The 72,089-nt window shown below is 44.0% G+C and overlaps 1 protein-coding gene and 1 long non-coding RNA gene across 2 annotated transcripts; one reads left to right on the top strand and one right to left on the bottom strand.

The window, feature by feature from the left end:
- Positions 1-53,180: 53,180 nt before the first annotated feature.
- On the bottom strand, positions 53,181-60,697 carry LOC139066361 (uncharacterized). Its single transcript, XR_011519261.1, has 4 exons — positions 60,543-60,697; positions 55,875-56,090; positions 54,213-54,449; positions 53,181-53,843 (listed from the first exon to the last, which is right to left on the bottom strand). It is a non-coding gene; the product is annotated as an uncharacterized lncRNA (long non-coding RNA).
- A 5,584-nt stretch (positions 60,698-66,281) lies between these two features.
- On the top strand, positions 66,282-67,391 carry LOC107378073 (thyroxine 5-deiodinase-like). Its single transcript, XM_015948090.3, has one exon. The coding sequence runs from the start codon at positions 66,450-66,452 to the stop codon at positions 67,254-67,256; it is 807 nt and encodes a 268-aa protein (XP_015803576.1). The 5' UTR covers positions 66,282-66,449; the 3' UTR covers positions 67,257-67,391.
- Positions 67,392-72,089: the final 4,698 nt, after the last annotated feature.

Raw genomic sequence — 72,089 nt, 5'->3', positions numbered from 1 at the left:
CATGTCACACCAGTTTTTGGTAAACAACTGCAAAAGTTTACAGATGAAGACATAACATGATCTCAGCTCCCCAAAATATCTGAAAAGTTATGTCCATTATGCTTTTTTTAAATTTCTTCAGCAGAAATTAGGTTTTACATGAAAAGGACAAAAATGACTTCATCCATATTTAAGTAGCCTTCCATTCAATAGTCACATTTAGCAAAATTTTAAAAAGTTTGGAGAAATAAAGTTTTGATTTGTTCAAGCTAAGAGCTAACAGCAAGTACAATACATAAACAATCATTTGTTCCAAGACCAACGTTGATGGCTTCTGTTAGGCACGGTTCCCACGGAATGATAATTATGCTGATGTATGACCGGACAATATATATCTTCTGGCTCTTAAAATATGTTGGATTGTCTTGGTCTGAAATTGGAGCATGAGGACATCCATCCTCCCATCCATTTTCAGCCGCTTATCCGGAATCGGGTCACAGGGGCAGCAGCCTAAGCCGAGATGCCCAGATTTCCCTCTCCCAGACTTCCCTCTCCCCAGCTTCTTGGGCCAGCTTCTCTGAGCAAATCTGAAGGCGTTCCCTGGCCAGCCTGGAGACATAGTTCCTCCAGCGTGTCCTGGGTCTTCCTTTAGGTCTTCTCCCAGTTGGACGTGCCCGGAAAACCTCACCAGGGAGGCGTCCAAGAGGCATCCTGACCACATACCCAAGCCACCTCAACTGGCCCCTCTCGATGTGGAGGAGCAGCGGGTATACTCCGAACCCCTCCCAGATGACTGAGCTTCTCATCCTATCTCTAAGGAGGAGCCCAGCCACCTTGCGAGGAAAACTCATTTCGGCCGCTTGTATCCGCGACCTCGTTTTTTCGGTCACGTGACCATAGATGAGGGTAGGAACGTAGATCGACTGGTAAATCGAGAGCTTCGCCTTCTGGCTCAGCTCCCTCTTCACCACGACAAACCTGGTACAATACACGCATCACTGCAGAAGCAGCACCAATCCGCTTCCCTCACTCGTGAACAAGACCCCGAGATACTTCAACTCCTCCACTTGAGGTAGGACCTCATCTCTTACCATGGTCTTGAATCAGATAAAAATCCTTTAATAAACTTTCCACACATAAAAAAAAACACACACATTCAAATATCTCAATATCTAGTTTATTCTTGTCAATCCTGACTTTAATACTATCATTATTTTTATTGCGTTCGTTTTACATCTGCCACCTCTACCATGACTTATGAACGTAGCTCCTCTACTCTTGTAATCCAGTAAAGTTAATTTGTACTTCCCATCTGCTGTTTCGTACTTCAGCCATACACTTAGATGAATTCATTCCTGTAGACAGATGTTTAACCCTCCCACTTGCTTCTGGGTCTTTTTTGTGAGTGGCCCTCAGACCATTATAATTGAGGACCCCTGTTTTAGAATAGCAGAAATCTATTCTCTGCAAAATGTCCGTTTTCTGCAAATAACTGATGTGTTGCTGTGAATGACACATTTCATGGCTTTTTATGGAATTTTTTCCCTTTTGACAAAAATTAAATTGGTCTTCAAATTACAATGAAGCAGTGAGCCTCCACTTGAAATCCTGGGAAAATTCACCATGCTGTGATACAACTGATGGATTCTGGCTCAGATTTTCCTTTAAAACCCCCAAAATCCAGAGAAAAATCACCACTTTTGAGGCCTCGGATTTCTGTATGTTAAAAAAAACACTGTAGATCAGCCTAGAAAGATGGCAAAGTTAGCGGTAATTCTGAATCAAGTGAAATTAAATCGTAACTTTTACTAGTGATCATCAACCCAGTCGGTCACACTCTTCAGTTGGTCCAGCAGGGGGCAGCCACCACTTACCTTCTGGTTTAAAACCCTCACTGTGGCACCAAAGTGTCCTCATAACTTTTACCTTTTGTTCAGTCACAGCTTGGCTTAACCCCAAAGTTTAATTCACCATAACTCTCAATTGACCATTACAATATGCAACTCCAGATAACTTCCAGTGACGCACTTGGTTATTGTCTCCCTGTTTGAATTGTTTGTGTACTTTTCAGGGTCAGTTCAGGTGAACCGTTTGCCTGCTGCAATAACACTACTTGAAAGTCACATCAATACAGAACATCACTATCAACAAATGAATTAACACAGGGGTCATGTCCCCTCTGCTGGCTCAAAGAGACCATTTCAGGGCCAAAACATACCCCAGCTTGTTCGTGAGAATTGTTAGAGTGTGAAAGACTAACAGAGCGCCGGGGTTGGGAGGGCTACAAGTGAGTTCTCATTTCATTTGTGACAGATTGTCACGTTTGAATGACTCTTGTTTACACATCAGTCATACATTTAAGGGAGAGGCTCACCATAGTTCACTGTCTCGTGTGTTGCAGAATGCAGATGTATGGAATTCTTGAAGCAGGTTATTTTTTTTGTTTGTTGTTGCATTCATTTTAAAGGCTTCTCAATGAAGCTGAGCGAGTTCTTCAACCAACCGTGGGGCCGAGGCCAAGAGAAGGAAGGCAACATAAGGACAGGTTTGGAAGGGAAAGGGCATCAGAGGACAAGGCACAAGAGGCAGAGAGAAAAAAAATACAGGCAGAGAGACTAGAGTGACCAGACACAAGATGAAAGGAGTGAGGGGTGGGGGGGTGGTTGAGGAAGGGGTTGGGGTGAGGAGAGGACAGAGGATAAGGCGAGAAGACAGCAAAAGCAAAGGCATGCTGTGGATTCATAGCCAGTCCAGTAATTGGTGATTCAAAGACCACCTGGCATCCTCCCCAACTCCCCTCCCCAGTTTCAAACACAAACATCAAGAAAACAACATAACAAACAAAAATTCAACTTGTACTTACAATCTGCTGTTAATTATCTTTTACAGTAGAGGAACAAACGTTCAGCTTGTTTGTATGTGTCTCTTAATTGCTTTCACACCGACTACTGAGAATTCCCCACCCCCATACACACACACACACACACACACACACACACACACACACACACTCAATGCCCCCTTTACACCCCACCCTCCATGGTTGTGGGTCATTCAGCACAGAGCACCGGCTCCATTAAGTTCACCTGAGGTGACAGATTCACTCTTTGCAGATATTTACCTGAGGTCAAACGGTCATCACGAGTACACTTGGATCGCTGTGACCGCACGGACATCATGATGAGAGGGAGGGTGTAGTGGTGGACGATGTGAGCCATGACTCATTTTGGAGCCATTTTTCAAAAACACATTTTTTTATTTTTACTCGCTGCCGGGGAACTTTGAAATTCTCCCTGTTTTGCAATGTGTAGCATGCATCACCTTCAAACAAATCCAAAGTGGTTACTATTACACAGCCAGCACTCTTCTGAGAACTCATAAGGATCTATTTTCGCCTCCGGGGGGCCCTCATTTCCTCCTCCAAGAAACAACAGAGATTGCAACAGATTAGACTGTAACCTCACTGGGAGGTCACAGTTCTCACATTATGTCATCACCCTAACTGGAATGCTCCTACGACTTCCAAGTAAGCATTAAGCATTTACTACGGAGGTGGAATATGTGAGGATTGTGTAGTCCTGAGTGGGCCAATGTTTCTTTAAATATTCTATCAAAAGAAAGTAATTTTTGCATTTATTTTTTAGAAATGAGGGTTATAATGTAAAATATTTAAATTAAATTAATAATAAGATAATAATGGAATGGAATGACTTAGTTTTTTTTATTAAAGCCTAATTTTAGGGAATATTTAAAGTAGTTTATCTACCAGTTAAAATGTATAAAATGTATTCATTAAGGCTTTGGCAAATGACAGTTTATTATGCTAAATTGCTTAGTTAGGTTTAGGAACATATGATTCACGACATCTCAAATAAACAATCTGAACACAATTATGTGCAAAACCACAGCTTTTTTTTTACAGTGGTGCAAATAAAATTAAAGACACAGCACAGATAGTTTGTTCCTCTCTTCCCATTAGTCACGTGTCTTTTGTAACCTTAAAAAACCCTAAATACTGACTCGGCGTTCCACGGAAGCAGCATCACATGTGAACTCTGGTCTTGTCCTACTCTGACACCTTATTTGTTAGAGGAAAACCTGGAATTTGGGCTGTTGGAAGAAGTTGGTGAATGAGTCACAGGGTATATCATGTACCGTGGAGCTCTGTGACATCAGCCTGACCTGCTAGCTGTTGTTGCTTTCATGAAGGCTTGAATCACGAGTTTAGCTGAATCTTTATTTATGATGAAAAAAACAAACAAAAACAAAGACACAAGACAACAACCACAAATTGCTCATATATTTTTAAAACAATAAAAATAAAAATTGTACATTATTACTATAGTTGTCCTTGTAAAATTGATGATCCAGATTTAAAATGATCCAATTAGCTCATAAAGTTGTTTTCCTCTTTTCAGGTATTATGTGGGACTTTTTTTTAGAAATCCATAAAAGTGAGTATCCTGTACTGTGATATAATGTAGGCAGTACATCTTTATTTATTTATTTTTATTTAATTAATTATTTATTTATTTTTTGCTAAGGCTATCCTCATCCCCATGCAACTGGAACTGACCACAGTTCAGCACTGACCAATAGGGTTAGACATCTGCTTAGTACAACTGTCAGTCACAGAGCATCACATGACTTGGACTCGAGTCAGACTCAAGTCATTATTTTAATGACTTCTGACTTGACTTGACTTGATAAAATCTATAAAGACTTACGACTTGACTCGGACTTGAACGCCAATGACTTGAATCGACATATTTGATATTTTAGCACAAAAGTGGCACGACATGGACAAAAATCATAACTCATTCTTCGTTCTGGGTTTGATGCTAAATGCAGCAGCACTTTGTTTATAATCAATTTCAGTTACATTTTCTGAGCAAATAAATTAAGATTTAAGAAGCTTTATTTCTGGATTTATTTAGTGTTATTGTCAAAATTAAATGTACATTGAAGTTGGACAGATGACTTGATAATTACTTGAAAATTCAAAGTTAAAAACTTGGACGTGACTTGGACTTCCACATCATTGTTTTTGGACTCGACTTGGACTTGGTTGTCTTTGACTTGGACTTGACTCGAGACTTGACTGGAAAGACTTGTGACTTACTTATGACTTGCAAAGCAATGACTTGGTCACACCTCTGCAGAGCATGCACCAGCATTTGAGACCTAGACAGAAGAAGAGTTGGCAAACTTTTTTGTGGACAAGTAAGACTTTAAAATATACATAAAAGAATAAACGTAACATGAGAACAATAATTGTAAAGCAATGTGTTTTTAGCTCTGTTTGCTGGCTAAAGGTGCACGTTCGCAAACTGAAGGCGTTGCTTTCGACCGTAAATACAGAAGTGATTAGAACATCTTAAAGGAGCAATACATTTGTTAGCCACTAGATGGTCCCCTAAGATTAAAAAAATGCTCCGGATTATAGCTTCAAACGTGCTCGTTCACTGAAAAACTGTGTAATACTTGTTCTTTTTGTAAAACGATCATTCACTTTGAGTTGCACGAGCATGACAACCGCAAAATGTTCCAACTAAGGAAGTAAGGAAGTAGATGGGAAAACGACTGGGTCAGAAAAAGCTAGTCTCTTCTCCATGTCAGGGGAAAATAGTTTTCATGGATTCACACATCCTGGCTTGTGTCCACAGAAGGCTGTGTTGTTTTTGCAGCCAGGAGAGACCAGAGTGCATCTTGGCTAGTAGAAGCTAACTGTTAGCAATAGAAACTCCATGGCATGACAGAACATGTCCGGGCTTGCGTTGTTTTTGAAGATAACACATCAGCGTTGCATTTTTCACTCAAGAAAGAAGAGCAAATGGAGGCAGCAAAAGAGTTGCCATGTCGTCAGCCAATCAGAGGTGAGACTTTTGCTTATCATGAATATTGATGAGTAAGACTCATAATCCTGTCATTTTCTGCCCTCCACTCATCTGACAATGTTCTACTTCCTGAAACAGGAGGTAGAAGTTTTCACTTTACACAGAAATGACTCACAATGTGTACTAGAGATGGTACAAACTGTACAAGTTTTCTGCTTTCATGTGGAAGATGCAAGAGTAATTAAGTACCCTAATAATGATATGATTGTTCTGACATTAGTCCATAAATAGATTCATCTTTTGCAAAAAAAAAAAAAAAAAATTCAGATTCTTATTGGAATTTAAAGTGTTAACCTTACTGCCTCAGGTGAAATAGCTATTTATAAAATGCTAAAATGTCTGCACAAACTCATAAAAAATCATCTGCTTCATTTGATGATGAAATAATTTAATTTCTTTTAAATTAAATAAGGCCGTCTAACATTAGGCAACAGCTGACTTGCAAAGACAAACGCTTATTCAACTCTGGAAAGAGCGATGACTCGTATGAGGTCTAACATGTCTCTTAATCTAACAAAACAAGTCTATTATGTTACAAACTCAGCTTTGTCCTAACCTCTGACACAGTACATGTACCTACGTCTCTTTTAGTTTAGTGAAATTCCACAAGCTTGCCTGTGATTGAAACCCTCTGGTAGAAAAAGAAGAAAAGTATAGCTGTGACTCAATAAGTAAGAAACTTATCCCAAAAATCAGCCATATCATAAAAGCCATCCATATATGTCCTGCTGCCTTCTATTCACCTCTCTCTGGATGTTATCAGGTGGTGCCACTGGGAGAAGACCCCCAAGGCTCACCCAGAACTTGCTGAGTCATACAGCTGTGGACAAAATGGTTGGTACCCTTTAGTCAATGAAAGAAAAACCCACAAAGGTCAAACAAATTATTTGAATCTGGCAAAAGTAATAATAAATAAAAATTCTAAGAAATTTAAAGGGACATGTTGGAAGTTTGACAGCCAAAACATGTATAGAAATAATAAATGTCTTTTGCGGAGTTCAAATGAGTCAGGGGAGACTTCCAGGCTAACAGTGTGATCCTTCAACCATTGCTCTTGTTTCAGGATGGAAGGACCTTGGCTCCAACTCTCAATGCCCCCCCATCCACACTGAGGTGACGTGCGCTGCTTCACTGTGGCTGCAGGAACTGAAGTGGGATAGTCCAAACCCACCACCCCACCTAGTGGACACTTATGTTGTGTTGTCTGAAGTCTGTTGCATATCTGTCTGTCTGAGGTGTTTTTTGCAGAGCAAAGCTGCCCTCCTGGTGGGAGGGTAGCTCTGAAGTGCCTTTTTTTCCCCTCCACCTGAACCAATCCTCATCTAACCCCTCTTATCTCTATTAAGGTAGCGCGACTCAGGATTGCGAATGACCACAGTCACCAATTCTTGTCATGTGTCTTGCCCATGTATGTCTGATCTCTGAATTGTGTGCACTGAAACTCTAATTTCCCTCTGGGATTAATAAAGTATCTTTGATTTGATTGATTGATTTGATTTGATTGAAAACAGCATGATATAAGTGTGGAATAAATGAAAAATAAAAATCAACATGGCGGCCGTGGCTGGCCCGACCTCTGCATTTTTTACAGTCTCTCTACCTCTTAAATTAAACCAATAACAGCGTTTACACCCTGGTTTATACTTTCACATTGAGCTGTGTTTCCCATCAATAGCTTACAACCATTTTCATGTTGTTTTACTCAGTCACTAACCTGTAAAACAGGAAAAAGATGAGACAGAGACGACAGGTGCTGTTAACCTGTGCCTCGCTTCTGCCGAATTTGAGAAGGGGACCTCTAACCCTGCTACTCTGTCTCGGTATTCAAGGCACCACCCTGTGGCCTGGTTTTGTAATTGCAACCAAAAGAAAGACATCAGCAGTGTCACTTTTTCTCATTTCAACCATTACAGTTTCTAATGGGACTACACATTAGTGTGTCACACTGGGGAACACAGATGGAAATAATCAAGCCCCTGGTGGTTGGACGATTAGCTGCAGAAAGTTATTAAAACCATCCAGGAAGTTGAACAATTACTTTTCTATGCATCTATGGAATGTAAATGGGATGGTAAACCATTTTGCATCCTATATGTATGCATTTGCATTGGAAATCCATCTATTCATTGCAGAGGTAACAGGTCTAGTATGGAAGTTCAAACATTTCTTTCCTCAGCCCTCTCCTATAGGGCATTCTAAGGTTTTCAAAGATAAATGGCCTGTTGTGTAGTGCCTTCTCAGGATTCTACAACCCCCCAAGGTGCTTTACAATACAATCAGTCACTCACACACACAGCTACAATTTAGCCACAGCTGCCCTGGGGGCGCACTGACAGAGACGGGGCCTGCCGAACATTTGCGCCACCGGTCCCTCCGACCACTACCAGAAGGCAAGGTGACTTAAGTGTCTTGCCCAAGGACACAACATCAGCATTCTCTGGCGGGAGCTGGGATCAAACCTGCAACCTTCCGATCACTGGACAACCTTGGTCAGATCGCACCATCCACCGTTGTTTGAACAAGTGGAAAACCTCCTGAGCTACAGCTACTCTCTATAAGAGAGGACATATAAAAATGTTCACTCCTGGGTGTGCCCTGGGGTCATCTTTCAGTGGGATGTGCATGGAAACCCTTCACAGGAAAGAAAGGTGATCTAATCATCTGTGTGTACCACCTCAGCTGACTCCTTCTGACGAGCAGGAGGAGCAGCTCTAGTTAAGCCGGGCGTACACTGTGCGACTTTTTCACTCGCAGCGTTCAGCTTCAGCTCAAACTGTACGACTTCCTCGCAGGGCAGATCTCACGAGTCATGTGCTCACACTGCACGACCCAGTTCTCGCATGCGACCTGACTGCTCACACTGTACGTCTGGTAGCAACACGACGGCCCTAAAAATATGCTAAAAATAGCAGTTTTTACTCAACACGTCAGACTTGTTTGTCTTGTCTTGCCTGTTGTCCTTCGGGAGTGCTGCAGGACACACAGGGATTTATGGGGGTTGGATGAGGAAAACGAAATAAAGAAAGTAAATCTGTGTTTTGTGATCAGTTTAATTTGACATGAACACGACAAACACACTTTCTTGACAATCTTTGTGAGTAAAAAAAACGTGTAGAAACAAAAACGAACAGCGTGTGTTATTAGGGACATAGCAGGGAGCGGTGTTGATGCAGGATTGTGCATCCGTGAGCGGTTCTGATACTTTTTGGGTCGCAGCTGCTCGCAGCGCCGCTTCAACAGTGCGATACCCTCACGAGGGACGAGCGAAATTTTAAACACGCCAGAAGTCTGTGCGACCTCACGATTGCTGATCGGCAGCTGGTCACGTGGTGTTAATCGCCTCTCGTAACCCCCTGTACACTACACGACCGCTCGGCGCAAAACTCGCCCCGATGTCGTGGATTCTCGCACGACTGGAAAATCGCCTCAAAAAAGTGAAAAAGTCACACAGTGTACGCCCGGCTTTACACTTCTGTTTTCATCGCGGAGATCATTTCAGCCTTCTCTATCTGGAATATTTTTCTTTTCAGTCAAAATCCATATTTGTTCCCCAACATGAGGGTTTGAAAATAAATGGACCAGTAGAACAAGAGCTTTGCCTTTTTGCTCAGCTCCTTCCCCACCACAGCAGACTGGAGCATCACTCGCATTACAGAAGATGGAAGCCCTGATTAGTCGGTCCATCTGTTGCTCCATCCTACCATCACTTGAAAACTAGACACCAATCTAGCTTTAGGGGGGAGCTCATTCCCATACATTTACAATGTAAACACCACAACAAATATGAAACATGTAAGGTATGGACTGTGGTGAAACACGGGATTTCTGATTCAAACTAGAGCAGATTGAGGCCTTTATTTATTTTTATTTTTTTGTGTGTTTCCCCTCTTCCTCTGCATGATTAGGTTTTATCCTAATATGCAGATCAGGTTTATTTCTCAATAATCACATGCATGCTTACCTTTTTTTTTTATTGAAAATCAGTCTGAATAAGAAGGCTCTTAGTTTTGAGAAGGGATTTACTTCTTGGCTGTTTTCAAGCAGACCTTTTTCAGCCTAAAGCTATTAGCGTGGAAAACTTCCTAGATAAAAATACCTCCTGATGTCAGTGGGTCAGTCAGCTAAGCAAATATGCATGCAACTATAAAGCTTGGTGTAGAACTAAGCTTTGTATGCACTGATCCGTGGCTAGAAGGTAACCTTTTAACCCGTTTCCTTGTGCATAGGGTGGCCAGCTGCTAATCCTGGCAGCAGTACACGTTTATAGTAAGGGTATGCAAGGTGACAGGATTGTCTCGGCTATTCCTGCTTATTTGATTAGGCTTACACTGGTATACTACTGCTGCACTGCATGTTTATCTTGCTCGAAAGCGTAATCCAGTTTGTTTAATTTACCCGAGAAAGAATTTAATACAATGGGAATTTTGCATGATAATCTTGATGATTGAGTTTTGCACTAAGCTCTACATGAGCTTGCTTGAAGTTTTCATTATATCTTTCTGCTTCATTTGGTCTAATGTCAATAGGCATGGCTAGGAAATGGTAACAAATTCAAGCAAATGAAGCAAAACATAAGAGGGCCCATAGAGATCTATATGGTGCTTCTTATTTGCTGCAAATGCCCCTCCATGTCCCAGTCAGGTGATCTTTTCTGTTTTGTGGTTACAGAAAAGCAAAATGGCCTGATTAATGCCAAGTGACCATCACCATTTATTGGACTTTGTTTTTGGCCCATTATGGATCCATCAGTTCTAACTGAGCTTGGTTTAAAGACCACAGCCTATCTGATTATTGTTGCTGACCATGTCCATCCCTTTTCTGACCACGGTGGACTCTTCTTATGATTGGCTACTTTCGGCAGAATAATGCACCATGTCACAAAGCTCAGATCATCTCTAACTGACTTCTTGAACATGACAATAAGTTCACTGGACTAAACAGCCTCCATAGGCACCGGATCTCAATCCAATCCAAAACCTTCGGAACGTTTTACAAGGTGAAGTCTTTTTTGCTTAAGAACGATATGGAGATCTATTCACCATATTTAGCTTTGTCATGTACTATGTTCAGCGCCTTCTCGTTTAGACTACTGCAATTGTTTTTACCATGGCGTTAATCAAAGGTGCATTGCTAGGTTGCTGCTAGTTCGGAATGATGTAGCCTGTCTTTTAACTGGCACTTGTAGATTTGATCACATCACTCTAGTTCTGGCCACTCTGCACTGGGTCCCAGTTAAGTTCTGTGTGCAATTTAGGATTTTGGTTCTAGCTTAAAAATGTTTAAATGGCCTTGCACCTCCATGTTGTCGTTCTTTTTAAAACACAGAAACAGTTTTGTTTACCTGTTTTGTCGCTACGTTTCGCCGGCAGCTACAGGCTTCTTCAGGCTGACGCTGATGGTGGCGCGTCCAGGTGGTACCATGAACAGGGACGATGGAGTGTACACGTTAGACCGCGCATGAGACTGCATCGTCGGAGAGGGGAGAGCGGGCAGTAGAGGGCGACAACGTCCTCTGCTGCCCGCGGATAAACGGAGAAGGAAGTGATGCGCCACCATCAGCGTCAGCTTGAAGAAGCCTGCAGCTGCCGGTGAAACGTAGCGACAAAACAGGTAAACAAAACTGTTTCTGTGTTTTAAAAAGAACGACAACATGGAATTAGAACGACACAGCAAGAACACACCTAAGATGGCCTTGCACCTGTCTATCTCTCTGAGCTTCTCATGCATTATGTTCCATCTCATGGATTGAGGTCAGCTGACCAACTTAGATTGAATTTCCCTAGGGCGAGGCAACTGAGAAGAGGTTTTAGGTCTTTCTCAGTGGCGGCACCAACTCTTTGGAACATGGGACCTGTCACCATTAGGCAGGCATAGTCTGTTGTCATTTTTAAGAATTTACCAAAGACTTATCTTTACTCCAAAGCTTTTAACACTAGAACTCCCAGAGACTTGTCATTTGACTAGATCCCCCATCTCTACCAGAGAGTTGTCATTTGACTAGATCCCCCATCTCTACCAGAGAGTTGTCATTTGACTAGACTGTTGTTATCTAGGATTCTTAATCACTTGTGAATGGTTGCCTTTGTGCTGTAAATTTGGCAATTACATGTGAATCGGTGGTGTATTGACAATTCATTCAAAGATTCAAACATTTCAAGTTCCAGAATGTTGCCTGTCTGTGTCTCGAGTCAACCTTTCTTCTTTGGAGGAGTTCTGCTCTCTGACGTGGAACACAACTCATCATCTGAAGACAAGTCAGAACTATCTTGCAAAGGAATGGATTATTCCCCCATCTGAATCACAAGAACCCATATTTTGCAGCAGAGCCAAAGCCTTGGCAGCAGTGTAGCCTTTAGGAATCTTGTCTTGTTTGGTCAAGCCAAAGGTATTTGTAGTAAACTGTCCTTCGTATTCCCAAGTTAATATTGTCATCACAGTTCACAATCCCGCCCACTGTCCAACACACCACACTCAAGTCTGTGTTTGAGTATGACTTGTTTTCTACACCTGAAAAGCAGCTTTATCATAGGTGGTAGAAGTCATCTTTTCGAATGCAACTATAGCAAGTTCGTCTGCTAAAAGTCACCTGTTCACAATTAGATGAACAGTTCAAGTTGGCCTTGCAGTTATCCTGCCTGTGAGGCTCTAATGGCAGGCCTCCGTTGTTGTTGGTTGGTTATGATGTCTGACCAGAATACACTTCCTACTATGTTTATGTAACCATACATAAAAGGCATAACAGAAAATAATGGCAAAAATGAAAAAACATAACATAAGTACACCAACAAAACCATACATTACAGTTAGAAAAAGACTAATGTGGAGTCATATATAAAATCCCATGCAAGCTATGCAATAAAACATACATTGGTGAAGCCGGACGGCAACTCAACACACAAACAGGAAAGGAAGTTATGCCACTAAAATTGGCAAAACTCCAAAGAAGGCAGTAGTGATAGTCAAAACATCAGTAAAAACAAGGTAAAAATAACACTTTTTCTGTGTTAGAAAAAGAACCATAACGCAGTGGAAACATGAAGATTACTGAAAGTGAAAAGCTAGGAGAACATAAGGATAAACTAACAAAATGATAAAACTTAGCACCAAGTACAGGATCTTACAAAGTAAATCAAAGAGCAGAGGGGATAAACACAATTGGAAAAAAACAGAGGAAAAAACTAGAACAGGAGAATAGACTCTAAAAAAACTACAAAAAACGCAGTGGCACAAAAACAGGAGCTAAATAAAACATGAAAGTATAAATATTACACAAAAAACAAGAAAGTGAAAACTGATGAGAAATAAAAACTGAAATTATCAGAGGCTAGGGCTGGGAATGGCTGGATTGACACTGTAACAAGGGTGTGAGTATGAAAGCTGAAAGATAATAAATAGAGGGACAGAAAACACAATGTTGCATAGGAAAAGGGGAGAGACATGGAAGAAACATAGGAGACAGGACAGAAGACATGAACAATTCCACATTTTTCAGGATCCCATGCTAACCTGTTTTTTTTTTCATTTTTATTCTCATTTTTTAAATTCTTAATTCTTCATTTTATCTTCAATTTTTTATAATAATTTATTTTACCTTTTTTATATTGTAATTGTTCTTTTGAAGGGACTCATGCTTTTTTATATTAAGTGCAATATAAAAAATCCTTTCTTGTCCTTTGTGTGCTTCTGTGAAGTCTTTGGATGGACACGTTCAGTTGACCAGATTCAAGAAAGGAGAGAGACACTAGGCCAGCCTGAAAGACTACCCCTCAACACCCAAGCACGTTCCATTGGCCATCATCTGTGGCTGGCTACATTTACAAATGAAAGGCAGCTAACGACCAGTGATTTAGTCAGTCAGTGCGTTTACATCCAGCCAGTAACCCATTTAAAACCTGAATATTCACAATAACCCGGTTCCGCAGGTCCATGTAAACACCGCCAGAAACCCGGATATGCTCATATCTACTACATATCTACTTACTACACCTGGGGTAACCCTTTTCTAACCCGAATGTTTGGTCGTGTAAACGCATACTGGGATATCCCCATCAAAGCGTGTGTTCTGCGCATGCTCTGTTCGCAAGGAATCTTGGTCTTTTGAGTAGCGAGACGTCTTGTATGCCCCAGAACTCCGGAAGTAAACAACAAGATGGGAGCAACATGGCGAGTCGCAGCACAGCACCACACTTTTGGAGTGACGAGGAAACTAAAGCGCAAACAAACGCGGTCGCTATCTCTTCCGAACTGGGAAACATGTTGTTGTTTTCACGGATACCGGAACGAGAAGAACCGGAAATGACGCATATTGCGTCTGGACGTAGTCCACACGTCCTGACGCTACCCCAACGTCCGCATTTACATCGGGTTATGCAAGTTAGGGGTAACTCTTTCTATTTGTGCTTGTAAACGGGTTATTCTGATCAACTCAGAAACCCGAATGCCGACATTAACCCAATCATAACCCGGATATTGGCTGCATGTAAACATAGTCATTGTTATCAAACCAAGCAGTCATTTGACAAAGCTCTGGTAGAGCTGTGGGAGTCAGAAAATGCTGGGAGTTCTAGTTTCATGTCTTTTTAATTGACTGTTGTCATTTTATTGTATTTTTTTTCTTATGTTAAGCACTTTGGGCAACATTGTTGCATTTAAAGTGCTATTTAAATAAATTTTGACTTATTGATGGATTGATGTGATGGAACGAAGGTTTGAGATGGATGTAACTGTGATGCTGTCACGTAAGTTTGGACAGTTTGGTTATGTCAGAGACCAGTAGGGATGGGTACCTTTGACATTTGAATCGATTCGGTACCAATTCCCGGTACCTAGGAATCGATACCGGTACTTAACGGTACCAATTTTAGATACTTTTGAGTGTTTAATATTTTAATTCTCTTTTATAATTAAATACATATTTTCTCAATTTATAACCATGTTTGATAAATATCATGATAAATAACATACAACTGTTTGTATTTTAACATCGTCCTTGTGGTTTTATCAGCTGATAATTAAACTGAAGCAAACATCTTTACTGTGAACTAAATTTACTGTGTATCTTCATTCCTTTTGCCGTCCTTTTTCATTTGATTTTTCCTACTGGGAAGTTAGAATTTCCGAGGAGAAAGCGAACGCACCATTAGCTGATAACAACGGTGGCAATGGAAGCTAACATATCAAGCTAACGTTATCTTCAACAGTTTATTTAACTGCTGGAGCAGATTAAAACGACTTAGATCGTTGTCGCTGGTTTCATCTTCACCCAATCACCCGTCGCATTTAGTAAAGTGAAGCCAAACTTTAGAGCGCGTTCATGTTCTTCTAGTCGGAAATTCGGAGTTCCGAGGAGAAAGCGAACGCACCATTAGCGGAACGGAAGCTAACATATCAAGCTAACATTATCTTAAACATTTTATTTACCTACCGGAGCAAATTAAGATGAGGATGTCTCACTTAGATCGTTGTCGCTGGTTTCATCATCACCCAGTTACCCATCACATTTAGTGAAGTGGACCCAAGCTTTAGCGTGCGTTCTTTCTACCATGCTGCTCTGTTTACAACTGGCTCGCAGCGAGCGACGACATAACACTCTTGCACATGCGCAGCTGTCTAAGCAAGTTCTCGTTATGAAGGACGGGTACCGAAACGAGGCACCGTTTCAAATGGCGTGAATCGGTGCTCAGTCGGTACTATGGAATTCGGTCGATACCTTAAAAAGTACCGAATTCGGTACCCATCGCTAGAGACCAGAACCTCTGATGAATGTTTCCAACATCTTGTTTAATCTCTGACAAAAAGTAAGACAGTTTTAGAAGTAAAACTTACCTTGCGACATGGTTAATTAGTAAGGTGTGGTTGGTGAGTGTCTGTATACAGTACAACACTGCCTATCATTGTGTTAAATCACACCTTTGGAAAGATAATATACTGAGTGAAAGGACTTCTTCTCTCGAGTCAGTTCATGAACTCCTTCACCTTTTAGTCCGTCTCAGACAATCCATACAGAATAACACATTGTGCATTCTGTTATCTCTTGAAATGCAAACAAACCAGTTAATCACTGTTTTTTAACAACAAAGGCTGATATGCAAATGGACTTTCTACTCCTTATTTGTGCTTACACAGATACAGATTACATAAGCCTCTGGAACTTCCATACCCTGTATACCGTCAGTGAAAATGTGGGCATGACACACTTCAACGGTATCATGCTGGATGGTGCCTTGTCCTTTTTGGCACAAAGGAAATGGCGTCAAAGAATGGTCAAACACAAACCAGTTTCTACATCAACTGAATGAAACAAAACAAACATGAAACTGTTATTGCCTTTAAGCCACTATCTTACGGGGAAACTTGGCAATTGCAAGAATCTTCAAGTTTTTGTGAAAATCAGATATTTTTACACAAAAAAAAAATAGAATTAGTTTTATTAGACCATAATAGTTGTGGGACTCCTGATCTCATTAATGAAAGGTCATAACAGAAGCCCTTTTTTTGAAGACTCTGCCACACCCAACACGCAGGAGCAAAATATTTAACGATCTTCCGAAGAAACAAGGTTATAGGCCACCACACACACACACACGCACACACACACACACACACCCACCACCACCACCACCACCACCACCTACCTGTACTGGATCACAAATCAACCTCTTGTCTATCTCCATTACACACAACTTTGGCATTTCCAAGAAGCAAACAAAACGTTGGCAAACAAACTGAGCAAAAACAAAGCCCAATCTCACTGGAGCATTAGATAATTTAACAGCCTGTCCTATTTATAGTTAAACAACCATAAACTAACTACACACATTTAAAAAATAAAAGCATGAATAATCATCTCCAATTGATGGACCAGAAGTTTGAAAGAATTTATGATTTGGTTCGACACAACAGATGAGAATTATCTGTTTTTTTATTGAGTTCACCTCAAAATAGTTAATTTTACCAAATAATTTTGTCAACCAGTCATGTGCTACCAACATGTCGCAAAAATGTCCGCCATAATGTCAAAGGTACAATCAAATTATTCTAACTAAGCCCAATTCTGTTTTACAATTTATGTGGTTTTCATTTATTTGCCTTTAATGTTTACACAGGATTTTATGTACTGTATTTTTATGCATGGCTGTTCAACCAACACCTCCTCACACCCGAAGCATTGAAAAAATGATGAGGGGTGACCAAGCTTTTGTTTCCAACTCATTGGGAGTCCCAGAGCGTCGGGAGGTGACACACTGTGCCAGAGTGTCGGTTCCCGATGCCCGCGGTGAAATGCACATTTCACCGTCATTTAACCTCTAAACTCTTGCTAATTAACCTTACCCCCATCCTAACCCCCGTTGCTCCTTCTAAACTTCCCATTAACCGTGTTATAAAGGGACGTTACAACTAGAAACAAAGTTTTGAAACCAGAAGAGGGCATGGTTAGGATGGGGGTGAGGGGAAGGTTAAATAGCAAGAGGGTAAAGGTCAGAATTACGTGAAATCTCCGTTTTACTGCAGTAGTCAGAAAACAACGCTATGGCACAGCACTTTGGCTCCCGACTTGGTCACCCAGCGTCATTTTTTGACGCTTCGAGTGTGACAACGTGTTGGTTCAATTCTGGTGACATGACATGGTCTCGAAAGTTCGGTACGTTCATTCTATGTATTTTGTCAACTTTGCTTGGCTCTTTTAAAACGCAGAAAACACAGTCCCATGTGTAAGATCACGCATGGGACTGTCATCGACGAGGAGGGCACCAGAGGGCAACATCGTCCTCTGCTGCCCACGGATAAACGGAGAAGGAAGTGGTGCCGCCAACATCGACACAGCTCTGAGGATGGCTGTAATAATTAGTCAAAACGTTACCAAAACAAGGTAAAGAGCAACTCTTTTTTATGTGTTTTGAAAGAACCAAGCAATGCATGGTCTGGAAAGTGTATAGAGCTCCGGACCCCGAGATACTTAAACTCCTCCACTTGAGGTAGGACCTCTCTCCTGACACGGAGTTGGCAAGCCACCCTTTTCTGGTCGAGAACCATGGTCTCAGATTTGGAGGTGCTGATCCTCATCCCAGCCGCTTCACACTCGGCCGCACACCTACCTAGCAAGAGCTGAAGGTCAGAGCTGGTTGAAGCTAGGAGGACCACATCATCCGCAAAAAGCAGAGACAAGATTCTCCTGCCACCAAACTTGACACACTCCACACCACGGCTAGGCCTAGAAATTCTGTCCATAAAGGTAATGAACAGAAACTGTGACAAAGGGCAGCCCTGGCGGAGTCCAACCCTCACCGGGAACAGGTCAGACTTACTACCGGCGATGCGGACCAAACTCACGCTCCTGTGGTAAAGGGACTGAATGGCCCTTAACAGAAAGCCACCTACCCCATACTCCTGGAGCGTCCCCCACAGGGTGCCCCTGGGGACATGGTCATAAGCCTTCTCCAAATCCACAAAACACATGTGGATTAGTTGGGCAAACTCCCATGCCCCCTCCTTCACCCTTGCAAGTGTATAGAGCTGGTCCACAGTTCCACGGTCAGGACGAAAACCACATCTCCTCAATCTGAGATCAACTATCGATCGGACCCTCCTCTCCTGTACCTTGGAGTAGACCTTTCCACGGAGGCTGAGGAGTGTGATCCCCCTATAGTAGGAACACACCCTCAGGTCACCCTTCTTAAAGATGGGGGCCACCACCCCGGTCTGCCACTCCACAGGAACTGCCCCGATGACCACGCAATGTTGCAGAGACGTGTCACCCACAACAGCCCTACAACATCCATAGCCTTGAGATACCCAGGACGAACCTCATCCACCTCCGGGGCTCCGCCGCTGTGTAGTTGTTTGACTACCTCAGCAACTTCTGCCCCTGAGAATGGACAGTCCATCCCCAGGTGTCCCGTCTCTGGTTCCTCCTCAGAATGCGCGTAGGTGGGATTGAGGAGCTCCTCAAAGTATTCCTTCCACCGTCCGACTATAGCCCCAGTTGACATCAGCAGCTCCCCATCCCCACTGTAAACAGTGTGAGCGAGTTGCTGCTTTCCTCTCCTGAGGCGCCGGACAGTTTGCCAGAACCTCTTTGGAGCCGATCAATAGTCTTTCTCCATGGCCTCACCAAACTCCTCCCATGCTCGAGATTTTTCCTCGGCAACAGCCACCGCTGCACCTCGCTTGGCTATCCGTTACCTGTCTGCTGCCTCTGGAGACCCACAGACCAGCCACGCCCTGCAGGCCTCCTTCTTCAGCCTGACGGCTCCCCGAACCTCTGGTGTCCACCAGCGGGTACGGGGGTTGCCACCACGACTGGCACCGGCCACCTTGTGACCACAGCTAGCAACAGCTGCCTCAACAATCGCAGAGTGGAACAAGGCCCACTTGGAGTCAATGTCCCCCACTGCTCTCGGGATGCGGTCAAAGCTATGTGAAGCTCATGTGAAGGGAAAATAGGATGTATTGATGCATCAATCTGGTGTTTTTCATTTAATATCACTTTGAGAAATTTCTCTGGCTCTTTAAAACATTTTAAAAACAAAAACCAGATTAATATGTAATTTTTTAAAATGCCGTGTATAGTTCTGAGCTATTTTTATTCTAAGACGCAGTGGTTTTGCCAGTAATTCTTATGTGTATAAGGTGTAATCAATCCTTTCCTCTGATTTTTGGATATCTTGTTGATTTATCAGTCCATCCTTAAACATTTTTAAAGTACCTTCTGAAGCACATATTGACTAATAAAACATAGCTTCTTTGTAAAAATGCAAAATCAGAACAAATTTCCTGACATGAATTCTATAATGTCTCAGAAATGTAGAGAATATCAGTTATTTACTTTCATTTTTGTCACATCGATTGTCATCTTCTTTCATTGCTTCAAGCTAACACTGTAATCTAATATCAGCCAAACAGATCCTTCTGCTTCCTGTGGGTCTACTTTTATCAACATAAACATGCATCGGGCTTCGGTTTGGTGCTTAGGTGGTGTGTGTGAGGCGAGTGTGTGAGCTCTTTTTCTACAGCAGCACACAGGCGCATGAATCACTACGTCAGTGTAGCTGGGAGCATGGTTGGGACATTCCCTTTGATAAGATCTAGATTCATAAGTCGCAGTACTCTTCCGATTGGCCCCATTACAGGCTTATAACCGATCCTGTGACTCACGTCGTCTTGCCCCGCTGTCCCCGTTTAACTTCTTTTCAACCACATTTGCCTCCCTGCTGCCGTCTCCTGAACATCGCTGCTGCTCCTCTGAGGCACCGGCGCCTCGTGTGACCTCGGTTCTGCCTGCACACTTTCTGCCTCGGTGCCTCTTCCCACAGTATCACAGCCTGCTGTTGGATATGAAAAAAGGAGTCGAAAATATTTCTCACTCAAAGAGCTTCTGTAGCAGACACAGAATAAAAATCTTTTTTTTTTTTGTCAGAGATTGCGTCCATTTTAATCTTTTTATATTGCTTTTTGTTCCGCAGGAGAACACGAATCGCTGATTTATTACATAATGCGTACAGATTTCGCCTCTCATTCAGCTGCTGGAATAGTTCCTCTGCTAGTTTTTGAAATTACACCATTCAGCAGCCGCCATTGTAAAACACGATAATGTGTGAAAACACATGCTGGCATGTTGTACATTTGTCTGCTTACCCTAAAAAAAAATGACGTGTGTGAAGAAATAAAGATCTTCTGTGTATCGAGTACCGATGTGTTGATCCTTTGGATTTGTTCTGCTCTGTCTAGAAACTGGGTATCTGCTCGTTTGTTGCAAGGATTGAGTTAAAAGTTTTTCTTTTTTCTGTTTCTGCTTGCAATCATGTCGAATTGCCCTTGCAGTTTTATGCCAGTTATGATGTGCAGAGCTGAAATGATTACAGCCATCATGTAAGCAGGCTTTCTTTCTCCCCTCAGAGGTTTATTTTTTGGTGTTTACTGCCTCATTTATCATGTTCGTTCATTTTTAACTCAAGGGCTTAATTATACAATCCCTCCTTTTGTACCATTCTTTAAATTAGGGCTTGGTGGTAGCGCTGCTGTGGTGCCGCTCCAGATTAACACATGTAATGAATGGCCTTGTGCTTTTTTGCATAAAATAGTAACAGAAAAGTGTTTTGAAGCCTGGAATCAATGTGTAAAATATAGTTCATAGTGCAACATGTTGTAACTTCTACAGTAAATGCCCCGAGACTGTGAGGTGTCTATGGCTTTGGGGCAAATAGTTGGTGCAGAACCTGTCATACTGGTAATGTGAGAATATAATGACTAATGAGTGGTAGTGCTCTCAGGTAATTAATTTTTCTACACCTTGCTGTGTCATTTGAGTTCATCTGATAAATTTACGACTATTGGTGTCACACACACACACACACACAAAAGAAGTGAAACATTCCTGGATCATTTTTAATATGAATATTTCTAATTGAATACAATTCAATTCAATTTTATTTATATAGCGCCAAATCACGACAAGAGTTGTCTCAAGACACTTCACATAATATACATTCCAATACAGGTCAGTTCATTAAGCCAGTCAGAAAAAATGTTTCCTATATAAGGAACCCAGCAAACTGCAAATTTACAGCAATCCTCATACTAAGCAAGCATGCAGCGACAGTGGAGAGGAAAACTCCCCTTTAACAGGTAGAAACCTCCAGAGGATCCTGGCTCAGTATACGTAGCCATCCACCACGACTCACTGGGGATCGAGAAGACAGAGCACACACACACACACACACACACACACACACGCACGCACGCACGCACACACACACACGAGCTAGTGCCGTTAATCTGGAATAAGATTTTTCTGCTTCGAGTGAAATTAAGAAAAAGTATTCGATTTTGACAAGAAACTTTCAGCCTTTTGATAGCAGGTGATAATGGGTTTTGCCTGTGTTTATGTGTGGGTTTTCTGTTTTTTCAGTTTGTTTGTTTCAGAAATATATTATTGGAGGTCGTCATACAGGTGAGTGTGATCAATGTAATTCAAGATGGCCATCACAGCTAATCAAGTTTAGCCAACGTGGCTTTAATCCAGTCTGTTTTTAAAATATCCTAATTAATCCTTTTCCTTAATTGGAACAGGTGGAAACTCATCGAAATATGAAATCTCATTTCCGAGAATGACCTGGTCCAGGAAAGCCACACAAGTACAACACCGAGAATGGCACGTTGTTACAGTGAAGGTACATAGAGGCGAAGAAAAAAGGGAGTTGCACAGTTTCTAAAAGTAACATGTTAGGAAATTCGTTGAGTCGTTTTCCTGAACTTGTTTCCTTCTGAATATTATTCCAAGAAGATGGAGCGATGAGCCCAGTTCTGTTCTGATTTTAGGGATCGGCATTTGGAGCGCAGCACTGGAACACAGGCAGTGACGGTTTGGACTATTTTGCAAACACTGCATAAATAAGAATTCCAGCCAAGGAGAGATGTATAAACAAAAGACATCCAATGTGTTAAACTGAGTTTACAGGCAAGGCAAAAAATGATCAGCATTCAAAGAGCAGTAACGTACACAGGGATCAACATTTGTGATAAAACATGGTGTAGTGTGATACACTGGGTACATTTTCTTCAACCATTTATCAGGTGCACTCAAACACAATCAGCATCTCTTACAAAGAAACGTTGCAGAGATTAGGTGTTTCCTTGCTTTCAGAGAAAAGCCTAATTATTTCGTTGATGAGAAATCTAGTTTCAGTTTCAGCTTTTTGATAAAAAAATTTTTTTAATTATTATTTCTGGTTAATACTGGTCACTTAGAGTGTTTTATGCAGGCTGAACATGAAAATAGTCTCCTACTCTATCTCCTGCATTTGCTTCTGATAGAAAATAGACGGTGAAACTCTAGAATTTAAACATCCTGATAGATCTACGCCAATGCGTAGATTTGCTCTTGACATTGGTGAGGATCATCGACATATACATATATGGACAATGGGTTTCCATATGGTGAGGATCATCGACATATACATATATGGACAATGGGTTTCCATAGACTCCAATAACACGTTTTGGAAGAGAAATGGGAGGTGGCCACCACCGCCATTTTGACCGTGTCACAGGTTCCGTCAAGCCCAGACAATTCCATAAAAGGGAAGAGAGGTGGAGCTGAGGGTGGGGCTGTAAGCCTGGGATCAACTGACGACACCCGGTCGAACTAGCTACAAGCTAACCTGAAGCTAACCCAAAGCTAATGCAGAGGTGGGAGCTAAGCTAACGGAGGTAGCAACCTAGCTACAACCGGTGTTAAACGTGCACAACACCAGAGCTTCTGAGTCAGAGATACGCCGGCCTGACCGCTGGGTAAAACCGGGTGGAACACAGAGGTCTCCGAGACCTCCACAAGCCAGCAGCCCGCGCAGCAGACAGAAGCCGCGGCGATCTGAGATGCGCAGAACTGCCGCTGGGGACAACCGGGTGGAAAGGTTTCCATCCCAGAGCTCCACAAGCCGGCAGCCCACGCAGCAGACAGAAGCCACGATTAGACAGAGATGCGCCGAGCTGCGGGGAGGGGAGAAACGGGTGGAAAACAGAGGTCTCCTGAGAGCTCCACAAGCCGATAGTGGGAACCCAGCTCCACCAACATGTTATATTTCAACCCATTTTCTAAAGTGCAGCATTATGTTAAATGCACTGGGTTTTACCCTATTACATTTAAATTTCATGGTTAAACAGTACATGTTAAAATCCAAGCTCAGCTCGGCAGTGACCTAAAATACATAAATATAATTTTACTTACCGAAAAAAAATGAAGTGGAGACTCCTTGGACGCTCTATTAGTGCAATTAATGCCACAGCAAGCCATTTTGTCCAACAATTGCACAAAAAATATCCAAAAAGAATACACAAACGCTACAGCTAATGGTCTAAGTTGAGAGACTGAAAATGACCGAACAGTTTTCAGGCGAGGCCGAGGCTCAGACTGAGGCCTTTCCCCAGAGCTAGCTCTGTGGTCATGTGGGTCAGATGCTCATTAATTATACAGAATTTTAGGCTTTTAATACACAAACAGAAGAGTGAGAAAAACATTCACCCCCCTCAGAGTTGTCATGAGTGTAAACTAGATCATTTAAACCAAAAACATGTTTTGGAACCAGGCTGTAAACATGTTTATTTCTGCTGTGAAATTGGTATTTTTAACATGGGAGTCATTGAGGATTTGCTCGCTTCTGACACCAGCCCCTAGCGGATGAGGGTGGAACTGCAATTTATTTCACTTCCACGTTGGCCTCAATTTCTGTCCCGCATTGTGGGGGCTTGGTGGGGATTTATAAATCTAGAAAGCTGTTGTGTATCACCAACATTTTATCATTAAACGTGTAAATGTAACCCTTTAACAACATTGTTTCATATCTATACACATTTCTAAGCTTATAAGAGTTTTTTTTTTTAAATAATTTTAATAAGATAAAAATTTTCCTCAAAAGCTGCTTTATTGAATTGTGAACATGTTTTCTGCCCACTGGTGGAAGCTCAAATTTTTTTTTTTACAAATTGAGTTTAGTTTTATTGTTGTTGTTTTTTTTTGTTTTGTTTTTTTCCTATTTTTATTTCACCCTGTGTCTTATTGATTTTTAGCTGTTATTTTTGGGGATTTTGTTGTATTTCCTTTTTATCCTTTATCTGTGTTCGACATGTTTATATAACGCCTGTTTAATTAACCAACATTTTTAGTGTACAGCGCCTTGTTTGGTTGTAATGCCTTGTGAATGCGCTTTATAAATAAAATTGGATTGGATTGGATTGTGAAAGTAAATTATTGTATTTATCAAAAAAAATTCTGAATTTCAAAAACTGTTTTCTGATTATTATTTAATGTGTCAGACTTTAAAGAATTAACCGTCTCATAGGCTGATGACATCTTTGCACAAGGCTGCAGATTTCTCTCTGAGAGAATGGAATTTAAAGCTGGGCGGACACTGCGACTTTTTCACTCGTAGCACTCAGCTTCAGCTCAAACTGTACGACTTCCTCGCAGGGCAGATCTCACGAGACATGTGCTCACACTGTACGTCTGGTAGCAACACGTCGGACCTAAAAAACTATGCTAAAAATAGCAGTTTTTACTCAACACGTCAGACTTTTTTGTGTTGTTTTGCCTGTTGTCCTTCGGGAGTGCTGCAGGAGGACACACAGGGATTTATGGGGGTTGGATGTGGAAAACAAAATAAAGAAAGTAAATCTGTGTTTTGTGATCAGTTTAATTTGACTTGAACACGACAAACACGCTTTCTTGACAATCCTTGTCACTGTGTGTAAAAAAAACGTTTAGAAATAAAAAACGAACGACATGTGTTATTAGGGAAATAGCAGGTGAGCGGTGTTGATGCATGATTGCGCATGCGCTGTGAGCGGTTCTGGTGCTTTTTGGGTCGCAGCTGCTCGCAGCGCTGCTTCAACAGTGCGATACCCTCACGGGGAATGAGCAAAATATCAAACACTCCAGAAGTCCGTGCGAGCTCACGATTGCTGATCGGTAGTTGGTCACGTGGTGTTAATCGCCTCTCGTAACCCCCTGTACACTACATGACGCTCGGCGCAAAACTCGCCCCGATCTTGTGGATTCTCGCACGAGTGGAAAATCGGCCCAAAAAAGTGAAAAAGTCGCACAGTGTCTGCCCGGCTTTCGACTCAGAGAGAGAACCATGATTAAAAACGTTGGTTATCTTCTCTCTCAGAGAAAGGTAAATCATCTGTAGCTCTGATAAGGACGTTTATGTATTTTGTTAGGGGGAAGCATGTAAACTACTTTTGTGAGACTCTTATTTTGATTAACACACAGTCAGACAGGATGTGGTGTGCAGCGCTTTTATTGTGACGACCAGAAATGTGTGGGTTGATTTTTGGGGAACTTGACTGCTGCGGAAAGTGACTGAGCCTCTCGAGTTCATGGCCGTCATCTTATCTTCATGTGCAGCTTTTATACAGTTGGCGTCATCCTCTCAGTTGCATTTGGCCCATGTGTCACTCACGTTGCATTGCAAACACACCAGTCTTGCATTCAACTGGAACATTTCCATCGAGCTTTGGCGCTGCTAACAACCGGCGTAGTTCGTCTCTTGTGAGTCTCCCGTGACAGCGTGTGCAGCCAATCACACTGGCCATATGTGTTACAGTAGTAGGACTCGAGGAGAGAACGCCATTTTCTGCACCTCTAAGGTAACAGGATATTGAATGGCATGTTGTTTTTTGGCAGAGGTGGTCAAATTGTTGGTGCAGGCTATTTGGTCATTCCTGAATAATGGTGAGGGCACGTCGCCTCGGTCCATGCCAAATGTACACTCTTGGGTCTACGTCACACTGTCACTTTGTCAGGCTGTTTTTGGTTTAGCGTCCAGGAAACAGCAGAGAGCGTCTCGACTGGGAGAAGCTAACCGATAGTATTAGCAACTCCACCCCACTGCAGAACTCCATCAGGTTTGTGTTATTTGTGCAGATAAAACACCAGTGTTGCAGAGTAAATGGAGTCAGCGGTAGAGTCACGGTGCCATTAGCCAATCAGAGGAGAGATGCCCAAATATCAGGAAATAAGAGCCCAAATTATGCCACCTGAAGCTCAGCTCTGATCTAGCAATCTTCTAGATCCTGAAACAGTGGCAGGGCTTTTTTTCCTGTTAAAAGGGAGTTTTCCTCTCCACTGTCGCTTTATGCTTGCTTGGTATGAGGATTGCTGTATAGTCACTGACACTAGTCAGTGACTTGATGCAATTTGCTGGGTTCCCTATATAGGAAACATTATTTCTGATTGGCTTAATGAACTGACCTGAATTGGAATTTTTATTGTGTGAAGTGCCTTGAGACGACTCTTGTCGTAATTTGGCGCTATATAAATAAACTTGAATTGAATGGAATTTAATCCAGAGTCCAAATTATAAGTTATTCATTCCTACTAGAGAACAGTGCAAACATATCAATTAAACAAGAGAACCACACCTCTAATAATTTACATGAAGCATTTTGATTGATTATAATAGCCAAGTATTTATACGATGCAACCCTAGAAACCACATGGTTGGGTGTAATATTCTTACTTTTTAAGAATAACATGCTCAGCATTCATTTTCAACATTGAGCTAGACGTTAATGTCTGTGTCACAGGTTGCAGGTGAGTGAAGCGGAGGTGAGGACCCAAACGCAAGGGGAGAAGCAGGCAGGAAGGTCTTTAAAGGTTTTAATGAGGAGCACGCTGGACACGGAATCAACGAATCGTCAAGACACACAGAACTGAGAGGGTTTAAATACATGAGGGCTGGGAGCTTGGGTGATTGGAAAACGAGAGGCAGGTGGGAGTAATCAGGAGACACAAGGCAGAACAGAGTGGGGAGACAGGACAGGGACACTTTATCTATGGTATTTTGCCACATTTAACTTCTAATGGCGTCAATGCAAAGATAAATGTAAATGTTTAGGATAAAATCCAAAAATATGAAAACATGACTACATTTTGAAATATAAATAGCAAATATATAATATAAATGTAAAAATAAGCAAATTTTTAAAGAAAAATATGTGTTATAGATTTCTAAGAAAACAAGTTTTGTAAAACCGTGAGAGGATCCTTTTATCTTACATCTCAAACTCCGGTTTACGGTTAGATGTTGAGTCCATTGAACCATATCATTTATCAACATTCTTGTCTGCGATCTTCATGCTCATTTGGTAAATGGTCCATGGATAAATGAACTCAAACAATGTTGGCATCACCAAGACTCTGAGATGTCATGTAGGTCACCTCTTTGCCTCTGTATTTTTACGACAGTATAAATTTGCATGTTTACTTCATATTTAGTTTTTAAATCACCCCAATTTATAATTATTCATGCCTATCTCAGAGAGCTGATAACTACGATGTCACGATTTGATCAAAAATGATTTAAATTTCATTGTTTCTTGGATTAAGTAATAAATGTTAGACCTTTCTTCAACAAAGTCTCAAGACTGTAAATGGCTTCCTCATAATTATCACTGGAAAAGTTCATTTAAACAATAACAAAGTGATTCCTGTCAGCCACAAAACACACTGAGGTTCAGAATTAACACACACACTCATGATCCTCTCAGGATCACAGGTAAACTTCTCTAAACAGAAAAGAGGCTCCTTCTGAAGGTTTGGAACATGTTGCTCTTGTCATGATTTTTTTTAAACTTTATTACATAACAGCAAGAGAAGAGCCACATCTCCTTAGTAACAGTAAATCACCCCGTGGCTTGATAAGCATTCAGCCATCCTCCTCTCATTCACAAAAGGTACCGAGCAGTGAACGACATAACATCCTGTCAGTTATGACACCCTGCAGAAGGGAGAAACAAATAATGATCATAAGAGATGCAGACGGGAGTTCAGTCAGAGATTCTCTGATGAGAAGAACTGAAGTCGGATTCTGTCATTTTCATTTAGGCAACCTTTGGAGACCGTCTTGCTTTGTGCATGGTTCCAGGGGTGGATTTAGGACTGAAGAAGATCAGGGCTTAACACACGCGTGCGCACGCACGCACACACACACACACACACACACACACACACACACACACACACACTAGTCAACATCATATATATTTGTCTTGTACCCAGGAGTGGACTGGGACCAAAATTTGGCCCTGGCATTTTTACCAATCGTCGGCCCTCCCAATTGGGAGAGCGGTGGGGGTGGGGGGTATTGCCGCCCACGGACTCGTCCCAAGGCTGAATGTGAGATCTAATATGGACTGGGACTGTTAAATTACAAGCAGCGCCAGACCATTGCGACCGGGAGCCCTGGCCTTCCAGATCAGCTCATTCTCCATGGGCGGAGATCAGCGGGACATTAGCTACATGCTAACGTGGTAAATAAAACTCCTACGTCATCGCTCTACCACGTTTTTCTTGCTAAAAACACCTGGGAAAACTCTTGTTAGCTTTGGGTTACCATATAACTAATGTTCTGCAGATCACCAACTGTGGAGTAGTGTCAGCCCAAGCTGGGCAAGCAGCCCCCTTGGCTAAGCAGCCCACCGGGACAGTGCCAGAATGCCAGATAGGCCAATCCACCCCTGCTTGTACCACATAATTTTTAATCTGAAGCTACATATTAAGCATATTCAGGGCAGAGTATTGTTCCTGTTAGTGTTTACAGTAATCCCTCGCTACTTCGCGGTTCGTTCATTGCGGATTTGCTGCTTCGCGGATTTTTTCTTTGGAGCATTTTTCAGGGGGAATTCGCAGATTCGCAGTATTTTTCACTGATTCGCTGTATTTTTCTATGCGAAATATCAAGAAATTCTTTTTTTTTTTTCATCAATTTCATCATTAAATGCACTTTTTGTAATAAAACTAAAAAAACCAAGTAAAATTTTTTTTCTTGAGTTTTACCCACAAAAAGAGAATGTGATCATACGATAATTCAATATAGTACTGTATGTCAGACAGGTCGGCTGGATTCGGGAGCTGAGTTTGTAGGGAGCGTGGTTTCACAGACGCGGAAGTGATAGCGTCGGTGAAACGCCGGCTGATCTAGGAAACCCCCGAGCGTTCGAGCGTCAACGAAGTGACACGGAAATGCCGGGCTTTCCAGAAGTAAGTAAGATAACTTACTATGAGCTGATAGTTCGTTGGATTGATCGGTAGGTTGGAAACTCTGATCATGAATCTGAAGAAACGATGACTGAGTGGTGAGCTGGAAAGGCGACTTCCGTTTATAGCCGCGGTTTGTGACGTAGGTGCGACGTGGAGGGAATCCCCGCGAGGGGCATGCTGGGAGTCCCTACTTCGCGGATTTTCACCTATCGCGGCCAGGTCTGGAACGCATCTACCGCGATAAACGAGAGATTACTGTAGTGTGAGATGATAGTAAATATTCCCGCGTTTTTTCTCCAACAACTTTACCTGATAGTAAGCTAACTTTAGGCAAACCAGCAGCACAACAAATATTTTCAAATAAGACTCACAAACCTGAGTCAACACCAGTCTCATCAAAGCTGGGGTTCTGTCGTTGTACTTTTGGTCTAAAAAACGTCCTTATGTCCATTTTTGCATTTGCGTTTCAGGCAGAGACTGCAGAAGAAGCTGGCTGCTGAAGGGCTTCTTCTTCAGTGGTGTAGGCTCAGGCAGGCTGTATACAAACTACTGCCAGCTGCTCCCTCTCTGTTGGACTTTGGTACTGCATGTTACTTCCACGTTTTAGATCCGGGGATTTTCATAAAACATTCGGGGCTTGAGCCCAAGTAGCCAGGCCTAACGCCGCCCCTGCATGGTTCTGTGATAATTCTGCATGCTCCATAGAGCACATCTGAAAAAACGAACAAGTGAAATAAGTATTTTACCATGGCAAAAAATGGTTACAACTCAAAAGTTTTTCCTGAAAAATTGGTGAGAAATCAAATGAGTCACAAACCAGACGATAAATGTAACAAAATGAAGTATGCCAAAGTGATAAGGGGGTAAAATCAGGTATTTTACATGACTCATCTACTCAGTGACTCAAATAAACTGAATAAAACAGATGAAGAGCTTCAAGAAAAATAAACGGGTCCTTCCTGAAGTCTTTACTTTCTCATTTCCTGGCAGGTTTCTTTTTAACAGGAACTAGAAACATGAACGTGCATGAAAAATGTTGCTGTCGCTCTACTAGATTCCTGTCTGGTAAAAGGTTCATCATTAAAAAAAAAGTTTTTTTAAGGCTCCAAGTCTTCTGGCTCAGTCTTATCTGCAGGATCTTTTGCATCATAGTTCTTTATCTACAACAAGTAGAACAACCAGATTTTCTCAGAAATCTCAGAGTTGAAACATCAAAGTTGTAATAATTTATCAGTTTACACATTTGCAAGCGTCTCAAACCGTTTAAGGAACTGACAAGGAGGCATGACTTCTTGCTAGCTTTTAATTCTAGTAGAGATGAATATTTGGATTTTATTCTTTTTTTTTTTTTTCAGGAAAAATCTCCTGTTTTAATTTGTTCTATTTAAAGGGAAAGTCACTCCCTACCAGAGTCTTAAGCCACACCAGACACAGATGCTGTGGTTTTGGGAAGTCAAATTATCACACAAGACGCACCGCGCAGTGCTTCTTGGAAAGTCGGGCGATAATCACAACATCACGCGGGACTTGAAAACAGGAAGTGGAAAGTGACGCTATTTATTTGTATAGTACTTTAAAGTTATCAATATTGTAGCCTCCGGAAATGGTCTGTTTTTCCATCTACAGGTCGACCTCTTCAGTATCGGGTCACATGTAGACATAAGTCTCAACTGGGGCTTTAATCTGCAAGAAAGATACTGTGCTTGCCCAAGCTCCCTCTTATCTAAGACTGCTTTACCTCACAGAACAAGACGGATGAACTTTCATAATTAAATCATGTAATGAACAAGATGAGTAAATAATCATATGGTTGAATGAACAATAATAGTTGTTTTGATTAATCTGTGCTTAAATTACTGTGGTTGAAATGAATATTAATATGTTATGATCAGTAAAGTTAGATTTAACAAGTGAATCACTATCTACTGACAGCTCACACACTCAGCCACGTGATGATGACGAGGTTAAATTAATATCATGACACATTGCTTTCTGTTCCACCAATCAGAACTCCTGTATCTGACGCAAGGTGTGTTTTCTGAGGTTTGTTGGTAAAACCCTTTTTACATGTCAAATTCTGATTTGTTAGTAAATCAAAATATGCCGATTATTAAAACAGAGCTCACTTTACCGTGAGTCAGTTCTTGAGAACGCTTTGGACCGGCCATCCGGAGCAGAACCTTTAACCCAGAGCATCTTTTGACAAGCTGTCAAAAACCTGTTGCACGCTACGGCTGACCGCAAACGGTTCCTTCAAAATAAAGCTGAACCACCTTCGACTCCTTAAGAATTATTCCATTGATGCAAATAACTACCTGTTGTGACCTGGAAACATCCCGAGACCGGTTTAGTGGCACTGCGGTTGCTTCTACGGACTTTGGTACCTTTGAGGTCTACGGACTGACATTCCGGATCTACCACGGGGGTCTTCGAGCTGGTAAGTAGATGACAGATTGCATCTAATGTGGTTTTATAAACCATCAACTTATAGTTTATAGTAGACCAAGTTCACTCCCACTCAGAACTCAGTTTCTTCAGATACGAGAGGTTCTGATAACATCACATTCACACATCATCACACCTCTTATTCCATCTACTTAGATTCATTCATCACATAAAGTGTTTCCTAGTTGTCATGTTTTAATTGTTTAGAAAAGAAATGTCTTACTTTTTATAAACTTGACTCTCTCCTTGAATTAATACGAAGTGTCTGACAATCCCTGAATAAACAAAGAATTCTAAATCTTCTGGTTAAACATTCAAAGATCAATCAGACCGAATTTCCATATTTATATAGAAATTCACATCTTATTGGTCGAAGTGTAGTATTGTATATTGGACTTTAAAAGCACCCAAAGTAAACATGTATGCTAATCCTACAATACTGCGGTTGGGTTTGTGCTGTAAAGCTGTTCTACGGCGTAATATCTGTTGTAAAGTACTCCACAATGTTGTAAACAGCCGCGGCACCGCTACGCTGCGATGCTTGAAGTAGAACTGGCGCCTATCTTCAGCTCCTCAGCATGGCGCTTATGGGACATGGTGCTGCACTCTCCGTGGCTTATATTTAAAATGATGTGGCGCGGGCGTGACACGTCTGTCTCCGGTGTGCGCCAGGCTTTACTCCACTCCCACTGTCTGAATGAAAAATGCAACAAATGCTGTTGCATGGCAGACAGAGAGGGCGGAGCTGCTAACAAATACGCACACACGTGCTCACAACAATATTGTGACATGATAATGTACCAGCTAATGTCATAGTGTACTTCTTAGCCAATAGCGATGGCAGATTAAAATTCCAATGCAGTGCCGAGTTTTTACCTGAAGACGACAAAACACTAACAGTTTTAGGCAGAATATTTAAATTTGAACTAAGATGCATTAAAGTGCCAAATTATTGACTACATGTGTCTACAGCATGATTAGACACCCATTTATATAAATTATCAGCAGAAAAAATGTTTTATTTGGAGGTGACTTGCTATGTGGAATGTGCCGTCGCTATGGCAACTCAACTCTGTATCCTTTCCCAGCCTGGACGGGACTGCGGGAAGGCCGCTGAAATGTTCTAGGGTCACTGCAACCCTCCAACCCTCAATGCTCCTCCCCCTATCCACACTGAGGTGACATGCGCTGCTTATCGTGGCTGCAGGAACTGAAGTAGGGATAGTTCCAACCCACCACCCCTCCTTGTGTTGTCTGAAGTCTGTTGCATATCTGTCTGAGGTGTTTTTTTTGCATAGAAAAGCTGCCCTCCCTATGGAGGGTAACTCTGAAGTGCCTTTTTTTCCCTCCACCTGAACTAATCCTCATGTAACGCTCTTATCTCTATTAAGGTAGCGTGACTCAGGGTTGCGAATGACCACAGGCACCAATTCTTGTCATGTGTCTTGCCCATGTATGTCTGATCTCTGAATTGTGTGTACTGAAACTCTAATTTCCCTCTGGGATTAATAAAGTATCTTTGATTTGATTTGATTGATTAACGGGGTGGATGTTTTGTCTTTTTCAGTTAGGGTTGTACATCTCCGTTGTTGTTTGTATAGTACGTATCTTGATGTGATGCTAAGGATCTCATTTATTTAACAACCTACTAGGCAAGTTACTAGCCTGGCAAGCCATCCTGAGTCATGTGGGAGAATATGTAGTTGTCTTTCAAACTTTGTCAGTAAAACTACCAATCAGATCAACGAACAGCAATCAGTCTATAGAGCAGTCTGCCTACACCATTAAGGAAAAACAAGCAAATACATGTTTCTTTTGAAATAAATGACTGAAGTACTTCTATCTGCTCATGGTTCAAAGAAAAGCCAGAGTCAAAATAGTCCGAAGTTGACGCCAAAGTGGTTTCAAACATGCATTGTTTCTGAGTCAATGCCGAATTAGGGGTTTTTCTTTTTTGCAGCTCTGGTGTTAAGCCTGACCAAAGTCTCTCTACAAACATAGGGGAGTGTGATTGTCCCGGCTAAAAATAAATGGCTCCAAAAGATAATCTCATCAGATATTTTTGCCATTTGTGGTATGATATGGGTACTCTAGTCTGCTCAGAAGGATGTCCGCACTGCTGCAATCATAATTCCGAGCTTGTTGGATTGTCTTGGTCTGATTTTCAGGGATACATGAGCGTGCTGCTTGTTGAATGTGACATCTAGCAAATCAGAAAGCAAGTCGACGGAAGTGTGCAGCACACTTCTCCTCCAGTGTGTTCGTTTACTTGAAAGTTACCTTTTATTTTTTAAGATTTCCGGTCCAAGCAGGAAATGTTCACGAGTGAAAGCGATTCAAATGTACAACACACAGTGGGACCAAATCTGTGCTTTTTATCGTGTTTCTGGTCTTTTATGATTTGAATTCAAAATTCTGACGTGTGAACCCGTCTTAACCAGTTTAATGTCTAATGCAAATAAAGCCAAACAACAGCTGTGCTTGATATCCATTCAATAACTAGGTAGCGAGCAAAAAAATGCATTTCCTATATTCTAAGTATTATGACACGTTAACTTTAATTTCTTGAACATTATCTGATCAATACGATTAGGGTAAAGCTGCCTTTTGTTGTAATTGTTGCTACTACTGGCACTGCAGCAATTCTTTTAAAGAATAGGCAATAACAATTAGGAAAACTGTTCCACTAAAACAGGAATGGCAGCAGAAGAAGAGTTGTATGCTGCAAAAAGTGTCCTACAGTATTTCTCTACACTAAATTGTAAGAAATTGTAAGAAAACTCCCAAATCTGGTTTGATTCAAACAAAACTGGTACATATAACAATTTTACACATGAAAAAATATCAAACAAGTTTGCAGAAGTCAAGAAACTTTTCTTACAATTTCTTTACAGTGTATCTGTATCTTCTGACCAAGTCCTCCAAACACACCCACATCACCCCGCTTCTCCTCCAGTTTCACTGGCTGCCAGTCAACTTCAGGGTTCATTACAAGATCCTGGTTCTGGTCTATAGGGCCTTACATGGACAAGCACCATCTTACATTGGTGATCTTCTTAGTCCCTACACCCCCAGCAGGTCCCTGAGGTCCAGTGACCAAAGCCTACTGGTTGTGCAGCACCAGGCTAAAGACCAAAGGTGACAGATCATCTGCTACTGTGGCCCCCAGACTCTGGAACTCTCTCCCCCTGAGCCTGAGATCAGTGGACTCAGTGGTCTCCTTTAAAAAGCAGCTGAAGACTCACTTGTTCAAGCTGGCTTTTGTATGACCTTCTTCACCTCTCTCTCTTTATTCTGCTCTCCCCACCTATTCCACCTTCCTCAGGATCCACTGATTTCCCTCTTTCCTATTCACTCTCTCTCTCTCTTTCTTAACATTTTTTTAATCACAATTGCCTATTTTTGCTCATTTTAAATATATTTTTCAACATTTTCTAAATTCTTTTTTATATTTTTACATTTTTTTTGTGAAGCGCCTCGTGATTTTTATCTTGAGAGGCACTATAGAAATGATACTTTCTTCTTCTTCTTCTTCTTCTTCTGTATATGGTAAACGGCCTGTGTTTGTATCGCAACTTCTAGGGTTCTACAACCCCCCCAAGCCACTTCACAACACAATTAGTCATTCACCCATGCACACACATTCACACATTGGTGATGATGAGCTACATTGTAGGCCCATGCATCCAAAAGTCGGTTTAAAATTCTCACATTTTCTGAGTCACGGAAGCTAAACCGGGAAAAGTTCCAGACGGGTTTCAGATGCACGTGACGAGTCTATGAGCTTGTTTTGGTAGGTATTAAAATATGTTCACAATTCCAGTTTACAAGACATAGCGACTCGTGCGAGGGGGAGAAAGTATCCTTTCAATATTACAGAAACTTCCTTGTGAATGTTTAAAGTTTGTTGGCAGCAGTGTCTAGTATGATGCTAGCTTTGCCCAAATAATCTACAGAGGACAACCAGGATTAATGAAGGGGTGAAACTGAATTTGATGAGCGACTCAGTAGATGTATTGGAACATCAGCTAAATCAGATTCAAAATTCCTTTTAGGTGTGACCAGTCACCACAAGTGCATTCAAAAAGTTTACTTTCCTAGATGAAAGGGCATCAAGAGGATAAAGTGATAAATCATACTAACACGTAGCATGATAACAGCAGCGTAGACAAACAAAAACACAAATAAATGTAATTGGTGCAGAATACCAAGGAGATGTACTGACTCGTATCCAAATGTATTTCGAACTGTCACTTGGTGTCTGACTTCTGTGTTTTTCTTTGAATAAAAAAACCAATGTAACCAGAGTTACATATGACCTGCATTAAGGAAACAAAGTGGTGTCTGAATGCATTTCTTGCATACTTTTTAAGGGCAGGAGTCAAGTCTAATTCCAACTGGCTGTTTTTTCTAAAAAATTCTGTAAAAGTCTGCAAACATAGAACTGGTATGACAGGTCGAGCGTTTTATGCACATTGTCTATTTAATATATGCATGCCAGTCATTCGTTCACGCAGTTTGTCTTGTAAGCCAAAAAAAAACATACTGCATTTTGTTTCATGGGCTGATGCTAATTGGTTGGACACCTTAAAGAATTAAGGAGTAGTTTATCTTGTTTTTATGTTGTCAAAGCCTCATAAATGAATCTGCTGACATTAAGACATGTGCTTTCACATTTGACAGCAGTTTCAGTCTCTAAAATTTCTAAGTGATTCATGCAACAACATTTTTCTAAACCATGTAGTTTATGATGGAATTCCAGAGGGATTTGCAACGCAAACAGCAGATGTGGTATATCAGGGCCATATCATGGAAAATCCCCATTTTGGAGGTTTTTACCATGTGATATTATTTCTTCGCCAAAAAAAAAAACTAAACCTGTTTTTTGGCTGCATTCATGCATTTTCCCGTTTCAGCTGCAAACTTTGAGTTTTACTTCGAAAATCCTGTAAAGCGTCAATGGAAAGTTGTCTCGTCATCAGGCCCTGCTCCTCTCCAGAAAGCTAGATGCTGGTCTGAAACCTGTTTCCTTGGCCAGCACAGGCTATATGGCTTAGGCACCTCTCCTTATATAGCTGACTTGGTAGTTCAGTGGTTAGAGTGTTCAGACAGATGTGTTAACCACTGGACTACCATAGCTAATACAGCAATTAACTTGCCTAAGTCACTGTCACGTTTTGTCAGAGCTGGCATGGGCGAAGTATCACTAAAATTAAACGTTTTATTTCCAGCTATAAATTCAGGCTGATGAAAATATCTAATATTTAAGATAAACGACAATATTGATTTTTTTGTTTTTTTTTTGTTTTCCGTGTCTTGTCTGGCTGTGAAGCAAACAGAATTGATGTCTGAATGCTGGTGACAAGCCTTACAGATTTACTCAGGTGGAGCATCAAAGCGTCTGCTTTTAATGTCACGCCTGATACTTAAAACTTTATTGTTACTGTTTTTGAATGCTTTGTAATTCCGACCAGACACGGAGTCAGAGGTGAAAGAGAAAGGAAGAGACAAAAGAAGGGTGGGGGGTCCACAAAAATAAACAATCAATGATGAACAAGAGTCTGCTTCTAGACCTGCAGAAAAGGGACACACAACAATACAACAGGAGCAACCTATCACTGCGCCAACTTGATGAGGAAATATAAAATAAATATTGTTTAACTGAACAATCACACGATAATAAATCACAGTGCATTAAGTGCCCACCACAGCCTTAAGACATGTGTTGAACGTGCCCAAGCCCATACTTATGAGAGCACCATGTGAGCACCTGTGTGTGTACATACGGTTGTTTATGTAAGGAGCGTCCAATAGAGAGTGTGAGGGGCCACATATCTGCCCCCCAAAGATGTGTAGGAGATGGAAGGAGCTCTAAGTCCCAGAGATCCAGGAGATGCCCCAGAGTGCAGGGACCCCAGGGAGACTGCAACCAGAAAATCCCCTGCCCCCCTTGAGAGGCGCAGAGGATTGCCCTGGGGGGCCACAACCAGCAGCCAGCAGAGTCCCGGGGGATATCAGCAGCAAGCCTACAGGTCCGCCCACAGCCTCCCACCCCCTAGCCGGCCGAGCTCGGAACCCAGCAACCCGGGACCCAGGGGCGACCAGCAGGCAGCCACCAGGATTAATCAGGCAGATGCCAAAAATCTTAAACCCCCTGACCCAGGAGCCACGAACACTCAGGCAGACCAAGGCACCACACTCCACACAAAGTGTGGCAGGGGGAGTGGAGGCGAAGATGTATAGCAGCAAAAGACTTCCCAGTAGAGGGGAGGAGCCAAAGGCCCCACCTGACATATACAGCCATACACAAACACAGTCACACACTCCCTCCCTCATGCTCACACATACACATACAACCTAAGACTTCCAAAAATGCACGCCAGACACCCACTCATTCTCCCCATACACACCCTATTCACTCTTGTCCCGGTATTGCTGCACAAAGGGTACAACCATCACTGGTTCCCAGAGTTTGACCCTTTCTGCTGGGGTGCTGATGAGCAGGCTTCCCCGCCCAACGCCGAGCAAAGTGACCCACCACCCCAGACCCCAGCCAGACGGACAGATCTCCCTCCTGCCTCCAGCCCCGGGAAGCCAAGTGACAACAGAGGTGTGCTAAGACCCTTAGTCTCCCTCCGCTTGCTCCAATACAGTGTTGGTGCATGTTGATGAGGTGTATTCGTGGCTGTGGTGAGTGTGACAATATTGGTTAATACGGGTTGGCCAAGCAATTCTTGCATGGAATTAGACCTTTTCACAACCACTTCTGTGGGGTTGATTTCAAATTCAAAGGACGAGACATACATGCATTGGCTCTAAGAATAATATGGGGGGTTATATATGATCTAAATAATAACTGGAAGCATTGGATGCAAGCCAGCATGGCTTAATGGTGGTTAAATCTTCAACCTCAGGGGGCTGAAACAGGTACAAAGCAGAAAAAGTTGTATAACCATTTTACTATCTAACAATAATTTTCCAGATGGAGTTAGGCATGCACACTCAGGTTTAAGCTGATATACATTAATAGATTTATCAAAACAGCTTTCTGATGAAAATGAGAATGCCACACATGCATATGCTAAGGGTTTTATGCATTGCCAATTGTATTATTACCCATTTCTTTCTTCAAACTCATTGGAATTTCAGTTGTTTAATAATTGTGAATTGTTTTTAATAATGGTGAATTGCTGTTTAATAGTTGAAAATTGCCGTTTAATTTTTGTTTAAAAATTGTGAAATGTTTATTAATAATCCTGAATTGTCATTTAATAATCATGAATTGTTGTTTATCAATCCTGGATTGTCATTTAATAACCCTGAATTATTGCTAAATAATTTTGAATAGTTGTTTAATAATTGTGAATTGTTTAGTTCAGTTAATTTTTGTTTCAAATGTTTCACACTGTAGCGTGATGAAGGTTCTCTGATTTGTGGCAAAGGGCACATTTGCCCAGCTGGATCAAGCTGGGTCAAACAGTACTTTTGAATCCACAGATTAACCCAAGGAGCCACGATGTCTGCTCAAGATCATAACACCATCTGCTGTTCCGTGCCAGAAGGACACTGCAAGTCGTGATGATAATAATTAGATAATAATTAATAAACTCATTGATTTTATTACTGTTTAATATAATCATCATAAAATGGTCACTTGGTCCAATATAAAGGTATTTTAAATACACGAAACGAATGAATGCTTTGGGTATAATAATGATTAATTATAATAATGATTTTGATGACAGTAAAAGATGTGTTCAGCATATCAGAAGGTCAAGTTCACCTTATCCAGCTAACACAGAGTCCAGATAAACAATAACTGCATCACATGTTTTTGACGCATGATCAAGCTTTCTTCCGGAGAGAGTGGGAGTGGTTCTGAGAGCTTTTGGTAAAACTAACCATCACAGATTCCATCCAGTTCTGGAACAAAACTGAGGACCCAAGGACAGCCGCCCTGACCCTCTGCCTGCTGTTCTAGTCACGCCGACCAGAATAGCCAAATAATAAATGAAACTGTCACCAGCTAACGACGACTCTACCAGAGTCATTGATTTCTGAAGTTAAGACGAGAACGTTCATCTGCCAAACGCTTCATAAACCGTGTACCCAGGACAACTCTGGACCAGACGATCGGACACTCGCGTCTTCCCTGCCAGCCCCGAGTCTCATCTTGGATGAATCACCATCCTCCTGATCTCCGAATCCACAAGAGGGTCCTGTTTGGGTGAGGTAGAACACGAGGATGCGTTTGATGCTGTTTCTCTCAAAATAACTCAGTTATCCGCAAAATATCAATTCCATCCAGAATGCTTTTCATTCTCTCTGAAAGAAACCTTCTGAGAACTTCATTCACGCTGCCAGCGCGCTGCTGAGAGGAACGGAGCTGAGATGAGGATCCAACGCGGAGCAGGAAAACAGGCAGACAGGTAAGCACATTCAAAGGGTTTTAATACTGAAGCACGCTGGACAATGAAACAATGATCCGACACAGTACAAAGAACAGACAGGGTTTAAATACAGGAGGGTTGGGAGCTAAGGTGATTGGGAAACGAGAGGCAGGTGGGAGTAATCAACGAGACACAAGGCTGAACTAAACGGGGAGACATGACCGGGTGTGACAGTACCCCCCCCCCTCAAGGGGCGGATCCCAGACGCCCACAGGAACGAGGAGCAGGGTGGGAGGAGGGGAACCAGGAGGAAGGGCCCAGAGGAACAGAGGGACCAGCAGAGGGGCAGAGGAGGAGGCGACGACAGGCTCTTGGAGGCCGGCGTCTGAGGCAGAGGAGGAGACGACAGGCTCTTGGAGGCCGGCGTCTGAGGCAGAGGAGGAGACGACGAGCTCTGGGGGCCGGCATCTGAGGCAGAGGAGGAGACGACGAGCACTGGAAGGCCGGCGTCTGAGGCAGAGGAGGAGACGACGGGCCCTTGGAGGCCGGCGCCTGCGGCAGATGAGGAGGCGACGGGCCCTTGGAGGCCGGCGCCTGCGGCAGATGAGGAGGCGACGGGCCCTTGGAGGCCGGCGCCTGCGGCAGATGAGGAGGCGACGGGCCCTTCGAGGCCGGCGCCTGCGGCAGATGAGGAGGCGACGGGCCCTTCGAGGCCGGCGCCTGCGGCAGATGAGGAGGCGACGGGCCCTTCGAGGCCGGCGCCTGCGGCAGATGAGGAGGCGACGGGCCCTTCGAGGCCGACGCCTGCGGCAGATGAGGAGGCGACGGGCCCTTCGAGGCCGGCGCCTGCGGCAGATGAGGAGGCGACGGGCCCTTCGAGGCCGGCGCCTGCGGCAGATGAGGAGGCGGCGGGCCCTTGGAGGCCGGCGCCTGCGGCAGAAGAGGAGCTCTGCAGGTTGGGCCGGCGACAAAGTCACTGCAGGCTGGACCGGCGACAAAGTCACTGCAGGCTGGGCCGGCGACAAAGTCACTGCAGGCTGGGCCGGCGTTGCCCTCAAAACCACCATCGGAACCGGAGACCATGGAGACGCCGGACTGGATGGAGCGTCGGCCTCTTGAGTGCAAAGAGCATCCCCAGACGAGGCAGCGGCGATGTCATCGGACGAGCCGACTTCAGAGGACGAGGCAGCGGCGATGTCATCAGACGAGCCGACTTCGGGGACGTCATCAGAGGAGGCGGCGACGTCGTCAGACGAGCCGACTTCGGGGACGTCGTCAGAGGAGGCGGCGACGTCGTCAGACGAGCCGACTTCGGGGACATCGTCAGACGGGACGTCATCGGACGTGGCGGCGACGTCATCAGAGGAGGCGGCGACGTCATCAGACGGGACGTCATCAGAGGAGGAGGCGACGTCATCAGACGGGACGTCATCAGAGGAGGAGGCGACGTCATCAGACGGGACGTCATCAGACGGGACGTCATCGGACGTGGCGGCGACGTCATCAGACGGGACGTCATCAGAGGAGGAGGCGACGTCATCAGAGGAGGAGGCGACGTCATCAGAGGAGGAGGCGACGTCATCAGACGGGACGTCATCAGAGGAGGAGGCGACGTCATCAGAGGAGGAGGCGACGACTTCAGACACGTCGTCATCAGAGGAGGGTGCGACGACTTCGGACACGTCGTCATCAGGGGCGACGACTTCGGACACGTCGTCATCAGGGGCGACGACTTCGGACACGTCGTCATCAGGGGCGACGACTTCGGACACGTCGTCATCAGGGGCGACGACTTCGGACACGTCGTCATCAGGGGCGACGACTTCTGGACAGGCGACGTCATCAGAGGCGTCGACTTCTGGACAGGCGACGTCATCAGAGGCGTCGACTTCTGGACAAGCGACGTCATCAGAGGCGTCGACTTCAGAACACGAGGAAGAGGCGTCGACTTCAGAACACGAGGAAGAGGCGTCGACTTCAGAACACGAGGAAGAGGCGTCGACTTCAGAACACGAGGAAGAGGCGTCGGCCACAGGACTGGCGTCGGCCACAGGACTGGCAGGGGCGTCGGCCACAGGACTGGCAGGGGCGTCGGCCACAGGACTGGCAGGGGCGTCGGCCACAGGACTGGCAGGGGCGTCGGCCACAGAGCCCTGGACCGTCGACCTCTGGACCGTCGACTTCTGGACCGTCGACTTCTGGTCCGGGGGCGTCGACTTCTGGTCCGGGGGCGTCGACTTCTGGTCCGGGGGCGTCTACTGCTGGACCGCCGACTGCTGGACCGCCGACTGCTGGACCGCCGACTGCTGGGGCCGACCCGTCCGCTTCGGGGCCAGAACCGGAACCGTCTGCTTCTGGGCCCATCCCTTCTGCTTCTGAGCCCGTCCCTTCTGCTTCTGGGCCCTCTGGAGTGGAGGCGAGGCAGCTGCAGGAGGGGCTGCCTGGACAGGCTGGACTGGAAGTGGTGGAACTGGTAGGGCTGGAAGCCGTGAGAGCAGGGGGGACAGCCCGTCCAGCTGAAGCTCCTGGAGGTTGAGGGTTCGATGGAGCTGGGCCAGTTCAGCCCGGAGACCAGCGAGCTCCGCTGGGTGGACGGGCTCACTCCTCTCCTGGCGGTTCGGGGAGGATAGAGTGTCCAGGTGACTCTCCTGGAGGCTGACGAGCTGGCGGATTTGGTCAAGCTCCACCTGGAGCTCCATCAGCTGGGCTGTGGGCGTGGTTCCTCCGCCTGCAGATGACGAAGGCGCTAGTTGGACCGGAGACGGGACTGCTGGTCTGACTGGGGGCGTGTCCAAGTTGGCGCACTGAGCCAGAACTGCAGCGAGCTCGCGGCTCCGTCCAGGGACCAGCCGCTGCGGTGGAGCCCGGCATGCCTCCCCACGCCGTGGGCCAACTCCCGGGGAGCACACAGCCAGTCAGGTGCCCACGAAGCTGGAGCGATCCGGAAGCGGCTCCCGGTCCGACCCCTCGTCCGGTTCCGGGAGAGCAGCGAGGATTGCTGCGGCTGATGGCCGAGGACGGCGTTTTCGGCGAGGCAGAACTGAAGCAGGGGAAGGCGATGGAGAAGCTGGGTGGTGGCTCGGAGTGAGCCACTGAAGCAGGTGTTCCCACGGGAGAATCTCCTCGCTGGATCTCACAACGGGTTTGGGTCGGATCATTCTGCCAGCGCGCTGCTGAGAGGAACGGAGCTGAGATGAGGATCCAACGCGGAGCAGGAAAACAGGCAGACAGGTGAGCACATTCAAAGGGTTTTAATACTGAAGCACGCTGGACAATGAAACAATGATCCGACACAGTACAAAGAACAGACAGGGTTTAAATACAGGAGGGTTGGGAGCTAAGGTGATTGGGAAACGAGAGGCAGGTGGGAGTAATCAACGAGACACAAGGCTGAACTAAACGGGGAGACATGACCGGGTGTGACACACGCATCCAAAACTCACCATTCTCATTTTAGCTCCATTCAGTCACAGGTTTGCTTTTAAACAAGTTTAATATCAAAACTGTTGAAAATTGTCATTAAAATTGCCACCCATGAATTGTCATTTTATAATTGTCGTTTCAAATCTTTCCCGTTTTAAATTGTTAGTAATAAAATTTCTTCATTTTTAAACTTGCCTCATTATTAAAACGAAACACAGAAAAGGCACAAGTTTCTGGTTATTTGAAAGCAAAGATCCTAGCTTCTGATTTAAAATAACTTTTGCTATTAAATTTAATTATCTGAATTATTGCTCAATAACTTTGAATAGTTGTTTAATAATTGTGAATTGTTTAGTTCAGTTAATTTTTGTTTCAAACGTTTCACACTGTAGCGTGATGAAGGTTCTCTGATTTGTGGCAAAGGTCACATTTGCCCAGCTGGGTCAAGCTGGGTCAAACAGTACTTTTGAATCCACAGATTAACCCAAGGAGCCACGATGTCTGCTCAAGATCATAACACCATCTGCTGTTCCGTGCCAAAAGAACACTGCAAGTCGTGATATAATAATTAGATAATAATTAATAATCTCATTGATTTTATAACTGTTTAATATAATCATCATAAAATGGTCACTTGGTCCAATATAAAGGTATTTTAAATACATGAAACGAATGAATGCTTTGGGTATAATAATGATTAATTATAATAATGATTATGATGACAGTAAAAGATGTGTTCAGCATATCAGAAGGTCAAGTTCACCTTATCCAGCTAACACAGAGTCCAGATAAACAATAACTGCATCACATGTTTTTGACGCATGATCAAGCTTTCTTCCGGAGAGAGTGGGAGTGGTCTGAGAGCTTTTAGTTAAACTAACCATCACAGATTCCATCCAGTTCTGAAACAAAACTGAGGACCCAAGGACAGCCGCCCTGACCCTCTGCCTGCTGTTCTAGTCACGCCGACCAGAATAGCCAAAGAATAAATGAAACTGTCACCAGCTAACGAAGACTCTACCAGAGTCATTGATTTCTGAAGTTAAGTTAAGAAGAGAACACTCCATCTGCCAAACGCTTCATAAACCGTGTACCCAGGACAACTCTGGACCAGACGATTGGACACTCGCGTCTTCCCTGCCAGCCCCGAGTCTCATCTTGGATGAATCACCATCCTCCTGATCTCCGGATCCACAAGAGGGTCCTGTTTGGGTGTGTCAGGACTCAGGTATCTCCCGGCTGACCTTCGGACCACAACTCCCGACATGCCCCTCGTGGGGAGCTCCCAGCGTGCTCCTCGCGGGGATTCCCTCCACGTCACAGCCAAGCAAGGCTATATATGGAAGACGCCGTGACCGGCTTCTCATCTCAGTCATCGTTTCTTCCTCACAGAGATACGACCAGAGAAATAATAAAACTGTTAAACGTCTCACCTTGTTCGTCTCCTTCATCCAGTCTGATCAGCCTGACAGGATGACTGAGATCCGAGTAGATTCGACGGAGATCGATCGTCTCCGCCACGAGAACGTGCAGCTGCGTTCCATGGTAGATCAGCTCAACACCAAGGTGAACTCCTTGTCCGACCACACCCTGCGTCTATCCACGGCTCTCACGGCTCTCCAACAACAGGCAAACGATCAGCAGCAACAGATCGCTGCACTCCAGCAGCCAACCCGCTCTGCTCCTAGGGAGGAGCCCCACTTCAGCCTGCCGGAGAGGTGGAACGGGGAGACGGGGAGCCCCGATGGTCTGCTCGCCACGCTGGACATGCAGTTCGAGTGCCAACCTGGACGCTACCCATCTGCGCGCTCCCGAGTGGCACATCTCACCTCCCTGCTCTCCGGACGCGCCGCGGAGTGGGCTGCTGCGCTTTACAATTCCAAATCCCCTGCCTGCAACGACTATGCTGCGTTTGTGTCCGCTCTCCGGAAGACCTTTGTTCCCCCCAGCAGCGAAGTGGGAGCAGAGACACGCCTTCTCAAACTCCGCCAGCGAGAACGCTCGGTGTGCGCTTATGCGTCGGAGTTTCGCACCATCTCCGCCAAGCTGCAGTGGAATGACTCCGCTCTGCGGGCCGCCTTCCTGGAGGGGCTGGCACCCTACATCCGTGATGAGTTGGCGGGAAGGGAGCTGCCTCAGACCCTGGATGAGGTGGTTGATCTGGCGCTGCGCATCGACCAGCGGGTTCTGGTTCGACCCAAGTTATCCACGCGTCCACCCAGGACGCCGGTGCCTCGCCCTCGTTCACCCACGCCAGCTCCTGTACCCATGCTGGCGGAGGAGCCCATGCAGCTCGGCCACCTTCCCCCCGAGGAGAGACTACGACGGTGGCGCGAGGAACTCTGTGCCTACTGTGGCTCTCCCGACCACCGACACCTGGACTGCCCGCTACGATCGGGAAACGGGGGGCCCCACTGAGTATTGGGGTCGCTCAGTCTGGGTCTTCTTCTACCCCTGTCGCTACTAACCGTCTCCTTATTCCTGTCACCCTCCTCCATGGTGAGGCCTCACTCCACGTAAACGCATTGGTGGACTCGGGGGCCGCGGACAATTTCATGGACCTAGATCTGGCAAAACGCCTACAGATCCCCCTACAACCCCTGGAGAGAGTTATACCAGTGACCTCGGTGGACGGTAGGCCTCTCCAACCCTACCCAGTCCGAGACCGAACCCAGTCACTCCGTATGATCACCCAAGGCCACCAGGAGACCCTCCATTTCCTGGTCATTTCTGCTCCCTCTTCTCCTCTAATCCTGGCCCTGGCTCCGTCTCCACGACCCTCATATTTCCTGGTCCCAGAACCGCCTGCTGGGCTGGGGGACCTCGTGCCAGACCCACCTCGTTCCTCCTCCATCCTCGGCGGGTCTTCCGGACGGGGGCCCCGGCTCCACACCGCCCCACCTGCCGCTGCCCTATCGGGACCTGGCCGCGGTGTTCGACAAGCGGCGCGCCACCTCCCTGCCACCTCACCGGCCATATGATATGGAGATCAAGCTGCTACCCGGAACCAGTCCTCCCCGCGGGCGCCTTTTCTCTCTCACACCTCCCGAGACCAAAGCGATGGAAGAATACATCGCCCAGGCCCTCCAGCAGGGGTTCATCCGACCCTCCTCCTCTCCGGGTGCCGCTGGCTTCTTCTTCGTGAAGAAAAAGGAAGGCGATCTTCGCCCCTGCATAGACTATCGGGGTCTGAACAAGATCACGGTTAAGGACCGCCATCCTCTGCCGCTCCTCACTACCGCTCTGGATGCCATCTCCCAGGCACGGATCTTTACGAAACTGGATCTCCGGAGCGCCTACAATCTGGTCCGTATAAAGGCCGGGGATGAGTGGAAGACCGCGTTCATAACACCCACCGGCCACTGGGAGTACCTGGTTATGCCCTTCGGACTATGCAATAGCCCTGCTGTCTTCCAACGTCTCATTAATGATGTCCTCCGCGACATGCTGGGACGGTGGGTGTTCGCCTATCTGGACGATATACTGATCTACTCCAAATCCGAGGCCGAACACATCCATCATGTTCACGCCGTCCTGACCCGGCTCCTGGACCACAACCTGTACTGTAAACCCGAGAAATGCTCCTTCCATCAGCAGTCCATATCCTTCCTGGGCTACATGATCTCGGACAAAGGGATAACCATGGACCCTCAGAAAATCCAGGCGGTGAAGGACTGGCCCTTGCCAACCAGCCTGAAACAACTGCAGAGTTTTCTGGGTTTCTGCAACTTTTACCGCCGTTTTATAAAGAACTATAGCACCCTCGTAGCCCCTCTCACCTCTCTCACTCGACCAGGCTCCCCTGGCCAGCTGTTTCGTCTAACTCCCGACGCCATTCGGGCCTTCCGCCACCTGGTCACCCGCTTTACCTCGGCCCCGATCCTCCGCCATCCAGATCCTGCAGTTCCCTTTGTGGTCGAGGTCGACGCCTCTGACGTCGGCGCCGGCGCCATCCTGTCTCAAGGCGGGCCCGACGACAGGCTCCATCCCTGCGCCTACTTCTCCAGGAAGTTTTCCACCACCCAGCAGAAGTACGGTGTGGGCGACCGTGAGTTACTGGCCATAAAATGGGCATTGGAGGAATGGAGGCAGTGGCTTCTGGGCACCACTCGGCCTTTCACGATCTGGACTGACCATCAGAACCTGACCCACATTAAATCTGCCAAGCAGCTTAACCCTTGCCAGGCTCGCTGGGCCCTCTTCTTTGAACCCTACGACTTCCATCTCGCCTACCGCCCGGGAGCCAAGAACCAGAAGGCGGACACCCTCTCCCGCCAATTCACCCACTCCACGCCCTCGTCCGAGCCAGCGCCAATCCTCCCGGAACACCGCTTCCTGGGCCAACTGAGGTGGCCGTTGGAGGAAGCTATCCAGAACGCCCTCCGGGACGACCCCGCGCCTCCAGAGACCCCCGCGGGTCGCCTCTATGTCCCCAGGGCGTTGTCCTGGGCCCAATCATCACGCCTGTCTGGCCACGCTGGTTTCTCCAGAACTCTTAAATTCCTCCAGCGAGCCCTCTGGTGGCCAGGCATGGCGAGGGATGTGAAAGAATACACCAGCGCCTGTGACGTCTGTGCCCGCTCCAAGAACCCCAACCAGGCCTCGGCTGGTGCCCTCCGACCTCTTCCGGTGCCCAGCCGCCCCAGGTCCCACGTGGGGCTGGACTTCGTCACGGGTCTCCCGCCGGTCAATAACCTCAACACTGTCATGACGGTTACGGACCGCTTTTCCAAGTCTGTCCATTTCATCGCCCTTCCGGGTCTCCCCTCAGCCCAACGCACAGCGGAACTGTTCCTGGAGAACGTGGTGCGCCTCCACAGGTTCCCAGTCGACGTGGTCTCGGATCGGGGGCCCCAGTTCACGGCCCGGTTCTGGAAAGCTTTCTGTCGGCTGATGGGAGCATCGGTCAGTCTATCTTCAGGCTACCACCCGCAGACCAATGGCCAGACGGAGCGGGCTAACCAACAGCTGGGTCGGTACCTTCGTTGTTTTGTCTCGGCTCAACCCTCGCAGTGGCCTAAATACCTCCTCTGGGCGGAGCTGTCCCACAATCTTCACACCTCATCTGCCACTCGGCTGTCCCCTTTCGAGGTCTGCTATGGCTTCCAGCCCCCGGTCTTTGCCCACCAAGAACCCGAGGTCGCCGTTCCGGCAGCGGAAGCCATGGTGAGACGCTGCAAGAGCGCCTGGATCAAAGCACGAGCCTCCATAACCAGAGCTAACACCAGCTATGCTCACCAGCATCTCCGTCGACACCGTCCTGGTCCCTCCTATGCTCCTGGGGACAAGGTCTGGGTGTCCACGGCTGACCTTCGGGTCCGTGCCGGGTCCAAGAAACTCGCCCCTCGGTTCCTCGGCCCATACCCCATCCAAAGGGTCATCAACCCGGTCACGTACCGGTTGCGGCTGCCGGCTACTCTCCGCATCCATCCCACCTTCCATACCTCCCGGCTGAAGCCCTACGTGGAGTCCTCCCTTCTCCCGCCTCCGGCTCCGGCGCCGCCTCCTGCCCGCTTCCTCGACGGTGAGCCTATCTACACCGTCCGGCGCATCCTGGACGCTCGCCGCAGGGGTCGGGGCTGGCAGTACCTGGTGGACTGGAAGGACTATGGCCCCGAGGAACGCTCCTGGGAGCCGGCTTGGTCCATCCTGGACCCTTCCCTGATCTCTGACTTCTGGGTCCGCCGGGGTCGCCCTGGGACTTCTGGAGCCGTCCCTGGACCGGGGGGTCCTGTCAGGACTCAGGTATCTCCCGGCTGACCTTCGGACCACAACTCCCGACATGCCCCTCGTGGGGAGCTCCCAGCGTGCTCCTCGCGGGGATTCCCTCCACGTCACAGCCAAGCAAGGCTATATATGGAAGACGCCGTGACCGGCTTCTCATCTCAGTCATCGTTTCTTCCTCACAGAGATACGACCAGAGAAATAATAAAACTGTTAAACGTCTCACCTTGTTCGTCTCCTTCATCCAGTCTGATCAGCCTGACAGGGTGAGGTAGAACACGAGGATGCGTTTGATGCTGTTTCTCTCAAAATAACTCAGTTATCCGCAAAACATCCATTCCATCCAGAACGCTTTTCATTCTTCCTGAGAGAAACCTTCTGAGAACTTCATTCACGCATCCAAAACTCACCATTCTCATTTTAGCTCCAATCAGTCACAGGTTTGCTTTTAAACAAGTTTAATATCAAAACTGTTGAAAATTGTCATTAAAATTGCCACCCATGAATTGTCATTTTATAATTGTCGTTTCAAATCTTTCAGTTTAAAATTTGTTAGTAATAAATTTCTTCATTTTTAAACTTGCCTCATTATTGAAACGAAACACAGAAAAGGTATAATATTTCTGGTTATTTGAAAGCAAAGATCCTAGCTTCTGATTTAAAATAACTTTTGCTATTAAATTTAATTATCTAAATTAAACATTAATCTTTGGATTGAAATCAGATCAAACAGGTTGATGTATGAACGTAGACCGATATATAAGTATCCGGAATATTTATATATATATGATAGAAGCTTCATAGGTTAATCTGATTGGTCATCTTTCAGAATCTCCACTGCATAGCAACAGAGGTTATTTCAGTGTGCAGATTTAACTCTACAACACATATATCATTACAAAATCTAATTCCATTATTTGTTTGAAAAGGAGCAGGCAGAAGTATTTACCGTATTTACTGGACTATAAGCCGCTACTTTTTTCCCACGCTTTGAGCCATGCGGCTCATAATGAGGTGCGGCTTTACTGAAGATGTTCCTTCACCTGCCACTAGGGGGCGCTTTAGCAGAAAGTGAAACAGGTGGAAGTCAAAAGTGGAAATCGAAGAAAGTGCTCATTTTAATTTAGCACATGCAAGCAGCCGGCACGACGAAGAATCTGTTTCAAATCCATACCCCCTCATCATGGTAACTACACGTATGAGTTCATATGATGCCGCATTTAAGTTGAAGGCCATGGATCTGGCAGTAAAGGAGGGAAACAGTGCTGCCACACGTAAGCTTGGCATGAATGAATCCATGGTTCGGCGCAGGAGACGGCAGCGGGATGAACTCATTCAAGCCAGCTTCACCCGGGGATGATGACAGCAACACGGACAGTGACACTGACATCGCCACAGAAAAGGTATGTGACGAAGCTCTTCTGAGGCTGTTCAACTCCGACACTGAAGAAGAGGACTTGAATGGCTTTAGTGTGCAAGAGGAAGATGAGAGCGAATGACTTCTTCTGGTAGGCAAGTGTGTTTTATTTACTAACCAAGCATGTTTGTGTGCATATTTTATTTTCCAATCATCCAGGGCTTATTAATGCTGTGTCAGCGCTGTTCTTTTCTTCTAAACATGCATGCAAATTTTTAGAGCGTTTTCATTATTATTTGAAGAGTCACAGAACATTGTGTTCTATGATGATGTAAATGCCAAAAATACCAAAAGAAAGACTAGACTCACTTCTTACATCAGGAAGAATCAGGGTGTTTCTAGCGTTATCTGTTCGATCATAAACCGTTGTCAAATTGTGAGCTGCAGAAGCTTTTCCCGTTTGCACCTCACTTTTTTCACAGCAGTGTCCCAAAACGGTCTCCTACATGGATTTTCTGCTTCCTGATCACGTGACATGTGACATACGTGGATTAAGATCAGCTTTAGAGACGCAATGTTAATTTTTACGTTGCGGGGGCTCGTTCCGACGCCCACCCTGTAAAAAAATGCAATTGACGATTTTCTGAGTCTTTAGTAATCAATGGCAGCGAGCAGCTGGATTTAAAATGATGGCTTTTGTCGTCAATGGCAGTAAATGAGTTAAACTCAAAGCCGTCAGGCACCAGTTTTCAAATGAAAACAGCTCATAATAGAATAAGAAATCCATCTCTAAATTATGTAGCATGTCACTTTGCTCAACTGCTTCTATTTCATATCGGCGTTTTAGGTACAAAGGTTCCTGGAAGCACTTCATGCTTCTTATTGACAGATATAAGGTGATGACCCGTCATTACCCAACAGACAACAGTGCATGTAGGTTAGGTTGATAGTGGTCGGGAACAAATATTAGCTTAGACATATTGAGAAAAAAGGGTCAAGACTTTGTCGAAGACAAGTCAAATACAGGACAAAGTAAAAATGTGTGTCTTTTGTCCCCATGAAACCATAAAGGAATTAAAGTTTGGGGATATTACTTCTCAGATTATTTAATCTACACTTAAATCTTGTAAATGATGGAAGTGATCTGAGTTTTAAAAATACAGTTGCGTAACTAGTGATCAAAAACACACCATGATCAATAGTCTTGTGTATTTTTGAAAGAAAACAGATTGATTAAGAAATGTTGTCTTTCCTTTTAATCCTGAATTTCAGAATTGGAGCAAAGGCAGGAGAGAGAAGCTCTAGGGGCAGCCAAAGGTATCACAACACACCTGCTGAGCAGAAATTTGGATTACCTGCACCGTAATCTGCACTCAAGACAGCATGCTCACAGACAAGTGTTCACTTAACAGAGAATCAATAAAGATTGAGAGGATTTGGTGAAATGTCTTTAGCTAAAAAAAACACTTAGAAACATGGAAAAATTCAAATTTTTAGCAAGATAATCAAATGACAAATTAAAGAACCAAACAAATGTTTGTGTAACAAGCAAGCAAATCTAGCTCCGCTCAATAAGAAATGACAAACAAACAAAAAAGATACTTACAGTATTTTACAAAATGTAATCTTTCTATAATGTGTGAAATGTGGTCTTTTGTGTTGCTCCTTGTGTAAAATATTTAAAAGTTTTTCTTTCACTGTTTTTTTGGATGTTTTTCCCCCCATTATGCAATTGCATTTTTGTAAATGTTCTTTCTTGTGTGTGTGATCCCTTTTGTGAGAGGCTGTGTTCCCCCTGTTGTGCAACTGTGCACTGGTAAATGTGAATGGATGTTCTTGGAAGCGGCACATTTCTGTGGTAATTCGTTTTCTGAAAAGTTGTTTTGGGGTTTTATTTTTGCTCCTGTAATTTTGTCATTATGTCCTCTGTGATGTTGTTGCGTTTAGCACATCAGAGCCACGGCGCGGGCGTGATGCAAGAATCCTGATTGCATGCTGCCCACGATGATGTGCTTCTATGCCTGGTTTAGTAGAATAAATGTACTTTATGTTTTCGAACAAATGGACCAGTTTTGCTGCATCCATCAACATGACTGGAAGCAAATCTAATCATAAAAAAGAACCGAGATGTTACAAGGAGGTAAGACGAGGTGAGACAACTTGATGTTTACAACTGTACCTACATCTAAAGGGTACCAAAATTTGTGCTTCTATTTCAGCTGTACATAATGTGCCATATCAAACATTTTCTGGTGGATGTATGCCATTCATAAAATGTTGATTTTATACATAAGAGCTAAAAAAAATTTCATAACCATTTGTTTATATTTCCGCATAAATTTTTTAAATAAATTTTTGCTGAGGTAAATTGTTTATGTATTTATAAATGTAAATAAAGTTGTGTTTGAACACCTTGAAAACCTTGGAAGACTTTTTTTATTAAAACCTGGAAATGTTACATAGTTGAAGCGTCAGAATACAACCGTGTAATTAATCAGGTTATGAGTGTGCAAGTAAAGCTCTTGAGGTCTCTTTTTTTTTAGGTAAATTACAAAAAGATTTATTAGGCATCTACAAATGTTTTACACTCTTGATGGAAGAAAGCCTACATACTGTCCATTTGGATCTGGGAAACGATCTCTAATTTTCCACACACAACATGAAGGTATAACAATTCTAACACCTGGTCCCAGAAGGCCATACTGCCAGACAATAAAGTTCCTGTATGCAGCATAGCGGAACTGCCTATGGCTTTCTCCCAGATCGTGGATGTCAACCTCCGCTCTAAGGTCGATCCAGATTCGTCAGGCCAGTCTCAATGCACCTTCATTCAAGATGTATAAGTCCATGTGTGGCAACAGTGATGTACAGTTCTGTGGTTGTTGTTGACAGCATTTTTGTTCCAGCGGTGTTGCCATATTTCCGCACTGTAGACAGACACACCAGCTGGGTGACTGTGGAGGACAAGGTCCAGGTTGTGGGTGATCAGGGGTGAGACTCATCAGGTCAAAGATGAAACTAGGTTCCCGTGTGAGACATCTTTGTAGAAGCTGTTGGCACTCTTCTAGCGTCAGTCACTTTATCCTAGCCTGTGAATGCAAAATCACACTTTTAAATTGTTGTGATTGGCTAATGGACTCACAAAACTTTCAAATACTACATGTTACAGGCATAAGGAACTTGAGTGCAAAATGTTTGGAATAAAATCAAGTACATTCACAACAATTTTCTGTGTATTCACTGTAGAACAATGTAACTCATAATGTTGGATGGAGCAGAGTATGTTATGAATACGTTAGAATAAATCCACATAACATATTTCACACATTCAAAATCGGGATAATCATGCAGATGAAATAATTGGACTCGTAATGGAGCAAAAAAAGCTCCAAAAAAAGCTTTGCTTTTGGCGTTTATTGCGCAAAATTATAAGTTAGTAGTTAGATATGCACGCATACCTCTTCCACTGCCACCAACTGTTGCCGGAGTTGTTGGACTCTTTCTAAGTCATCCCGTGTAAGGTCAGCGAGCAGACCCCCACGGGTTCTAGCTTGACCTCGAACTTGACGTCAACCTCTGACACGGCTGCCACCTTCCCTCTCTCGGCCCGCGCCATGCAGCAATCGTTTCGGCGTCTGCTCTATTTTTTTCGCGAGCCGCCGGTGAACCGCGTCAATTCTGGCAGGAAGTCAAACCTAGACATAAGAGGCAGGCCGGTAAATTTAACAAAATAAAGCATTTCAAAATACAATTCCGCGATAGTGTTCGTAAACAGACACTGCATAAAAACCACACACACACACACACACACAGCGAACTTTTGTGTGTGTGACCACATGAAGGGGGTGCGGTTTTGGGTGTATTTCAACCGGAGCAAAAAGGACAGAGAGGCAGAAAATCGTAGGCCATTTATTAACAACTGGTTCACACCATAGGTTCACACACACATACAAACACACACACAAAAACAGCAAGGGGGAGGGGGGTTTCGAGGAAAAGAGCAGAGAAAAAGCAGAGAGGAAATGGAGGACACCAAGTGGTTAAAAGAAAAACTACGAGGCGCGCCTCGACCGGAGCGGAGAAACAAGCGTCTGGTCTGAACTGAGGAGCAGCGGCCGAATTGCGTGAGCGCTTCGCCTCCCGGCGCTTCGGCGCCGGTGTGTCCCCGGCCTTAACCTTACACGTGTGACATAAAAGTTCCATTCAATCAAATTCCATTCAAAGCTAGGTCTCATTTCCAATAACAGATGGTTATACAGATACATTCATTAACATAGAACTGTGTAAAATCAATGCTAATTGCATGCAGACTTTAAATGTATGCCCTACTTTGTCACTCATTCCTCAGACAAGGTTTGTTGACTTGAAAAGGCAGACAGGGACTCTATTGGAGTCTCCATCTTCTCCCTCCTTCTTCCCGACTAGACTCAAACAACCCATGAGATGTCGCCATTTAAACGTCATGAGCTATCTCATTATTTTTTAGTTATGAAACGCGCTATTTTGAGGAATGTTCTCGTTAAAAGGCCTTTTATATTTCTTTTGTGCGTTCGTTCTTTGCAATCCATTAAATTCCATTGTTTGGTTCTTCTCTAAACACAGCGCATTGATTTGTTTTTACCTTATTTAGCTGACAAGCTTTGGCTAACACTGTAGCTATCCTCAGATCACCGTGTTTAATACTCTGTGTTTAGAAAAGAACCAACCAACGGGACTTTTATAATGTTATTACGAGAAAGTTTCTTGTTAAAACGAGATTTACATCATGTTATATCGAGAAACATACTCATTATTACCAAATACTTCTATATTTTTTCCCGCACTGACGGCAATACGCTTCTGTAACGCTTGTATTGAATGATGCTGCGGACAAAAGATGCTGGTAATCCAAGGTGATGCATTGGGTTCCATGCTGCCACATCTATGGATTAAGCCTAAAGGAAACTACAAAATGGTTGCTTAGTAACTACAACTCAAATTCTTGACAAATTTAAAAGGAGCAGGCCTCCGTTTTAAGGATTCAACAACATAATTTATTCTCAATCTTACCTCACTTTCAACCACACAGAGCATGAGACAGTGTTTCTGTAATAGGGAGATGGTGAGTGTGTGCATCCTACCTGAGTAGTTCTCTGAATCTTCATTAGCCAGTGTACGAAGACTGGTTTGGGCTGGATGCCTGCCACTCAGTGCTTTGCTGCAGGTGCTGTCCAGGCTGTTTTTCTGGGATGTCCTTGTATGACCCAAGCTCTCATGCCAAATACCAGACTGTCTAATGAATGCAGGGCTCTAGCAGGCTCAAGCCTTGATCTGTTTAGATATAAAGAGAGAGGAGGCTGGGGGCGGGGGGGGCAGGGAGGAGACACATTTTCACATTGAACAGGGGAGCTTTAATAGATACTCAAATGTTGAAAATATGGTGATCAGAACATCTGTGAGCTAGAAGAATACATTTGTTTAGAAATGTTTGTTTTATAGTTGGATTTTACTTAAAAAGGATGTAATTCAGTCAGTATGTGATGTCATGGAGGTGTAGTCGAGCCAGTGTCTTCCTGAGCTGCGAAGTCAGACAACTAAATATACACACTTTCAGAAAGAATCAGACTAAAATGGAACATAGATCGATTTTTTGTAAAAAAAATGAAAAAAAAAAATTGAAGGCCTGTTCACATAAGGCATTTACCACTATTTTCCATCGACATCTATACTGGACAATTCATTTCCATAGGCTCCAATGACACATTTTTGAGGGGAAATGGGAGGTGGCCACCACCGCCATTTTGACCGTGTCACAGGTTCCGTCAAGCCCAGACAATTCCATAAAAGGGAAGAGAGGTGGAGCTGAGGGTGGGGCTGTAAGCCTGGGATCAACTGATGACACCCGGTCGAACTAGCTACAAGCTAACCTGAAGCTAACCCAAAGCTAACGCGGAGGTGGGAGCTAAGCTAACGGAGGTAGCTACCTAGCTACAACCGGAGTTAACTGTGCACAACACCAGAGCTTCTGAGTCAGAGATACGCCGGGCTGACCGCTGGTAAAACCGGGTGGAACACAGAGGTCTCCCGAGAGCTCCACAAGCCGGCAGCCCGCGCAGCAGACAGAAGCCGCTGTGATCAGAGATGCGCTGAGCTGAGGGGAGAACCGGGTGGAAAACAGAGGGCTCCCGAGAGCTCCACAAGCCGATAGTCGGAACCCAGCTCCACCAACATGTAATATTTCAACCCATTTTCTAAAGTGCAGCATTATATTAAATGCACTGGGTTTTACCCTATTACATTTAAATTTCATGGTTAAACAGTACATGTTAAAATCTAAGCTCAGCTCGGCAGTGACCTAAAATACATAAATATAATTTTACTTACCGAAAAAAATGAAGTGGAGACTCCTTGGATGCTCTATTAGTGCAATTAATGCCACAGCAAGCCATTACGTCCAACAATTGCACAAAAAATATCCAAAAAGAATACACAAACGCTACAACTAAAGGTCTAAGTTGAGAGATTGTAAATGGCGGAACATTTCCAGGCGAGGCCGAGGCTCAGGTTGAGGCCTTTCGCCAGAGCTAGCTCTGCGGTCACGTGGGTCTGATGCTCATTAATTATTCAGAATTTTAGGCTTTTAATACACTTAAACAGAAGAGTGAGAAAAAAATTCACCCCCCTCAGAGTTGTCATGAGTGTAAACTAGATAATTTAAACCAAAAACATGTTTTGGTACCAGGCTGTAAACATGTTTATTTCTGCTGTGAAATTGGTATTTTAACATGGGAGTCAATGAGGATTAGCTCGCTTCTGACACCAGCCCCTAGTGGATGAGGGTGGAACAGCAATTTATTTAACTTCCGCATTGGCCTCAATTTCTGTCCCGCATTGTGGGGGCTTGATATTTTCTTACAAATTTTTGTCATGAAATATCTTAATTGTTTCATTTTGTCCGCAATCTTCTGAATTTTTTTCTAATTCAATCACACAAAATTTTGTTTTTGTTGCTAGCTCTTGACTATGTATGTCTACTGTTTCTTCATCTTTCTTTTGCTATTGTTAACTCTTGATATTTATTTACTCTACTTGCTCCACTTGTTTATCTTATTTATGCAACGTCTTGGATTACAGAACGATGTACAAAAATATACCGTTGCAATGTTTCTGGTGTACCTGACAATGAATTTGAAATATGAACTTAGAAAAGGGGTTTGGCAAACAAATGAGTTAAACGAGTTAAGTAAGGTGATTTCCAAACATTTTCAAAGGGTTTTTTTGCATTTTGTGTTTCAAGATCAGATTCCAAAACAATTTAGCAGAATTTTCCTCTCGAAAGTCAAAAACGAAATATTAACAAACCTTCTGAGATGTTGGTGGCAAAACTGGAAATACATTTTTAAGTAAAATTTCTAAGACACTTGTGACAAAATTGCAATATAGAAGTTTGTACAAGTGTCACAGGGTTTTTAAAATGATTGTCATAGGCAGTGCTTGAAGAGGGGATGAAAAAGAATAAGTGACCACACACTTATTTTTTTGTGTGTGTGTGTGTGTGTGTGTGGGGGGGGGGGGTTACCTGGAGACAGACAGATTTGCTTCAGTAATTCTTAACTTTTTAACTTATAAATGGCCGCTCTCACTACTGCTGTCGATCTAACCCATCCTTTCCACCGGAGCCGTGATGGAGCCGTCAGCAGCATGTTACTGCAGCAGCACGTCATAGCTGCTGATAGGAACCGCTGTGGTCAACAGAACCTTTTCCACCGGAGCCATCAGCAGCGCGAGTCGGCCGCGTCTCAGGAGCAACATGTCGCGGCCCTTACGCGCCGGTTCTGTTTTCTATGCGCTACGCCTCTGAAACGGGTCAAGTTCGACATTTTGGGGGAAGGAAAGACAGGAAATCGGACGTGGAGACAGAGCGAAGCTTCCTGAGATTTTCAGAATAAAGAAACTTACTTCTTTCTGGTTGGTTTACTTTAAAAACAAAGTTATCACCTAGCTAGCGGTCTCCTTTGTTTTTCCATAATGGATGATGAAAGGTTGATTACTGAAGTGGTGAAGTACCCAATCCTGTTTGATCCCAGTCACAGTTTTTATAAACTGTGACTGGGTTATCAAGAAGGATAACACATGGAGTGACGTATCTGCGGTTTTGGGGCAAGATGGTGAGTTATGTGAGCCATGTTGTAGTTTTCTCCTGCTTGTTGTTGTGTTTACTGACGAAGTCACGCCTGATTTTGCTAATGTTATGTGACTTCGTGCTCTGTCGGTGACAGCTGCTCCCCTGCTGCTTCGCGTCTCGTGGGAAGGGCCAAGCAGCAGCTTACGCGAGCAAGACGTGCTGCTGACGGCCAGGGGCGGCGTTAGGCCCGGCTACTTGGGCTCAAGCCCCGGATGTTCTATGAAAAGCCCCAGATCTAAATCGTGGAAGTAACATGCAGTACCAAAGTCCAACAGAGAGGGAGCAGCTGGCAATAGTTTGTATACAGCCTGCCTGAGCCTCCACCACTGAAGAAGAAGCCCTTCAGCAGCCGGCTTCTTCTACACTCTCTGCCTGAAACGCATGAGTGAAGATGGACATAAGGACGTTTTTTAGACCAAAAAGTACGGCGACAGAACCCCAGCTTTGATGAGACTGGTGTTGACTCAGGTTTGTGAGTCTTATTTGAAAATATTGGTTGTGCTGCTGGTTTGCCTAAAGTTAGCTTACTATCAGGTAAAGTTGCTGGAGAAAGAAAGGGAATATTTACTATCATCTCACACTAAACACTAACAAGAACAATACTCTGCCCTGAATATGCTGAATATGTAGCTTCAGATTAAAAATGATGTGGTACAAGACAAATATATATGATGTTGACTAGTGCGTGTCACATGTGTGTGCGAGTGTGCGCGCGTGTGTGTTAAGCCCCAGATCTTCTTCAGTCCTAAATCCGCCCCTGGTGACGGCTTCGGTGGAAAGGAGGGGTAACTTGTAGTGACGTGATGTTCACGATCGAATCAAATCCTTTGAAGAGGTTTTCAAAGTGAACGAAGAGAGCCGACTCCTTGTAGAGAACCCTTCATCTTGTCTTCCAGTGACCCCCCACTCCCACCGACTTCAGCAGTACACTAAATCCCAACCCCAGACCATCGCCACCCTGCGCGCTCTCGTGGATATTTCCACAACCCTCAACCCCACTCCCATTCTCACAGCTCCACTTTGTCAAACAACTCCCTTTAAAGAGCCATATTTCCCATCACTACTAACTTTGTCAAAGTTGGTCAGCCCTCTGGGGGGCCCTAGTGGCTTGGGGGCCAAAGCAATTGTCTGCCCTGCCCATTGGCATGCAGCACCTCCGGCCCCAAGTAACCCCAGATCAGTTCACAGGCACATGGAGGGAGCATTTTGTAAAAACAATTCAAGCATTCTTCCACGTGTCAAGGTCCTCATACTCTCAGGCTTCTTCCACCCACAAATCTCTAATTAATGGGAAAGAAAATTTGTTGCTCCAATTTTTTTACAACGTTCAAAATTCCAGCAACACAAGGACACGAGACCCTTCATGAACGCTTCTAAACATTTCAGAGATCCTTTGTGAATGCCGCTAATTTGTCACGACCAGCTGCAGCCCAGTACAGTACTGGTTCCAGTGCACACGCTCTCACCCTGGATGCTCCTATTTTCCATGAAGTTTATACGAGGACTCCCTGAAAGTTTTCCATGAATCTAGACCTGCTCAGTGCTTAACCCCTTGTGCAACCTCCTAGAATAAAGCAAAGCATTGCTTGACATAAGCTTGATAAAAATCAAGAAGCCTTCCTACCAGGAACTGACTAAACTTTCCAGATAAGTTCCGTTAACGTTTCCTGCTGGACATTACATGAGGTCAGAGTTGAGAAGTTCCTAGCGTGAGTGCAGCAGCATGATCTAGGAAACGAAAGTGAAGGTAAGTTGATTCCCTGCTCATCCTATCATGTACTTATGGTCTACTTAGCAAAGTGTGTGTGCCTGTGTGTGTTTGAGATAGAGGACAAAGTGCACAATTTAAAGAGCTGAGTGTTTGTATGCTGACAATATTTACCAAAGTTAATGAGCTTAGGTGATTTAGTACTTCTGTGACGACCTCACAAAGCGGTTAGGCCTCACGAGGCTAAACTCCAACTGATCTGTAAAGCCTGCATGGGCAGGAAGTCCTCCACCAGCCAAGCACAGACACCATATCTTCCCTTGGCCTGCATGTAAACAATTAAAGGACGTAAATGGACAAATCCAGATCAGTCAAACAGGGCAGTGTGTAAAACGGAATTCAGAGAACCCAGTGATTACAGGGCTATAAGTGCTTTCTGTGTCACGGTCTAAAATCAGACACTCCTTGTACGTGAGTGCTAATACTTCCTTTTATGGTAAGTACCTTCTTTGGCTACATTTCTAAAACCTTTAAGTCAAACGAAATCCGAGGTGTCGAATCTAATGAGAGCCAGTTCTTGGTAAGCTGTGAGCTTCCCTTTTTTGACACAATGAAACTGAGTGATTGCATATGGATCTCTGTCTGACTCATGTCTGGGTTTCATCCACTTCATTAGAAAATGAAACAACTAAGTACTGAGAACTGTAAAGTAAAATGATCTCATTTGTTTATTTTTTGGCAAGATCGGCAAAAAGATTTCAAGAAATCAGATTTGGACTCCAGACTGTATTACATCAGAGTGACTGTCTTGATGTAATCAATACGAATTCATCAAAAAGCATTTTTAACCGCATCATTTCATTAAAGGGACTTTTCGGACTTTTTAACTTTTATGCTCGCGATTGCCCCCTCAGGCCAAAAGCGTAACGTAGTAGGCTTGTGCACGAGGCGCGCATGCACACTCCTTAATGAAAACAACAGCTGAGACAGTCCCGTGTGTGTGTGTGTGTGTGTGTGTGTGTGTGTGTGTGTGTGTGTGTGTGTGTGTGTGTGTGCGTGTGTGTGTGCGTGTGTGTGTGTGTGTGTGTGTGTGTGTGTGTGTGTGTGTGTGTGTGTGTGTGTGTGTGTGTGTGTGTGTGTGTGCGTGTGTGTGTGCGCGTGTGTGTGTGTGGCCCGTAGGACAGAGGACAGGAGAACGCGCAGCTAATTAATTAAATAATTTGGTTCTGTAGCTTTCTCTTCAGCACAGCCGACAAAGGTTTATGATGGGTCAGTCCTCCTGCATGCTCAGATCATTCCCTTCCCTTGCTTGAAAAATTGTTCCAAAATGAAAGTTGAACCCACATCTTTTTTATCTGTGAATTCAATGCCGTTCGGCGAGTCTCAAATAAAAAATTTGGGCATCTTACTGTAAAAAAATATACCATTAATGTAAAAAAGAAACTCTAAATGAACTATGTTCACATCCAGAATCAAACCCAGGTCTTCTGCATGGGAGTCACACATCTTACAAGGTGAGCTACACTCTGGTAACATTCATAGTATCTGTAACTTTTATATCCTTGATGACAGCTGAAACAACGTTCAAAGAACGGTTCGGAGTGAAAATGGCTATTTTGTTGCTAATTTGCAGGAAATATCTAGAAGAAAGTTCTACAGAAAGTAGCTAAGGGTCCTCAGAAATGTAGCTAGCTTTGTCACTAGGCGTTAGGAACAGCGACAAAGTGGCACTGCCTCTCTCTCTGCTGCTAAAGCTACGGATAGCAAATGCTACGGGCTATGCCTGAGCGTGAACGCGCATGAAGCAGCCTGCTCGACCCGAGCATCTCTCTTTTTCTGTGATTTTACAGAAAAACAGGCAATCACAGTAAAAATGCCAGGGCTCATTCTACAGGACCAGGGCATTGCAGGAGAATGTATGAAGAAGACATTTATTATTTCTATACATGTTTTGGCTGTCAAACTTCCATAATGTCCCTTTAAGTTACAAATTTAGCTGTGTTATATTTTCTATTTGTAGCTTTAATCTAACAAGCTGTTCTGTAATTCCTCAGTAAGTTTACTGTAATCTGAACCAGGGAAACTTAATAATAACCCTTTACTACCTTGGACTTGTGCTGTCTTTTATACCATTTGCTGGCCTGTGATGATGGATCCCACCTGGTATCCATTTATAACATTTGCTTACAAAGCAAAACGACTTCAGCAGATGTTTATAGAAGTGCACCTGGTGTGTCAAAGAGGTACATCTGGTTTGTTATGGTCGTTTAACACCAGGTTGTTTGTTGTTTTCAGGGTTTTGTGCATCACCATCAGAGGCCTCCAGTGCAAGAGCTGCCAAGCTCCCACAAGTGGTTTTAATCAGGCTGCATAGATCTGGCAGGTGTCTTTCATGGCTATGCGTGAAAAAATAGATGGTGTCAACCCATTAAACCTTGATCATTCTTTTATTGGGTGCATTTATTGGTTTTCTGAGCAATTAAACAATTTAATGAACCCAAACCGCCGAGACGACAGTGGCGCCATTACATAATCATTTAAAAGGAAATGGATTATATACAGAAATATAATTTTGTTTGATGCTGAAGGACACGAACCAGACAAGTGTGAATCACTGGGTCTTTATCACCACAGTATTAAATGTTGATGTTGCAAGTACAAACAACTTGTTTAAAACCTCAGCAAACTCAAAAATGGCTTGTACCGAGTCAAACTCACTAATATTGAGCTTTAATTTGCTTTACTTAATTATTACATTAGGTTGCATGCAATGATGTTGGCAACATTTGACAAAAATTGGTTATAACTATTATTTCCAACAGTAATATGATAAAACTCGAGCATAAGCCCTGTATTTCTTTATATAAATGGTCTGTTACCTCATTTGGCATCTTTTGTTAAACTTTGTTGCTTAATCTCAAATTTATTTTATAAAGATCAATTTAACAAAATATTTTTTTAGCATCTGAGACCGTGGTCTTGAGTCAGAAAAGGGTAGAATGCAGGGGCGGATTTAGGATTGAAGAAGATCCGGGGCAAACACAAGCGCGTACACAAGTGACACATCACTAGTGAACATCATATATATTTGTCTTGTACCACATAATTTTTAATCTGAAGCTACATATTAAGCATATTCAGGGCAGAGTATTGTTCCTGTTAGTGTTTAGTGTGAGATGATAGTAAATATTCCCTTTCTTTCTCCAACAACGTTACCTGATAGTAAGCTAACTTTAGGCAAACCAGCAGCACAACAAATATTTTCAAATAAGACTCACAAACCTGAGTCAACACCAGTATCATCAAAGCTGGGGTTCTGTTGTTGTACTTTTTGTCTAAAAAACGTCCTTATGTCCATCTTCACTCATGCGTTTCAGGCAGAGACTGTAGAAGAAGCCGGCTGCTGAAGGGCTTCTTCTTCAGTGGTGGAGGCTCAGGCAGGCTGTATACAAACTACTGCCAGCTGCTCCCTCTCTGTTGGCCTTTGGTACTGCATGTTACTTCCGCGTTTTAGATCCGGGGCTTTTCATAAAACATTCGGGGCTTCAGCCCAAGTAGCCGGGCTTAACGCCGCCCCTGGTAGAATGCCTTTTCCAGGTCAGGGATGAGGTCCTTCCTCAGTTGGAGAGTTTCGGGGTCTTGTCCATGACGAGTGAGGGAAAGATGGAGCATGAGATTGATAAGCTGCCTCTGCAGACATTTTCGTCGTCTTCTGGTGCCGACCCCGTAACAGCCATCGCACTCATAGAACTGGGATGAAGAAAATAGGCCACAGAAACCAAATTTGACCACAAGGATGTCATTATTACTTCATTTTTACATATTACACCTTTAGGGCAATCTTAGACTAGAAATATGCACAGCAGTTGCAATTTCTTTGAACATCTTAGGTGTGTTCTTGCTGTGTCGTATCTCTAATTCCATGCTGTCGTTCTTTTTTAAAACACAGTACAGTTTTGTTACCTGTTTTCCCGCTTCGTTTAGTTTGCGGCTGCAAACTTCCTCAGGCTGACGCTGATGGTGGCGTCACTTCCTTCTCCGTTTATCCGCGGGCAGCAGAGGACGTTGTCGCCCTCTGCTGCCCGCTCTCCCCTCTCCGACGATGCAGTCCCATGCGCGGTCCAACGTGTAAACTCCATCGTCTCTGTTCATGGTCCCACATCCACGTCTCCTTATCTCGATTGCTTCTTTTATCCATCTTTTGTATTTTTGTTGTTCGGTGTTTATGATCCTATGGGTTAGGTGGAGTAGATGGAGTAGATAAATCTCAGTGAGTTCCCCCTGAATCAGTAGCTTAACCGAAACAGTTGAATAGGGAGTCACTGGCAATGCACGGGCCGTCGCGTGTCACTCTAGAACTCCCCTCCAGTTGTTGGTTCGTCTTAATGAACAGTAAAAGAGTAGAGTAGAAAAACATGAAAAAACAGAATCAAAAAGAAAGTGAGAAGAAGAACAGAATAGAGAACCAGAGGAAACAAGGAGGAAACCAAGGTGGACCCAGATTTGGTAGAGACCAAGTAACAGACATGGTGTCGTAGTGTTACGTTCAACCACATCCGAGCCGGAGTATAGGGTTAGGGTTATGCAGTGATCTGTTACGGCTGACCTCTTTATTGTGCTTTCTGCTTCTTCTTTTGCTGCTCTTGCGTGTGCAATTTCTGCCCGTCTTTCCTCACGGAGCCAAGCTTCATCAGTTCCTGGTTCACATTTGTGCACTTGTACCTTTTTGTGGCGGAATCCCATCTATCCACGCTTTCTCTGTAACTTCGCAACATCCTTCATAAAGCCTTGAATATATTTTGTCAGAGACAAGAGGCCATTTGTTTTGGTTTGTTGGGAAGTTTTGGGGTCTCCAACCATGGTGGCGCAGAGAGAGATTGGGTTGGAGGAGAGGGAGCTGAGGGAGGGATGAATGGACGCACGTTGATTTTGTTACGAGCCCAGAAATCGCATGTTCTCCATCTCGTTAACACCTGCTAGGTGGTGGAAAGTTTCAGGGTGAGGTAAAGCGTTTCAGGGTCAACACCAGACTGTTTCCCTTTTATGTCGAAGCGGACAAAACGGACTCAGCATAATGGATTTTATAATTCCGTATTTGGTTTAATTAAAATTCTGTTTACCAAACAAACCAAGAAACACTGTGAATACAAAAGAACAGGACATGAAACAAGAACAATTAAGAGACTCGAATTGAATAGGCCATTAAAATCTAATGGTGCCCTCTTAACTCCAGCTCACTTTTTGCCAGAAATGTGGACAAAAATGTGTTTGTGTGAATGACTCCGGGTTGCAATCGCTTCATCAGCAGCTCGTTTATCCGAGGGTTTTCTGCTGAGTTCACCTCCTGATCCTTGGAATTGACTCAGATGCCAGTTAGTGTGAATCCAGCGCCGCCTAGTGGCGGTTTGGTCCGTCAGGACGAGCAGAATCAAAGTAAAAAATAAATAAATAAATAAATAAATAAACTTTCAACATTAACAGAAACGACGGAGTGCTTGCCAGTAAGGAGAAATTAAATTAAATTAAAACAGCTCTGTGGTGGTATTTAACAGACATTTAGACTGTGTGAGGCCAGAAACCCCCCCCCCCCCCCCCCCCCCATGCCCCTGAAGCCAGAGTTGACGGGAGGTAATCCCCACCATGTGAGTGGGCGGTGCGGGAACCGGAGGCGTGCGTTTTTGTGTTTTTAATTTTTTTTTTCTATTATTCAAATGCAGCCGTACCTATAAAAGGAGTGCCTGCCTGCGTCAGATAGTTCTCTCCAATGGCTAAAGGTGACTAAATATTAGTAGTGCCAGTCTCGCCCTATCGGCAGGGGATGAGATGATGGACGACTCCGGTGGAGTCCAAATGGCGAGGACGCTGAAACACGCAGCCCTGTGCCTGATGCTGCTGCCCCGGTTCCTCCTGGCCGCCGTCATGCTCTGGCTCCTGGATTTCTTGTGCATCAGGAGGAAAGTGCTGCTGAAAATGGGCGAGCGACAGGACGGGCCGGACGACCCGCCGGTGTGCGTGTCCGACTACAACAAGATGTTCACCTGGGAGTCGCTCAGGGCCGTGTGGCACGGCCAAAAACTGGACTTTCTCAAATCTGCGCACCTCGGGCAGGCTGCGCCCAACACCGAGGTGGTGCTGGTCCAGGAGCGAAAGCAGGTCCGACTCCTGGACTGCATGAAAGGGAAGAGACCGCTCATTCTGAACTTTGGCAGCTGCTCCTGACCGCCGTTCATGACGCGCCTGGCGGCGTTTCAGCGCGTCGTGCGGCAGTACGCGGACATTGCGGACTTTTTGGTTGTATATATCGAAGAGGCGCATCCCTCGGACGGGTGGGTGAGCTCGGACGCGCCGTACCAGATCCCCAAGCACCGCTGCTTGGAGGACCGGTTGAGAGCCGCTCAGCTGATGCTCACTGAGATACCGGGGAGTAACATGGTGGTGGACAACATGGATAACTCGTCCAACGCCGCGTACGGAGCCTACTTTGAGAGACTTTACATCGTGATGGATGAGACGGTGGTTTATCAGGGAGGCAGGGGTCCGGAGGGGTACCGGATCTCGGAGCTGAAATGCTGGCTGGAGCAGTACAGGAAGGAGCTGCTGGTTTCCCAAACAGCAGTCCTGTGCGTGTAGCTGATTCCCCAACATCCAGATGCTGCTAAAACCGTCACACATGGCACATAGGTCGCTTAAAACATCCAGAACTCTTAACAGATATAGAAGATTTCATGATGACGCATCTAGATCTCATTTAGACTGTCAGGTTGTGCGTCATGACGTTAATTGATCGCTATTTTCTTGGATTTTTTTATGATGGAAAAATGTTAAAGCAGTTGAATTTAGCTTCAGTTGGTGATCACTTTATTTTTCTACTGTGTGTGTGTGTGTGTGTGTGTGTGTGTGTGTGTGTGTGTGTGTGCGTGCGCGCGTGTGCGTGTTTGAGAAAGCGAGAGAACATGAGTTCAGGCTGAAATCTTCCTCTGGCGTCTGTGTGAAGTTCGGTTTTTAAACGGCGCATCCAGAAAACCGACACTGATGTTCCTGACACCAGCAGCGGGACCACATGAGCTGGATGCTCTCCTCACTGCTCGACTGTGATGTTGAAACGATGTAACTGAACAAAATGTTTGTAATAAATAACAGATTGCACATCCGAGAAAGTCCAGTTTTTGGCCGTGCCACACGGCCCTGATGTTCACTGGAAGACCTTAAACGTATCAATTTTTGCGCGCTCCTTATTTTTTTCCCTTAAATTTGATGCTCAGTTGTTGTTTTTATTTTTTTCTATTTTAATATGTTTTTTTTATTAATATTTTATTTGCGCTATAGCATTCATAGCTTATTTTCTCTAAGACTGTTCTGATTTTGTGGCACATCGGGACTAGATTTCAGGAAAAAATATATATAATTCATTTGGTTTTATTCACACATTTCATAAACTACTGGGATGCTTTTATTTTTGTAAGCTGTTCATTAGAAATAAGAACCGATATTGTGGATAAATGATTTTCATAAAAAATAATGAATAAATTATCTTTTCTGGCAGGGAATTTCTTTCAAATCATTCATACGCATATTCATATTCATCATCTTTGAAATTTCTCAAGAGAAAATACAATTAGACTGTTTGGATTGTCCTTGTCTGCCACACACACACACACACACGTATTGTGATTTTATGGAGCAAATTACAAGCACACAGTAGAATCTCAGGCCACCGACAGCATTCACGTCACTTCTAATCCTAATTGCATCTCTCTGTGTGTGTGTGTGTGTGTGTCCCAAGGCATTGATTGTTGCAAGCCATGAGAGGTGAACTGAGAACATGGGAAGCTGGCACGTGCCGTCTGTCTTCTGCTTCCAGAAATCAACAAAAAACCTTTTTCCCACCTTTGTGATAAAAAACTACGATAAAGCCAGATAAGACAGTCAGTCAATCAACAATGCTTTTAAAACTGTGACCTGAGATTGACTGACATCGCCGAGAGAAACATTTTTTCTCTCACTATCAGGCATCGAGCTGCAGGTCACAGAATCCACGCAGCAAAAAGATACTGAACTTGTTTCTTTTCAAACTTTTTGTTGCATTCAGTTAGGCGCACATGCAAAAACCAAAGAGAAGCCTGGCACGTTGTTGGGACCTATTAGGAGATTAGGGTTGTCTTATTTGGCCAAATGCTGCAGATCTTTTCTGCTTGAATAGAAGCGGCACAGAATTAAAGCAAATCATATTTCAGAGTGGAAAACATGCCATCCGAGTACATGAAGTACCAGACGCAAAAACAGCAAGCAGCTGATATCTTAATGATTACAAAACTCATAAACCAGCAACCGTTTTATCATGTGAGAGGCTGAATTGATTTTTAGATTTTATGTTCTGGTGTTTATTTTTTACAGGGAGTGCAGAATTATTAGGCAAGTTGTATTTTTGAGGAATAATTTTATTATTGAACAACAACCATGTTCTCAATGAACCCAAACAACTCATTAATATCAAAGCTGAATGTTTCTGGAAGTAGTTTTTAGTTTTAGCTATTTTAGGGGGATATCTGTGTGTGCAGGTGACTATTACTGTGCATAATTATTAGGCAACTTAACAAAAAACAAATATATACCCATTTCAATTATTTATTTTTACCAGTGAAACCAATATAACATCTCCACATTCCCAAATATACATTTCTGACATTCAAAAACTATACAAAAACAAATCAGCGACCAATATAGCCACCTTTCTTTGCAAGGACACTCAAAAGCCTGCCATCCATGGATTCTGTCAGTGTTTTGATCTGTTCACCATCAACATTGCGTGCAGCAGCAACCACAGCCTCCCAGACACTGTTCAGAGAGGTGTACTGTTTTCCCTCCTTGTAAATCTCACATTTGATGATGGACCACAGGTTCTCAATGGGGTTCAGATCAGGTGAACAAGGAGGCCATGTCATTAGTTTTTCTTCTTTATACCCTTTCTTGCCAGCCACGCTGTGGAGTACTTGGGCGCGTGTGATGGAGCATTGTCCTGCATGAAAATCATGTTTTTCTTGAAGGATGCAGACTTCTTCCTGTACCACTGCTTGAAGAAGGTGTCTTCCAGAAACTGGCAGTAGGACTGGGAGTTGAGCTTGACTCCATCCTCAACCCGAAAAGGCCCCACAAGCTCATCTTTGATGATACTAGCCCAAACCAGTACTCCACCTCCACCTTGCTGGCGTCTGAGTCGGACTGGAGCTGTCTGCCCTTTACCAATCCAGCCACAGCCCATCCATCAGGCCCATGAAGACTCACTCTCATTTCATCAGTCCATAAAACCTTAGAAAAATCAGTCTTGAGATATTTCTTGGCCCAGTCTTGACGTTTCAGCTTGTGTGTCTTGTTCAGTGGTGGTCGTCTTTCAGCCTTTCTTACCTTGGCCATGTCTCTGAGTATTGCACACCTTGTGCTTTTGGGCACTCCAGTGATGTTGCAGCTCTGAAATATGGCCAAACTGGTGGCAAGTGGCATCTTGGCAGCTGCACGCTTGACTTTTCTCAGTGCAGTTATTTTGCACCTTGGTTTGTCCACACGCTTCTTGCGACCCTGTTGACTATTTTGAATGAAACGCTTGACTGTTCGATGATCACGCTTCAGAAGCTTTGCAATTTTAAGACTGCTGCATGCCTCTGCAAGATATCTCACTATTTTTGACTTTTCTGAGCCTGTCAAGTCCTTCTTTTGACCCATTTTGCCAAAGGAAAGGAAGTTGCCTAATTCTTCTTCTTCTTCCTTTCCGGTTTAAATGGCGGGTGGCAACCAACTTAAGGTGCATTACCGCCACCTACTGTGCAGGAGTGTGAGTCAGAGCGAGGAGAGAAAAAAAATATATATATATATAGAGAGAAAAATAATAAAAAACTAAATTCTACTAAATACCTTAATTTTCCTAAGAAACTCCAGCACCAACTTATAATTGGACCCACTGCCATTCAACAACGTTCTCAAATTCCAAATACCACATCCTTTAACTTTCAACCTATCTATAAATTCACCCCTAATTACATCAAACTTACTACAAAAACACAAAACATGTTCTACCGTTTCCTGTTCTGTCCCACAATCACAAAAAACTGTTTGATGTTTTCCCAAAATATGCAAAGTGCTGTTCAATCCCGAATGTCCTAATCTCAATCTCGTTATTATTGTTTGTTCCCTATTATGTAACTCCTTAAACGACCTTTTACCTACTACGTTCTGTATATTAAATAAATGTCGGCCCTTTTTATCCCTTACCCACATGTCCTGCCATTCATTCATAATTCTATCCTTAATCATTGACTTCACTTCGTTACTGCTAAAAGGGATCGGTTTCACTACTTCTAACTTTACTGCTTGCTTTGCGTAATAATCTGCTAATTCATTACCTTCTATCCCCCTGTGCGCCGGTACCCACATAAATCTTATTTCAATCCCTAAGGCACACAACCGAAATAGGCATTCAAATATTTCTAGAAAAATATCAACTCTATTTTCATTACTTCTTGAAGGAAGTTGCCTAATAAATATGCACACCTGATATAGGGTGTTGATGTCATTAGACCACACCTCTTCTCATTACAGAGATGCACATCACCTAATATGCTTAATTGGTAGTAGGCTTTCGAGCCTATACAGCTTGGAGTAAGACAACATGCATGAAGAGGATGATGTGGACAAAATACTCATTTGCCTAATAATTCTGCACTCCTTGTATATCCGTAGCAATTATACTCCCAGAAAACTGGAAATCAGGGTCAATATTTAGCAACAACTATTGCTAACCTGCAAGTGTCAAAAAAGAGTTCACATCAATCTTACATAAAACAAATTAACAGCTGTAAATGACCATATTTAGACTTAAATCATTAAAACGTTGAATATAAATATGTAAAATGAAATCTAAATGTATAAAACTAAACCCATATGTTGAATCTTAAATATACCTGCTGTTTTAAAGCAATTTTTCAACAGCTTTATAAAAACTTACTTGCAAATTCCAACAACCTGTTGGATTTCACAAGAAAAAAAAACAGGATTAAGAAATCTTCTATCTCAGATTTTAGTCTGTTTAACCCAATTTGGAGTTAAATCTAAATATTTAAACGGGATTATAAAAAATGTATCTAACGACTCAATTCAAAGCAGGTGTATCCTATCAAAGTAAAAGCATGGTGAAGAGATCACTTATCTAACATGTTAGAGTTCTTTTGATGCTTTGTGGGAATTTGTAAAGTCAGGAACAGCGGTGATCCACGGTGGAATGGATCCAACCTTATCACCAAAATAAACCCAAGATGTTAAACATGGGGTCTCTTCACCTCAGCTTTAAGTTGATTTGATGCTCCTGTTCTGAATGTATGCATCAGATTAAATTCAACTTCAAATATTTATATTTTTTAATGTTTATTTAGAAAAAAAGTCAGATTCTAAAAAGTTAGATGGAATTTCTTCACT

This window comes from Nothobranchius furzeri, chromosome 2, assembly GCF_043380555.1.
Source record: "Nothobranchius furzeri strain GRZ-AD chromosome 2, NfurGRZ-RIMD1, whole genome shotgun sequence".
Classification (NCBI taxonomy): domain Eukaryota; kingdom Metazoa; phylum Chordata; class Actinopteri; order Cyprinodontiformes; family Nothobranchiidae; genus Nothobranchius; species Nothobranchius furzeri.
Note: the sequence above shows the minus strand (reverse complement) of the source record. Positions and strands in the feature narration are given on the sequence as shown.